Source organism: Electrophorus electricus, chromosome 8 (genome assembly GCF_013358815.1).
Source record: "Electrophorus electricus isolate fEleEle1 chromosome 8, fEleEle1.pri, whole genome shotgun sequence".
NCBI classification, from domain to species: domain Eukaryota; kingdom Metazoa; phylum Chordata; class Actinopteri; order Gymnotiformes; family Gymnotidae; genus Electrophorus; species Electrophorus electricus.
Window position 1 is genome coordinate 124,976 of NC_049542.1, and position 72,089 is coordinate 197,064.

Genomic DNA, 72,089 nt, shown 5'->3' on the forward strand with positions numbered 1-72,089 from the left:
TGGTTGCTGAATCAGCTGGGGGCTCTCAGCGGGGTGGCATCGAGGTCAGGATCAGCTAAGGAAACACACTGAGACACTTCATTATTACATTTTCTTTGCCCTACCTGTTGTTTTTGCCTTTTTCTCAGCTTCTTCTAACCACATGTTTTGGCCTTTTCCAGCATGTTCTTCACTGTTCTCATCAAAATATTTCCACGCTTTCTTATCAGCTTCCCTAGGCTTAACCTTAACTCTTTCAATTATTTTAACAGGTATGCAAACGCAGAGTCCCTGAGGCATTAAAACCGTAATATTTAATCCAAAATGGGACATGTTGTTTTTGCATGTTCCCCGTAGTCCTTATTCATTTGAAAGAATAGGCTACCGGAGAACTTGTCTTTACTGAACTCGTACTCCTTACTGTTGCCCGCACCCATAATAATAATAATAATAATAATACTAATAATAATAATAATAAATAAAAAAAAAAGTCGGATTCCAGGCAACAAAAGAACAAAGGAAACTTACCTACTCTCTACAATTTTCCTATTCTTATTTATTATCCACACCATCTACCCCCGATATGGATTAGTTCCGCTCCAGCATATCGTGCTAGTATACTGAGTCCACTCCTTTCCCTGCGGGGTGTTTGTTGGCCCAGGTATTTCTTACACTAGTACGTCTACTCAGTGTGCCTATTTCTTAGGCTGGCGGAGTCCCAGACTCCGGAGTCCTCTAGACCCTATTTTTAAGCCCTAGTATCTCATATACTTTGCTACATTACAGACCCACCCCGAGGGTAGACTCAGGCGGATCACTATGTCACTTTCTTCTAGGATTGAATTACTGAACTCACACTTACTTTCTGTTCGTTAGATCAGGCGGAGTACACCAGCAGAGTCTAAGCGGGACGTCACTCCCTGGTTAGGTACTTTCCCGTATTCTTGTGGGTTTCCCTCTTTTTCCAGCTCAGTTCTCTCTCTGAGGAGTGTCCTCGAAGTTTAGTCACCGCTGCTCCGCATGGTGTCTCTCGCTGATCCTGCCGACTACGCCAAATTCTGTGGTGGAAATTCAATGAAACGGGCAGTCAGATGTGGATAATAAGTAAAAAAGGTTTTAATAGAAAAGAAAGATTCCACAGAGTGTGGAGCTCACTACTGAGAGAAGCGTATGAGTATGCTTTGACCAATCACGGACTTCCTGCCTCTTGTTGCTATGGCTCATACACCAATCAGCTTTAAGCGTTGCTTATCTCTTTCAGGCCAGCTGGTAACAATCTGCTTGGGTGTTGTTTCTTCTTTGCAGGCAATAAAACAGTTGCAGACAATAAAACAAGAGTGACATTTCCTGCTTATCTGATCTATTGTCACACTCCATTAATGTTCTTTGCTTACATAAACTTCTTCGTAGGGAACACGATACTGCTGAATGTATGTGAATCACTGAAGCACATAGTATTTCCTTTACATTTGTTTAAACTTTCTCCTCCAATTCGTTGCAACTTCGCAACGCTCAAGCGTTTCTCGCTCATCCGTCTGGAACGTAACATTTTATGGGTTAATATCTCTGGGCTCCATGGGAGTAGAAGTCTGTCATGGCTCTTTGGAAAGGGCTGCATCTCCCCTGCAATGGGCTTTGAGCGGCACGCGGATCGGACCCACCGTTCTCACGCTACGATATTTTAAAGCCGCCAGGGATGGGCCGAAAGCGTGGCAGGTGGCGTTCGTTAGGGACAGTCATGGAGGTGATGCGCACCAAGTTGCAGGCCATTTGGACCTGACCCGACCTAGATGTGAGCGTTCAAAGTCAGCGCGTTTGTTTAAACTTTCTCCTCCAATTCGTTGCAACTGTACAAGCGTTTCTTGCTCATCCGACTGGAGCGTAAGGCTTTATCGGTTAATATCTCTGGGCTCCTTGGGAGAAGCAAGTCTTTTCATGGCTCATTGGAAAGGGCTGCATCTCCCCTGTAATCGCCTTCGAGCGGCACGTGGAGCGGACACACGGTTTTCACGCTACGATTTTTTAAACGTGGCGGGCGGCGGAGAAAAGGCGGGCGCCGGACGTCATTGCGGCTTAATATCTCTGGGCTCCTTGGGAGTAGAAAGTCTGTTCATGGTTCTTTGGAAAGGGCTGTATCTCCCCTGTAATCGCCTTCGAGCGGCACGCGGATCGGACCCACCGTTCTCACGCTACGATTTTTTAATGCCGCCAGGGACGGGCCGAAAGCGTGGCAGGCGCCGTTCGTTAGGGAAAGTCATGGAGGTGATGCGCACCGAGTTGCAGGCCATTTGGACCTGGCCCTTGTCTAGATGTGAGTATTCAAAGTCAGCACGTTTGTTTCAAAAGTTCTCCGCCAATTCGTTGCAATTGCGCATGCGCGTCAAGTGTGTGTGTGCGTGCGTGCGTGCATGTGTGCGTGCGTGCCACTCGCGGTGACGCAACTTCTCGCTCATCTGTCTTGAGCATAACGCTTCATCTCTTAATATCTCTGGGCTCCTTGGGAGTAGAAAGTCTGTTCATGGCTCTTTGGAAAGGGCTGCATCCCCCTCTAATCGCCTTCGAGCGGCACGTGGAGCGGACCCACGGTTTTCACGCTACGATTTTTTGACATGCTGGAGGCAAATGAAAATGAAGTCATTAGAATAGGGCGTGTCAAAAGAGGAGCTTTGAGTAGAAAGATGTTTACATATAAAACTTTACCGATTACACCACTGTTTACACCACACATATTTAGATTTTTCTATTATTTAACAATGATTGACTTTTTTATTGTTGAATATTTTAATTGTCTGCATGTTTCCAGTTCAGAATGATTATATTAATGACATTAATATATTAAAAATATATAGAAAATATATGCAAAGTAATCAAATTAGAGTAATGCAGGGTGGCCCGAGTGCCAAAGGGTGAGGGGCAGGACGCACAGGCTCCAGCGACGTGGACGAACATTTATTATCATGTGACAACGGCACTCACACGTGTGACAAACACGAGAGACATGAATGTAAAACGATTAACATTAAACAAGATAAACACGAATACAGTTAACATTACCATTAACACATCACATCAACATTAACATGCTATGTCAACATTGACCTTACATTAAACACGTTACATCAGCAATGACCAACACTCTGCACACATCGAAACGTGTTTTAAATACATATAAAACAAACAAGGTGCAGGTGTGTGCAGGTGTGGCCACAAACAGGTCCTCCCACTACAGGTGGCTGGCCAAACCACATGACTCGGGGGAGGCGAGCATTCTGTGACAGTTAGAAATCAAGCACACAGTTCATACTGTTGGTCTGTCATCCATTATATATATATATATATATATATATATATATATATATATATATATATACATATATACTAGTTTATTCCCTGTACTGTGCAATTTAATTTGTTAATTGCGTTATTGCTTTTGTCAATTATTTACATTTTCAGTGAATTTGTAGATCACAAGTCATTCCCAGTCATACACAATTTTTGTCATTTTGTTTCATTTCTTGTATAGCTGCACTATAACTGAATCACCCACATATCACCTCTACAAAGGGCTCTTTATCACTCTGCCACATGAACACCAGAGCAAAGCTCTGTAATCCCTCGTCTCTTGTATCTGGGATCAGATCTGTAATTCCTCGTCTCCTGTATCTGGATCAAGTTCAAGTTCAAGTTCGGTTTATTTCGTCACATACATAGTCATACACAGTATAACCCGCAGTGAAATGGTGGAGAGTGCTCTGTCCAAACTGAGGAAGAGAAACAGGGGTGCATAGAGAAAAATATATATGCAGATAAATATATATATTCTATGTATGTACAAAAATATATTAACAATGTATGTACAATATATGTATATTATGATTATATACACAATGTTATATGGTTGGGTATATATGTACCACAATCTACAGAATGTACAGATCCATTTTGTATAATAACATATCTACAGTTTGTTGTGTAACAGGGTAATTGAGTATAAATCTATATATACACATGTACAGATATACAGTCATGTTACATGGTGGTGGTGGGTGGTCCCCACAGTTTTATCGGTTCCCTGATTCAGGGCCCGAATGGCCTGTGGGAAGAAGCTCCTCTTCAGCCTCTCTGTCTTGGGTCTTCAGAGAGCGGAAGCGCCTCCCTGACCTCAACAGAGAGAAGAGTCTATTGTTGGGATGGGTGGGGTCCTTCACAATTTTCCTGGCCTTGGTCTGGCACCGCTTGTAGTAGATGGTCTGCAGGTCGGAAGTTCCGTGTGATCAGCTCTGTGATCAGCTCTGTAATCCCTTGTCTCCTGTATTTGGGATCAGCTCTGTAATCCCTCGTCTCCTGTATCTGGATCAGCTCTGTAATCGCTCGTCTCCTGTATCTGGGATCAGCTCTCTAATCCCTCGTCTCCTGTATCTGGGATCACCTGTATTATCCTGTTACACCTCAGCTACTGACTACGCACTGTCATCTTGTACACTCTGCATATCACATTTCATGCATACCCACTTACATTATACAATTACTTTATTTGACACTAATTTTAATTTTATTCTTCTTCTCTTCTATTTACAAATATGTAAATGCACTTTTAAATTCTGCATAATTATATTTGACTGTATCATCACTTTACTTGTGCTGCTCATACTGCACATCTAATTCAGTGTAATTTATAAGTTATACTGTAATTTATCATTTATACTGCAATTTTACTCTAACAGTCTATCTATCTATCTATCTATCTATCTATCTATCTATCTATCTATCTATCTATCTATCTATATAAGCTGCCTTGGGGAGCTTGGCAAACAAAATTTATTTGAAGTATAACAGCAATAAAGACTTACATTAAAGACTTACAATAAAGACTTCCTCTTATTTACTTACTTTAAGATGCCCTCTTGTGTTGATTTGCAGTAATGTAGTTTCAGTCCACTGTAGCATTTATTCTTTTTTTTTTGCATGCATGAGCACTGTTTTGAGAATTAAACTTTTTTTTTATTACATATTGTTGGCCATTGTAAGGTTATGTTAACTGAAACAGTCTAAAGGGTTTGTATCTAAGGGTCTCTTTTAAACCGCACTAGTCATTTGATTGTTGTGTTGGGGTCAGTCAGAGGAGGATGGCCCCTTTGATTTCTGGTATTCAGACGCATCATGTATAGAAACTAAAAACTGACCAGCCTCACCCTCATTCAGGTCATATCCAACCAAAGACAGTTTCAAAGGTTGTGCCATTGTTAGGTTGGAGAGTATCATAACAAATTAAGTGTTCAGAAAGAAAACAATTAGTTCCCTATCAGAAAATGAATATTTTTAGAGTTTACACAAAATCTACTGAGGAAACATTAGGAAGGTTACAGTATGGAGGGAAGGATTCAACAACCCTGCACCATTGCAGTATTTATCTCACTCAAAGCAGCGCACCTGTCTCACCTGAGCCATCTGTTCATCCTGACACACCCGACCTGCCTGCCCTACCTGACCCAAATACCAGACGTGTGTTCTCACCATGAAAAACTGACCAAGGTCTTTTACCATAATGACCAAAGCTGTTATTTTTTGTCTGGTGCAGGAACACGGAGGCCATGAAACAGTGTGAACTGCAGCAGAAAGAACCCAGAAACTCGTTAGACTTTAACAACTTGTACCAGTTGTACAGAGTCTCTACCACAATGTCCTCCCTACACAGAGTCCACATTCACTTAGCCCCCTCTGTGCTGGCTTCTGGGTGACTGAAGATTCAGATGGGCTCTGTGATCCTAAATGTGACCTGCATGTGGTATATATGGAATATTAAAGTGCAGGAACATGTGACATTCTCCTGATTACATCATCATTACATCATCATGGCCTCATCATGCTTCTCCTGCTCACTGCTATGCTGGACCTGCAGATGATGAGTGTCAACTCATCTTAAACCACACTGTTGACTCTCTAGTCTCAAATACCACAAGCTGGTCAAAATGTGCTCACAACTCCAAGATAAGGTGAGGGTTGGGGCTTTCACCTTGGCAAACTAACTGAGCTGCACTATTGTACAGACCAAATCTGCACATGTTATTGATGTGTGATATCATTCAAGACACAGCAGCACTGTCTTTTAGTAATATGTTGCCTTAATCTATAATAGGATTTAAACTGTCATTCCAATGGTTTGATTACCAGAACTAATTCTGACTTATTAAACGTAAACCTATTTAATATGATAAAAGTATTTCATGTGGTTTACAGGTTCATAGTGACACATGAGTGTCTAAGCCCTACAAAATAAAACATAGAGCTGTCAGGAGTAATAGCTTCTCTAGTATTGTTGCTGTCTGCAGTCTTTTATACCTTTAGGGTACTAAACCTTTATGTATGTAACATGCCTTTACTATCAAGCTTTTGAGCTGGTGAGACATAGTGATGCAGTTCTCACTTTCTCCTTTAGGTGTCAGTGTTGTATTTAATTTTGATAATTACATGTACATTTCAGACGTTTTCATATATAATTCTAATTTTATGTAAATAAATATGAAATTCAAATTTAGTGAAATACTATATTTAATAATTATTGACTTCTTTTTTTATTGTTGAACATTTTAAATATTGTCTGTATGTTTCCAGTTCAGATCTAATATATTTATAAAATATAGGAATAAATAGCAAATATAGTCCAGCTAGAAATCAAGATGTAAGGAGGGCGGACGCAAGTGCAGAGAAGAGCAAGATTTATTAGGGGCAAATCCAGATTCAGAGTCATTATAATGGTCCAGGGTCATTGAGCCAATACAGAGTACAGAGATACATGACAAACAAACCAAAGCACACAAAGGCACACAGGGGAAGCAGCTATAACTCGGAGGCTAAGAAAAATGAGTCTAGGATAAACACAAAGGCACAGAGAACAAACTTGCATGCATACATACATACATACAGGTTTTTAAAGACTTCCATACAGACATTGATCCAATGAACAGCCAAGACAAAGGGAACCAGGCAAGGTTTAAATCCATGATCTTAACAGGACTAGAAAGGAGGAACAGGTGAAAGTAATGACGGGTGTGGGAAACCAAATGAGAGGTAGAGAAAACAAAATTACAGAACAGAACCAAAACACACGACAGGGAAACTATGGACCACGGAAGCTGGAAGGGACTAACCATGACACTGTAATGAATGTAAAGTAGAGGAAGATCCAGTTGCAGAGGTTTTATTTTAGCAACCAAACTAATACGTGCAATAGGACAGGTAAGCGTGGTCAGGTCGGTCCAGGGTCGATGCACAGGGTGGCATTCAGGAGGTGTCCAAGGGTGAGGCAGCAGACGAGGTCTAGAAAGCGAGCAGGAGGAGGAAACGCTCGGTACGCCACATAGGAGCAATACTTCATGACTGGTATGAGGGGAGGAGAAGCTTCTAAAGGGGTAGGTAATGAGGGGAATAGAAATCAGGTGTGCGCTAGAATTCCGGTGAGTCAGATCGAGGGTGTGTGCGAGTGGGCGTGGCTGTGCGGGGCTGAGGGTTGTTCCTGGGGTTCATAATAGACACAAGCATTCACACTGTTCATGCTGATGGTCTGTAATTTGTCATAATAATAATAATAATAATAATCTTTCGTTCGCCTATTGATTGTTTTCTGGTTGTATAGGAATTTCCCCTCTGCTTTTGTTTGGGGTCTATGGATGGAGTGTGAGATTATGTGATTCAACATGAATTTATTGTGCATATTTTATAAATTGTGACAAATAACTTCATATTTTTTTCTACTGTACTTTTGAATAGAGCACATTTCTCATGCCTCTTTGGTTTAAATATCCTTAAAGATGCAGTCTGAGCCGTTGCAGAGGTGGATAATGAGTAAGAGTTATATTATCAGTTGAGAAATACATTTCACTGTTTTCATCACACTCCAGGCATCTTATAAGACATTAAATCCTCTTTTTGGCAAGAAATACAATGAAATACATGTAGTGGATTCAGAAAGAATTCACACACATTCACTTTTAGCACATTTAATTATGATTTAGATTTAATTTTAAATGGAACAAATTGCCATCAATCTACACTCGATAATCCACAACAGAGAGAATACATATAACATCATTTAGATATTTATATTTATACATTATATTATACCAATGACAGATTTCAGTTTTGATTTTTAATAAATTTGCATAAAATTCTAAAAAACATATTTTAGCCTTTTCATTATAGATTATTGAGTAGTTTGACGAGAAATTTTATCCATTTAAAATCTTCACCATCAGCATCATCTTCATCTTTATTGTGTGCTGGTTTATTGTGTACTGGTTTACACTAAGGGGGTTTGGCCACAGAAAAGGTAAACAAGAAATAAAATCACATACATTTGAAAGACTAATTCTAATAAAATCCACTGATTAAAACAATAAGACAATACAACAGTAAATCAGTAAAACATTGAATTGTGATTTTAAAAAATCTAAATAGCAAAAAAATAAAAAATATTAAGATAATTAACTAAAAAATACAATCAGAGATAAAATAAATACAAAGACAGATTTTAAAACTTCTTAGAGAAAAATAAAGTCTACAACAATATGCATTGTGCATAAAGTAAACAGAGTTCTGAATCCACTGTACACATTTGATCAGTGACACTGAATTTGTTGTGCTTGCTCTGTTCTCAAGCACACTAGACATTGTCAGCCTCTTGTCATACACCATCCCAAAATGGCTTGTTATAACAGTCAAAATAGCCCCAACACCAAATTGAAGTGACTGAAGCCCTGTACAAATTCTGGTAACGAATTAGAAAATACATCAAACTATCAAAACAGGCAGAGCAGGGGAGTAGCAGGCCAAGCCACATGAGGACCAAATGTATAACTGAAACAAAATGTCATGGCAGATAAGTTGTGGATGGTGAACTGCTAATACCCAACATACATTTGAGTTGACATTGATTTATCTTCTGTACATACAATCAAACCCCTAACACAAGGAATGAGACAACTCCCACAGAATGCTAGCAAAACAATTCCTACCACTATGCTAGTTAACACAGACATAACGATACCCTTCCATTTTCCAAACAAGCTATCAAACCATGCAGTGACACGTGTATTGACCCCAGAGTTCCTGGCAACTTTGTGTCTCTAAGATTCCAGTTTGGACAGGGCTATAGTAATAGAACCATTCGGGACTGTGTTATTTCGATGAATGACTGTACAGCATGATTCACCAAACAGAACACAAACACCTCCCTATTATGCTAATAACACATCCAAAGCCATATGATGTTACCAGGTCGTTAGGGAAGTGGCCTGTAATTGCTCTGCTATGGCTGCATCATGAGTGTAATTAATAAGGCGCTGCTTGTTGTAATGTATGTAATGTATCTGGTCTACGTTTGTATTCATCGTAACCCACCAGAAAAGTGCTGATTCAAATCCCGCTGCAATTTGACTACTGGCCTTGAATTCATATGAACCCCCCTAGAAGCTCTGATAGCATCAAGGTGTTGTAACGCTGCCCGAATGCCGCAGGGCGAAGAGCAGGACGCACAGACTCCCGTGACGTGGACATACGTTTATTACCACAAATTGAAAAACAGTGGCACTCACACATAACATAAACGGCGATCTCGGATAACATATAATCCAAGAACTGAACATGAAGATACATACGGTAATCATAGACACTGTGAACAAACACGTAAACGAGGTGAACGACGACAATAACCAACAACCTGAACATTTCGACTGGGGTTTAAATACACAAACAAAACACTAACCCGGTGCAGGTGTGTGCAGGCCTGGTTACCAATACACAAACAGGGCCCTCCTACTGCACGTGGCTGGCCAATCCATGTGACATGCAGGAGGTGAGCATTCCATGACTGGTGTACTTTGTCATTGAAACTTCCTGCTACTACAGCACCTTTTTCAATGTGATCATGTATTTGTGGAGCATAATGATGAGTTTCCGTTAATGCTGATTCTAGTCCTGGAATCATAGAAAATGGCACTATTAGCATAACTCGGGCACATAAACCTGTCCAATTCGCAGTTAGGGTCACAAATAATGTCTTATGTCCACATACCCTATAAACATCAGGAACCACTACACTATCCCAATAAATGGTGATTTGGGCATGACTATGTGAAATTCTCAAGTATGATATTTTACTAGTTTCACTATCAAAATACACGGGGGTATCATTTATACCATACACATGGCTAGGGGAATGGTCTGAAATCCAAATTCTTTCACATTTCCCTGAAAAATTTCTCATCTTTGGACCTGTTCCTCCCATACTATATAAATCTAGAAATATTGTAGTGTTTATCCACTCTGCCTTTATGTCAGTTTCATTACCTCCTACAATACGATGTGGGATGGACGAAAGGACACTATTATACCTATTTAGGAAGTGCTTGCATTCTGGCCTACTTATTGAAATATAATGGGTGCAGCTTTTATCAGACACCAGAAGGCCCCCTAACGCATGTGGAGGAGTTGAAGGGAATAGGCCAAATGATTGGCTTGATTTTCCCATTAGCGCGTGCAATGCAACTATCTTATGTAACAGTATGAGCAGTGTAACGAACATATGATAACCATACATTATCTGGATGTTAAAATGCAGTATACATCTTTTGCTCCCGCAAAGTTGTGAGCAGATTTTGCATGGAGGAGGCAACAGTATGTTTATGGCCTACATACCTCTGGGTACCTGTCTGGTTGCTGTAGTTAAGAGCACTCGTGTGATTTGCGCCTTCTATTACAGTGAGATTATCACAGCATGACATGTTATCACAATCAACTGGGTTACTTCTGTGTGAAAACCAAATAGTAGAAACAATAACAGTACAAATAAAAACCAAATTAAACCATATGCAGTTCATTCTTCTCAGCCAATTCTGTCCATCAATGTCCCTTTGAAACTTCATGATTGACTTGTTAGTCCTTGATGTACTTGTAATCCAATCATCGCAGGATGTTTAATGATGACGGTATTGGTCGCGCTAGGTTCACACCCTTACTGTGTTATCTGCGTTGCAGTCTGAATGGCTGTTTTACCAGCCATAGTCAAGACTCTTAATTGGAATACTCATGGTCTGTAACTGCTCAACAGGTGGTGTCTGACGAGGGACACTTTTTGTCACTGTTCTGGAAAGTCCACTAGGTTCTGCCTCAGTCCATTCTCTTGTTGCTAGCAGTGGATACATTTTTGTTGTTTTCTTTTAGACCCTCTATGCTGGGTTTGGGGTCACTGTTTGATGAACTGTGAGGTTATGTTATTCAAAATAATAACAAAAACAACAAAACAATCCCTCTACACACTTTACAAATGACCACATGAGTAGATGAAACATTCATGCACATTGTTACACTGACAAGCAAGACTGATGAATAAAAATAGAATTGTTAGTATAGGTTGTGTTTAAGTCCAAAGAACAGTAACAAGTATAAAGTAATCTTCCAGGTAAGAGACTTCTGTAACTCCTGTATCTCAGCTAGTAGAGCAGGTAGGTCAAGGTGTTCACACCCACAAACTCATCGGCTCAGATCACAAGGAGCTCACGTACTCTCATAGTGATAGATATGTAGGTCACTCTGGATATGTACATGTGGAAGATTTCACTGTTTACTCCTAAAAAAAAATGTAATTTTTTCTGTTTTTAATTAATATATTTGTGATATTACTTTTATTCCTAAATACATTTAATATGACAGCCACAGTCTGTCCTTTCAAATTAGTTTTTCTTTGTATGTGTACAAACATTTAGTTTCTTGGTTGAGTTGCGGGTTTTAGTTTGTGTGCTGTTTGAAAATGAGTTGATATTTTCTGTGAAGTTTAGGTGAACATAAATCATTCTCTCACACAGAGCAGATCATGTCATTTTGTTAGTGTCTTACATCACTACACTTTTAACAGAATCATCCTACATCACATCTGTAAAGGAGTCTTAATCCCTCTACAACACAAAAACACGCACAGTTCCTCTATCAACTACTGTATCCTGGATCAACTGGATTTGTTTAATCAACCTGTTTTCATTTTATCCTGAAGAATTTGGGATTGATTAAGTAATTGTGTGGTGGTTGAGAGTAACACATTATCATAAAGACATTCCAGGATCTCTGAGAGTCTTTTTCTAGAAGAATAGGCTTTTGAAAATTGCCTTTTCTTTTCTGAAATGTGTCTTTCAGCCTAAGGTGTATGTCCCTAAATGTGTAGCGTTTGAGTGTGTAACGGTGACCGGTAAGAAGGCAGACAAAAGTGCAGAGAACAGCGAGATTTATTTAGGGAAAATTCAGAATCAGAGTCGTAGTCGTAGTCCAGGGTCATAGTACCAATACGAAGAGTCGGAGAGTACATGATAAAACACACGGAGGCAAACAGGGGAAGCAGGCTATAACAAAGACTAGGGAAAACCCGGGGTTAAGAAACACGAAGGATACACAGAGCACAAACCAACACAGCTATCCAAACACACTCAATGTACAGCAAAAACATAGGGATCAAGACAGGGATTAAATGCATGAACTAAACGAGGGACAGGTGTTGAAAATCAAACGAGGGGAGGAGAAAAAACTATGGAATGGAACTAAAAAACACAAGACAAGGAAAATCTCAACACAGTGTTACTTAAATCAGAGAGCAAAGAGACAAACTAGGGGTTTTTGGGAGCAGGGCAGGTGGATGGTGTGTGTGTGTGTGTGTGTGTGTGTGTGTGTTTGTCAGTGGGTGTTTCAAAAAAATATTTCATAGTTCTGTTTTGATTTATGGATAAAATAACAGTAGCTAGTTGAAAATACTTCTCAAGGGTCCTCTCAGCAGACTGTAACCACAAATGCTCACGCCAGTTCCTTTAACTACACAGATCATAGGCCTACGTAGAATGGCTGAATTGTAACTAAGTGCGTTATGTTTGTTTCTGTTCCTCTTTTCACAGGTGAACATTCTCTGTATGTATTTTCAACGTTCATCATTGGAAAAACACCGTTCCCAGAGTTCAGTTCAGTGGTGATGCTGGATGATATTCAGATGTTCTATTACGACTCCGATGTAAAGAAGTTAATCTACAGAGTACAAACCAGAACATGAAGAAACAGTACAGCGCAGTAAATTAACATTTGATCATCAGTCCAGAAGCATGAAATACAGGGCTTTGTATTCTGCAAAACAACTCAACATTACACATGAGCATATAAATACATTTCAAAAGGTAGTGTAATGTGATCAGCAGGAGCAGTGCATGCAGTAATTTCATGCCTGCTTTTAAGTTACTGCTGCCAATATAAACAGAAAGTATGAGGGCGGTCAGTGTTCCACTGACTTGTCAGGATCTGATTTCAGCAAAAAACCAGACAGAATTTTTTTTTTTTTTATTTAATCCTTGTGTTCGAAATGGCAGCAAGGAGCATAAAAGGTTGCAGCTAACTCAACTGATACCTCAACATCATCAATAAAACAACCATTACCAATACCTCAGCATCACCAATTAAACCACTATCACCTCATCACTAACCAAACAACCATTACCAATATCTCAACATCAATTAAAACAACCATTACCAATACCTCAGCATCACCAACTAAAACAACCATCACCAATATCTCAACATCACCAATTAAAGCACCATCACCTCATCATTAATAAAACAACCATCACCAATACCTCAACATCGCCAATAAAACAACCATCATCACATCGCTAATAAAGCAACCAATCACCATAACCTCAACATAACATCAGCAATTAAACAACCATCACCAATACCTCAACATCACCAATAAAACAACCATCACCAATACCTCAACATTGGTGGACAACAGTAAACAACTCCATGATCATACACCAACACTGCCTTGGACTGCAAATTTTCAAGTGCTGGTTCTTAAGATTCCAAAGATATTTTGGAATTTGATGAATCTGCAGTGACAGTGGGGGTGACTGTATATCATAACAGAGCAATGTAATGATTTAGATTTGAGCCAGAGATAGAAGAAACTGACCCAGAGAGCACGAACAACCTGACCCAGTAGTCAGAACTGGTAAAAACCTTTTTGTGTGCCATTACACTGAAAACTGATCCTAAAACTAAAAAGTATTACTAAAAGTAAACTTGTTTATTAACAATTATTTTTAGAAGGAGCATTTGAATAGCTAGCTAGCTACTGGATATATTTCTCATTTTACTGGATTGTCATGTATTTAGCTAATTAACCTAACTAGGCTAGTCAGCAGTGCTCCCTATTGCTAATAACCAATGTCTTTTAGCTAAGCTGGCTAATGCATTTGCCTTAGTGGTGTAATGTGTGTTTGGTAGGTTAATCATATGTGTCTAGCTAAGTGGGCTTTAGTACTTTAGTGGTCTAATGTGTGTTTGGTAGGTTAATCAGGTTAATCATATGTGTCAAGGTTATCTGTGTCTAGCTAAGTGGGCTTTAGTGGTTTAATGTGTGTTTGGTAGGTTAAACATCCTCTTTAGTTTCTTTACATGCCCATATTGTTAGAAAAGCAGCAGTCCTAAAATCATGTCGTCATGTGAGCTTGGTTTTCCACATCCCATAGTTGTGGTAATCTTCAGGTGTGAAACGAGCACTACAGATAACGGAGTGAACGAATGGTGCTTTTCCAGTGTGCCCTTTAGTTGGACACTTTTCTATTAGTTGGTGCTTAGCATTTAAACATCATCAGGTAAACAACCATCACCAAAATCTCATCACCATTAACTCAAATTCAGGAATAATATCATCAATAAATCATCACCAATAACTCAACATTGAACATTAAAACGATTAACTCAAATTCACAATACTTCTACACTTACCAGTAACACGAATAACATCAACGTATATACAAACAGAGTAGAGAGAATGAACTAGTGTGTGTGTGTGTGTGTGTGTCTGTGTATAATGAATATTTTACTAATTTTATGACTGGCCTTAAGTAGGTTACACACACAGTCAGTAATATTCCTAATTGTTTAATTACTGTGCGAAAATAAAATTAATTTAATATCGTTTTTTTTATGCCTTAAAAAATTTACTATTCCAAAGCCCATTGGTGATATAATTTGATTTTACACACACACACACACACACACACACACACACACACACACACACACACACACACACACACACACACACACACAGAGGGGCGATTGAGAGAAAGAACAGAGAGAAACTGAGACAGCAATGAAGAGAAAGAATCTTCCTGAATATACTGACTGAACTTTGCCAATATCAGTTATTCACAGTAAGATTCAGGAATGTTTTGTTTTAAAAAAAATAATCCACATATATTCCCACTGTTAGTCTGATCTGTTTCTGGATGGAGCATTTAGGCCTCATTCTTTCATTCATTCATTCTGCTGGACATTTTGATTCTGTTTCTCCACAGCTGCAGCAGTTCAGATTTTACCACCAGAGCCAAAGACCAGAGAAGATTTCCTGAAATGTAACACACACACACAAACACAGAGAGAGAAACACATTTATCTGATTTCAGTATGAATCTGCCGTTGCTACCATGGTAACTGACACAGAATAATCTTGAAATATTATACACAGAAATGTATGAAAACAGTAAGCAACAGAAAAATTTATCTTTACTGAAATTAATATAAATTAATATATTTTGTGAATTAAACGTAAAATGCTCTTTTTCAGATTTCTGTAAGATGACTCCCAACACAGCACATCGTTTCCTCATTCTGTCTGAGAAGAACAGAGTGGTGACAAACAGTGGGAGAGACCAGCCATACTCTGATCATCCAGAGAGATTTGACTACGAGACTCAGGCGTTGTGTAAGGAGAGTGTGTGGATCCTGTTACTGGGAGGCTGAGTGGAGCAGTGGGGGAGGGGTGTTCATATCAGTCTCATATAAAGATATCAGCAGGAAAGGACTGGGTTATGACTGTAGGTTTGGACACAACACTCAGTCCTGGAGTCTGCAGTGTTCTTCTACTCTCTCTTTCTGGCACAACAACATTAAGACTGAGATCTCAGACCCACCGTCCTCCAGAATAGGAGTGTATGTGGATCAAAGTGCAGGAACTCTGTCCTTCTACAGAGTCTCTGACACAATGACCCTCTTACACACAGTCCAAACCACATTCACTGAGCCCTTCTATGCTGGGTTTGGGGTCTATGGAGGACCAACTGTGAGGTTATGTGATATAAAATATTGTTTTGATATTTTACTATTCTAATTAAGTTTATTTAATTAGGAGTCAGATCAGTTTTAGTCTGTATCTACAGTACATACAATAGTCTTTCACAACACATTTACTCAGCCCCTCTATGCTGGTTCAGAAAAACAAGACGTTTCAAACAGAGGTCGTTCATCAGCTGTGCAAGCAAAGTGTTTCTGAAGTTCAAAGAGGTGAAATCATCTTTTTGTGATAATTAGATCATAAATCATATTGAGGATTATCTCTGAAATAAATTCCTCACAATACATGAGCCCATGTCACATCTACACAGGGCCCCACTAAACTTTGAAACATGTATCTGGGATAAATTGAATTTCTGTATTTTCTACTGTAAAACTGTATCAGATTGTTTACTTGTTATATTTTAATCAGTGAATTCTCTTCTCCTCTCCATCTGTAAAAAGCAGAAGTCCAATTAACCAGATGAATGTCAGTGTACTGTATGAAGGTCCTGTAGTAGATAAACCAGCAGTATCAGGGTCTTAATCTGCATTAGCTAAGAAATCCAAGAACAACAAAACAGGGTCACTACAACAAACAGGCAGTGGAATAAACCACTCACCATTCACTAAGAGTGGTGGCAATACTGCCCTAAGACAGGAACAAACAGGCAGGCTTAAATAGACAGGTGTAGCTGAATACAGGTATAATCAGCAGTCCAGTGATGAGGAACGTGAGAGTGTGTGATGACTGGATAATAGTTCTCCTTGGCTGTGCATGGGATTCTGGGACTTGTAGTGTCAATAGGTGTAAATAATTTTGTAAATAACTGTGTAAATAATTGTGTGACAAACTGTGTGACAAAGTGCTTCTGAAGTTCTAAGAGGAGGTGAAATCATCTTTTATTGTGATTATCATAAATCACATTGTGGATTAACACTGAAATAAATTCAACACGAACCAGTATCACCTCACATCACCCCTACAAAAGGCCTCACTAAACCTAGAAACCTGGAACTGGCATAAATTGTATTTCTGGAATTCCTTTATGCTCTAACTGGGTTAAAGTTCTATTCACTCAAACTATATTCTTGAAGTTTAGGTCTGATTGAAATTGAATGTGCTGGAGGTCTGGCATTTCCATTATTTAAAAGGTCAAATGGCCTGAAGTGTGCCCAGGCCCAGCTCTACTTTGCTGGACATGACCGTGCAACATCTTGGGCCTGGAAGTCTGTTTCTAGTTTTATTTAAAGGGTCAAACTACATGAAGTGTGTCCAGGCCCAGAGCTACTTTGCTGGGCATGACTGTGTGACCTCTTGGGTCTGGAAAGATTTACAAAGTGAAACGGTCTGAAGTTTGCTCAGATTTAAAGCAACCTTGCTGGGCATGACACTGACCTCTTGGGCCAGGAAGTCTGTTTCTAGTTTGATTTAAAGGGTCAAACTGCGTGAACTGCGCCCAGGCCCAGAGCTACTTTGCTGGACATGACCGTGTGACATCTTGGGCCTGGAAGTCTGTTTCTAGTTTTATTTAAAGGGTCAAACTGCGTGAAGTGTGCCCAGGCCCAGAGCTACTTTGCTGAGCATGACTATGTGACCTCTTTGGCCTGCAGGTCTGGTGTTTCCATTATTTAAAAGTTAAAATGGCCTGAAGTATCCCCAGGCCCAGAGCTAATTTGCTGGGTATGATTCTGTGACCTCTTGGGCCCAGAAATCTGGTCATAGTATTATTTAAAGGGTCAAATGTGATGGTGTGCCCAGGCCTAGAGCTCCTTTGCTGGGCATGACTATGTGACCTGGTGGGCCTGGAAGTCTGGTTGTAGTATGATTTAAAGGGTCAAATGGTCTCAATTGTGTGCCCAGGTTTAAGGCTACTTTGCTGGGCATTTGATTTAGAGAGCATTGGAAGTCTGGATCCTGTATTATTTAAAGGCTCAAATCACAAGAAAGTGTGCCCAGGGATGAGGCCACTTTGCCCTGCATGGTTGGTGTGACACGGTGGGCCTGGAAGTATGTTTCTTTGCATCTATCCATTCACTTGAAGGGGGTCAAAGTGTCCGAATTGTGCCCGGGCACGGAGCTATGTCGCCGGTCATCAGCATGTGCGCTCTTTGACCCTTGAAAACATGAGCCCCAGGGGCCGTGCGGCATCGAATATGCACGGCCTTCGAGCTACAAACTGGCCATGAGGGCTGGACCCATCAGGTACGGAAGCCTTTCTGACACATGCTCGTTTTTCACGCCTTCAGCGCAGGTAGCCTGCAAATTTAAAACCGACGCGCATTTTATTCTTTTCCCCTTTTATCCTTTCATATCTCTCTGCTACTCTGGAGAAGAGAGACGTACCCAGGCTCGTTGGAAAGCTCTGGATCTCAGCTTTCAGCGGGTGCTAGCGCCATCTGAATCGGACCCACCGTTCTCACGCTACGGTTTGCGCATGCGCATTGAGAGTTTCTGTTACCCGCAGTGACGCCGGTTCACGCTCATCCGTCTGGAGCATAACGCTTTATTGGTTAATATCTCTGGGCTCTTTGGGAGTAGAAAGTCTGTTCATGGCTCTTTGGAAAGGGCTGCATCTCCCCTGTAATCGCCTTCGAGCGGCACGCGGATCGATCCCACCGTTTTCACGCTATGATTTTTTAAAATCCGCCAGGGACGGAACGAACGCTTGGCAGGTGGCGTTCGTGACGGACAGTCAAGCAGTTAATGCGCACCGAGCTGCAGGCCATTTGGACCTGGCCCAGCCTAGATGTGAGTATTCAAAGTCAGCACGTTTGTTTCAAAGTTCTCCACCAATTCGTTGTAATTGCGTGTGTGTGCGTGAACACCAGGTTTGTGGAGGAGTTCGTCCCTGGACGGTACAAGGGGAGACAGTGTGTGGCCTGGCTGCGTGAGGTTGCAGTTTGCTGGGCATGAGAGATTGGCATGTGGTGCCCTGGAGGTGTGGTTGTTCCAGGACGGGCAAGGTGGCGTAGTGTGGCTGGGTGACGGTGCGCTTCACTGGGCATGTGGTTGTGAGTTGCAGGCCCATTGCCTTTGAATGACAGAAAGGATCATGATTTGTTTCACAGGTTTAAACGTACTTTGCTGGACATGACCGTGTGACATCTTGGGCCTGGAAGTCTGTTTCTAGTTTTATTTAAAGGGTCAAACTGCATGGTCTGCCCAGGCCCAGAGCTACTTTGCAGGGCATGATCCTGTGACCTCTTGGGCCTTGAAATGTTGTGCTTTGAATGATTTAAATAGTGAAACGGTAAAGGATAGTCACCCCCCCTTCCCACTTCACACATTGTTGAGAATTGCTGTCACTCCAAGACAATGGCGCTGCAATGGCCAATAGAAATCAATAGAAAATACAAAAGGGCGGTCTAATGCTCTATTCATGAACACTTTTAAGTCTGTAACATGCATTTTGAGGTAACTAAAAGGTTTGCATAGTTTGTGTTATCTTGCGAAGGAAATGAACATGTTTTTGTGCAAAGACTTGAGCATGCAATTAAAGAACTTTACCATCCCTTTGTATACCAATTAAACCTGTCATGCAGTTGCTTTGATGATAATTTCATTTTCTGTGAAGAAATCTGATGTTATCTTATCCTGGAAAAAGCATGTTTTAAAAATGCCATTTAAAAGGCCAGGGCCGATTGTTGGAAATTTACCAGAAAAACACCGTGTATTCAGCTTGGGATTTCTGGCGAACGGTTGCATGTAGATGGCTGAAAATCGGTAAGCAGGTACTTGTTTTAGTCCTAAGAAATATTACTTTGATAAATGTACTGTACTTTAAGAATATTTGATGCTATGGAGTGATTTATTTGAGTATGCAAGTTTGGGTCCGCCGGCAGGGCCCGCTACGGGGCCATTTTAAAAGGGCAGCTGCGTAGCTCTTTACCTTGATGCTGGGGGCAAGCTGATCTAGTGCAACATCTTGTCTTATTTGGGCTGTGTACCTAAAACTGGGTGCCGGGTATTTTTTTAAATAGTTCGATTCGTTGCGGACATAGACGACGGACGACGAGGTGGTCTTAAATTTGCAGCTTTTGATGAATGTCCTTCTTTGTGAGCATTGTGCTTATAATCATTTGTTGAAGAAAAGTGCTGTGATTTGTATTTATACCTTTCTATGTAGCATGTAAGATTTCAGTCAGTGACACCCTCTTTTAACAAGTTCTTTTTGATTTATTACCAAATTCTAAATGTTGTCCCTAAACCTAGCTAAGATGAAAAACCTTAAAGCAACTGTCAATCTGAGAGTGTGAATTGATTCCACAAATAAGGTGCTTGGCTAGTTTTGGATTTCCTTTCATCATGGCTTTGGATCAAGGTTTCAAACGTCAGGTTAGGGTTATTGTTTGATGTAAAAAATTATCAAGTTTTTTTGGGAGACACGGGGAGGCTGGTTTTGCTCCATGAGTGGGTGGAGTCACCTTCCTGTCCTCTGACGAATCATAACGGTGACCTACGGGCCTCTGAGACCTGCCGTCTTGCAGAGACCTCTTCCCGGAATGGGCAGTTATATGTGTGCCCCGTGCAGCAGTGGTGACGTGCTTGTTACGGCAGCACATATACTAAAATTGGATCGATACAGAGAAGATTAGCATGGCCCCTGCGAAAGGATGACACGCAAATCCGTGAAGCGCTCCACATTTTTGGCCACCGGAGACGTGGCATGCCAATCCGGCAGGTCCTGCCATCTGTGGACCAAGAATTACGACGCTTCCGCTTCACTTATAAAACTAGCACCTTTTCTACGGCTCAACGTCACGTTTCAGAGACAGTCTAAGTTAGGAGCATAACTTTGAGATTGAGCAAAATACATTAAACTGTAGGGTATGGCTAAAGCACTGCGCACACACTGTGATTTTCAACAACGAACTAATGGAGATGTCACTGACTGACTGGTTTTTAGTTGTTGTTCAAATACAGAAATTGACAAAAAGTCACAGAGACTCTCTCCACACCTAGATATCAGTCCATGAATGAGTGAACGATGCTTGCCGGTGCTGGATAAATTAATATCCAGTGGGTAGAGGGTGCTATACATATGTATTTTTGTCCTTTGCTGGGTTGGAAGTGCAAGATGAGAATTTCCTCCAGCGCCTTCCCTTCCCTTTAATCAAGTCTCCGCCCCTTGCCCTGCAATCTCACCCCCTAACTCCCCCTTCCTGCCTTGTCAGGGTCTGCCCCACCACTTGATCTTTACCCTTATCCTTTTCCTGTGTTGTGCAGTGGGGAAAGGGTCCTTCTATATCTACCTTCTCCAAGCATGCATACCTGGCTGGGTGGGATGAGGTTATAATCAGAAATGGGGATAAGGCAAGGCAAGGCAAGGCAAGGCAAGGCAAGGCTATGCTATGCTATGCTCAGCCGTACTCAGCCATGGTGCTTGGGCTGTTTTTACCTTTGTAAATTCTTCACATGCAGGAATCTCAACTTTGTGGTTTTCCTGGATGTTTTTTGTTAATGGTATGCTGCTCTTGCTGTTTTAAACTCATTTTGAATGCTTTGTACTTGTTTGGTCTAACGCTGTCTGTTTGGAGTTGTGCATGTATTTAAACTGAAGAATTTAAACTGAAGTAGGCAGTTGGGATAAGCAATCCATTTACATCCAGACTTATTTGTCCATCATTATGTTTCCATTTGAGCTCTTCCAATACAGAAACAAATGTTAAAAAAACAAAGTGACTGATTTTTTTGGGTGTATAATGTGTTCTTTGATTTCATTCATGCTCTACATTTTCTGATTCACCAGGGTCTTGTCTAGTAATCTGAACAGTTTTGAGCATATACATGAAATGACTAAGTAGCTACACAGTATTTTCCACCAGATGTCCTAGACGTCTCCAAAGTGTCCAAAAACCTGTCCAAATGCACACAAAGTCGTCATTCACTATACATCAAGTTTGCATGTTTCTTTTTGCTAAAACATCACAGTATGTTACTTTAGTAAGTTTCACAACAATATTAGCTTCATAGCATCATTGTTATTAAGGGAAAAAACTGTAGCTAATACTGTAAATGCTGGGGAAAATGCAGTAAATTCTGTAATACTGCAAAAAAAATTATACTTTCTCATATATACTGACAATTTGTAGCAAGATTATGAATTTTTCCAGCAGTGAATGAAAACATCCAGTGATTTGCTATGCAAACATCAAAGCTTGCCCATGCTGACAGCCAAGATAGTCTATACTAGCAGCACCCAATCAACTCCGCATAAACTTCAGCTAAAATAAGCCTCTTCCTTTCCGTGCTTTAAAAAAAGTATTGGTAATCAAATTATTCTTATGGCTGTACGAGATTCGTAAAACAGCATCAAACCCATGCGCTACACTTTATCGGCTAACGACACTGAAGCACTGGGTGATAGTATGCAGACCTTTAAACATTAAAGGTATGACTAAATAAAGCAATTGTGTGGGGTCTAGGTTTTCGTCTACACGTCCACTATTTGATGAAACAGCTGCCAATCGTGTTACTTGCCCTGGATTCACTTGGGAAGTAAAGGATAGTCACCCCCCCTTCCCACTTCACACATTGTTGAGAATTGCTGTCACTCCAAGACAATGGCGCTGCAATGGCCAATAGAAATCAATAGAAAATACAAAAGGGCGGTCTAATGCTCTATTCATGAACACTTTTAAGTCTGTAACATGCATTTTGAGGTAACTAAAAGGTTTGCATAGTTTGTGTTATCTTGCGAAGGAAATGAACATGTGTTTTTGTGCAAAGACTTGAGCACGCAATTAAAGAACTTTACCATCCCTTTGTATAACAATTAAACCTGTCATGCAGTTGCTTTGATGATAATTTCATTTTCTGTGAGGAAATCTGATGTTATCTTATCCTGGAAAAAGCATGTTTTAAAAATGCCATTTAAAAGGCCAGGGACGATTGTTGGAAATTTACCAGAAAAACACCGTGTATTCAGCTTGGGATTTCTGGCGAACGGTTGCATGTAGATGGCTGAAAATCGGTAAGCAGGTACTTGTTTTAGTCCTAAGAAATATTACTTTGATAAATGTACTGTACTTTAAGAATATTTGATGCTATGGAGTGATTTATTTGAGTATGCAAGTTTGGGCCCGCCGGCAGGGCCCGCTACGGGGCCATTTTAAAAGGGCAGCTGCGTAGCTCTTTACCTTGATGCTGGGGGCAAGCTGATCTAGTGCAACATCTTGTGTTATTTGGGCTGTGTACCTAAAACTGGGTGCCGGGTATTTTTTTAAATAGTTCGATTCGTTGCGGACATAGACGACGGACGACGAGGTGGTCTTAAATTTGCAGCTTTTGATGAATGTCCTTCTTTGTGAGCATTGTGCTTATAATCATTTGTTGAAGAAAAGTGCTGTGATTTGTATTTATACCTTTCTATGTAGCATGTAAGATTTCAGTCAGTGACACCCTCTTTTAACAAGTTCTTTTTGATTTATTACCAAAATTCTAAATGTTGTCCCTAAACCTAGCTAAGATGAAAAACCTTAAAGCAACTGTCAATCTGAGAGTGTGAATTGATTCCACAAATAAGGTGCTTGGCTAGTTTTGGATTTCCTTTCATCATGGCTTTGGATCAAGGTTTCAAACGTCAGGTTAGGGTTATTGTTTGATGTAAAAAATTATCAAGTTTTTTTTGGGAGACACGGGGAGGCTGGTTTTGCTCCATGAGTGGGTGGAGTCACCTTCCTGTCCTCTGACGAATCATAACGGTGACCTACGGGCCTCTGAGACCTGCCGTCTTGCAGAGACCTCTTCCCGGCATGGGCAGGTTATATGTGTGCCCCGTGCAGCAGTGGTGACGTGCTTGTTACGGCAGCACATATACTAAAATTGGATCGATACAGAGAAGATTAGCATGGCCCCTGCGAAAGGATGACACGCAAATCCGTGAAGCGCTCCACATTTTTGGCCACCGGAGACGTGGCATGCCAATCCGGCAGGTCCTGCCATCTGTGGACCAAGAATTACGACGCTTCCGCTTCACTTATAAAACTAGCACCTTTTCTACGGCTCAACGTCACGTTTCAGAGACAGTCTAAGTTAGGAGCATAACTTTGAGATTGAGCAAAATACATTAAACTGTAGGGTATGGCTAAAGCACTGCGCACACACTGTGATTTTCAACAACGAACTAATGGAGATGTCACTGACTGACTGGTTTTTAGTTGTTGTTCAAATACAGAAATTGACAAAAAGTCACAGAGACTCTCTCCACACCTAGATATCAGTCCATGAATGAGTGAACGATGCTTGCCGGTGCTGGATAAATTAATATCCAGTGGGTAGAGGGTGCTATACATATGTATTTTTGTCCTTTGCTGGGTTGGAAGTGCAAGATGAGAATTTCCTCCAGCGCCTTCCCTTCCCTTTAATCAAGTCTCCGCCCCTTGCCCTGCAATCTCACCCCCTAACTCCCCCTTCCTGCCTTGTCAGGGTCTGCCCCGCCGCTTGATCTTTACCCTTATCCTTTTCCTGTGTTGTGCAGTGGGGAAAGGGTCCTTCTATATCTACCTTCCCCAAGCATGCATACCTGGCTGGGTGGGATGAGGTTATAATCAGAAATGGGGATAAGGCAAGGCAAGGCAAGGCAAGGCAAGGCAAGGCTATGCTATGCTATGCTCAGCCGTACTCAGCCATGGTGCTTGGGCTGTTTTTACCTTTGTAAATTCTTCACATGCAGGAATCTCAACTTTGTGGTTTTCCTGGATGTTTTTTGTTAATGGTATGCTGCTCTTGCTGTTTTAAACTCATTTTGAATGCTTTGTACTTGTTTGGTCTAACGCTGTCTGTTTGGAGTTGTGCATGTATTTAAACTGAAGTAGGCAGTGGGGATAAGCAATCCATTTACATCCAGACTTATTTGTCCATCATTATGTTTCCATTTGAGCTCTTCCAATACAGAAACAAATGTTAAAAAAACAAAGTGACTGATTTTTTTGGGTGTATAATGTGTTCTTTGATTTCATTCATGCTCTACATTTTCTGATTCACCAGGGTCTTGTCTAATAATCTGAACAGTTTTGAGCATATACATGAAATGACTAAGTAGCTACAAGTATTTTGCACCAGATGTCCTAGACGTCTCCAAAGTGTCCAAAAACCTGTCCATATGCACACAAAGTCGTCATTCACTATACATCAAGTTTGCATGTTTCTTTTTGCTAAAACATCACAGTATGTTACTTTAGTAAGTTTCACAACAATATTAGCTTCATAGCATCATTGTTATTAAGGGAAAAAACTGTAGCTAATACTGTAAATGCTGGGGAAAATGCAGTAAATTCTGTAATACTGCAAAAAAAATTATACTTTCTCATATATACTGACAATTTGTAGCAAGATTATGAATTTTTCCAGCAGTGAATGAAAACATCCAGTGATTTGCTATGCAAACATCAAAGCTTGCCCATGCTGACAGCCAAGATAGTCTATACTAGCAGCACCCAATCAACTCCGCATAAACTTCAGCTAAAATAAGCCTCTTCCTTTCCGTGCTTTAAAAAAAGTATTGGTAATCAAATCATTCTTATGGCTGTACGAGATTCGTAAAACAGCATCAAACCCATGCGCTACACTTTATCGGCTAACGACACTGAAGCACTGGGTGATAGTATGCAGACCTTTAAACATTAAAGGTATGACTAAATAAAGCAAGTGTGTGGGGTCTAGGTTTTCGTCTACACGTCCACTATTTGATGAAACAGCTGCCAATCGTGTTACTTGCCCTGGATTCACTTGGGAAGTAAAGGATAGTCACCCCCCCTTCCCACTTCACACATTGTTGAGAATTGCTGTCACTCCAAGACAATGGCGCTGCAATGGCCAATAGAAATCAATAGAAAATACAAAAGGGCAGTCTAATGCTCTATTCATGAACACTTTTAAGTCTGTAACATGCATTTTGAGGTAACTAAAAGGTTTGCATAGTTTGTGTTATCTTGCGAAGGAAATGAACATGTGTTTTTGTGCAAAGACTTGAGCATGCAATTAAAGAACTTTACCATCCCTTTGTATACCAATTAAACCTGTCATGCAGTTGCTTCGATGATAATTTCATTTTCTGTGAGGAAATCTGATGTTATCTTATCCTGGAAAAAGCATGTTTTAAAAATGCCATTTAAAAGGCCAGGGACGATTGTTGGAAATTTACCAGAAAAACACCGTGTATTCAGCTTGGGATTTCTGGCGAACGGTTGCATGTAGATGGCTGAAAATCGGTAAGCAGGTACTTGTTTTAGTCCTAAGAAATATTACTTTGATAAATGTACTGTACTTTAAGAATATTTGATGCTATGGAGTGATTTATTTGAGTATGCAAGTTTGGGCCCGCCGGCAGGGCCCGCTACGGGGCCATTTTAAAAGGGCAGCTGCGTAGCTCTTTACCTTGATGCTGGGGGCAAGCTGATCTAGTGCAACATCTTGTGTTATTTGGGCTGTGTACCTAAAACTGGGTGCCGGGTATTTTTTTAAATAGTTCGATTCGTTGCGGACATAGACGACGGACGACGAGGTGGTCTTAAATTTGCAGCTTTTGATGAATGTCCTTCTTTGTGAGCATTGTGCTTATAATCATTTGTTGAAGAAAAGTGCTGTGATTTGTATTTATACCTTTCTATGTAGCATGTAAGATTTCAGTCAGTGACACCCTCTTTTAACAAGTTCTTTTTGATTTATTACCAAATTCTAAATGTTGTCCCTAAACCTAGCTAAGATGAAAAACCTTAAAGCAACTGTCAATCTGAGAGTGTGAATTGATTCCACAAATAAGGTGCTTGGCTAGTTTTGGATTTCCTTTCATCATGGCTTTGGATCAAGGTTTCAAACGTCAGGTTAGGGTTATTGTTTGATGTAAAAAATTATCAAGTTTTTTTTGGGAGACACGGGGAGGCTGGTTTTGCTCCATGAGTGGGTGGAGTCACCTTCCTGTCCTCTGACGAATCATAACGGTGACCTACGGGCCTCTGAGACCTGCCGTCTTGCAGAGACCTCTTCCCGGCATGGGCGGTTATATGTGTGCCCCGTGCAGCAGTGGTGACGTGCTTGTTACGGCAGCACATATACTAAAATTGGATCGATACAGAGAAGATTAGCATGGCCCCTGCGAAAGGATGACACGCAAATCCGTGAAGCGCTCCACATTTTTGGCCACCGGAGACGTGGCATGCCAATCCGGCAGGTCCTGCCATCTGTGGACCAAGAATTACGACGCTTCCGCTTCACTTATAAAACTAGCACCTTTTCTACGGCTCAACGTCACGTTTCAGAGACAGTCTAAGTTAGGAGCATAACTTTGAGATTGAGCAAAATACATTAAACTGTAGGGTATGGCTAAAGCACTGCGCACACACTGTGATTTTCAACAACGAACTAATGGAGATGTCACTGACTGACTGGTTTTTAGTTGTTGTTCAAATACAGAAATTGACAAAAAGTCACAGAGACTCTCTCCACACCTAGATATCAGTCCATGAATGAGTGAACGATGCTTGCCGGTGCTGGATAAATTAATATCCAGTGGGTAGAGGGTGCTATACATATGTATTTTTGTCCTTTGCTGGGTTGGAAGTGCAAGATGAGAATTTCCTCCAGCGCCTTCCCTTCCCTTTAATCAAGTCTCCGCCCCTTGCCCTGCAATCTCACCCCCTAACTCCCCCTTCCTGCCTTGTCAGGGTCTGCCCCGCCGCTTGATCTTTACCCTTATCCTTTTCCTGTGTTGTGCAGTGGGGAAAGGGTCCTTCTATATCTACCTTCCCCAAGCATGCATACCTGGCTGGGTGGGATGAGGTTATAATCAGAAATGGGGATAAGGCAAGGCAAGGCAAGGCAAGGCAAGGCTATGCTATGCTATGCTCAGCCGTACTCAGCCATGGTGCTTGGGCTGTTTTTACCTTTGTAAATTCTTCACATGCAGGAATCTCAACTTTGTGGTTTTCCTGGATGTTTTTTGTTAATGGTATGCTGCTCTTGCTGTTTTAAACTCATTTTGAATGCTTTGTACTTGTTTGGTCTAACGCTGTCTGTTTGGAGTTGTGCATGTATTTAAACTGAAGAATTTAAACTGAAGTAGGCAGTTGGGATAAGCAATCCATTTACATCCAGACTTATTTGTCCATCATTATGTTTCCATTTGAGCTCTTCCAATACAGAAACAAATGTTAAAAAAACAAAGTGACTGATTTTTTTGGGTGTATAATGTGTTCTTTGATTTCATTCATGCTCTACATTTTCTGATTCACCAGGGTCTTGTCTAGTAATCTGAACAGTTTTGAGCATATACATGAAATGACTAAGTAGCTACACAGTATTTTCCACCAGATGTCCTAGACGTCTCCAAAGTGTCCAAAAACCTGTCCAAATGCACACAAAGTCGTCATTCACTATACATCAAGTTTGCATGTTTCTTTTTGCTAAAACATCACAGTATGTTACTTTAGTAAGTTTCACAACAATATTAGCTTCATAGCATCATTGTTATTAAGGGAAAAAACTGTAGCTAATACTGTAAATGCTGGGGAAAATGCAGTAAATTCTGTAATACTGCAAAAAAAATTATACTTTCTCATATATACTGACAATTTGTAGCAAGATTATGAATTTTTCCAGCAGTGAATGAAAACATCCAGTGATTTGCTATGCAAACATCAAAGCTTGCCCATGCTGACAGCCAAGATAGTCTATACTAGCAGCACCCAATCAACTCCGCATAAACTTCAGCTAAAATAAGCCTCTTCCTTTCCGTGCTTTAAAAAAAGTATTGGTAATCAAATCATTCTTATGGCTGTACGAGATTCGTAAAACAGCATCAAACCCATGCGCTACACTTTATCGGCTAACGACACTGAAGCACTGGGTGATAGTACGCAGACCTTTAAACATTAAAGGTATGACTAAATAAAGCAAGTGTGTGGGGTCTAGGTTTTCGTCTACACGTCCACTATTTGATGAAACAGCTGCCAATCGTGTTACTTGCCCTGGATTCACTTGGGAAGTAAAGGATAGTCACCCCCCCTTCCCACTTCACACATTGTTGAGAATTGCTGTCACTCCAAGACAATGGCGCTGCAATGGCCAATAGAAATCAATAGAAAATACAAAAGGGCGGTCTAATGCTCTATTCATGAACACTTTTAAGTCTGTAACATGCATTTTGAGGTAACTAAAAGGTTTGCATAGTTTGTGTTATCTTGCGAAGGAAATGAACATGTGTTTTTGTGCAAAGACTTGAGCACGCAATTAAAGAACTTTACCATCCCTTTGTATACCAATTAAACCTGTCATGCAGTTGCTTCGATGATAATTTCATTTTCTGTGAGGAAATCTGATGTTATCTTATCCTGGAAAAAGCATGTTTTAAAAATGCCATTTAAAAGGCCAGGGACGATTGTTGGAAATTTACCAGAAAAACACCGTGTATTCAGCTTGGGATTTCTGGCGAACGGTTGCATGTAGATGGCTGAAAATCGGTAAGCAGGTACTTGTTTTAGTCCTAAGAAATATTACTTTGATAAATGTACTGTACTTTAAGAATATTTGATGCTATGGAGTGATTTATTTGAGTATGCAAGTTTGGGCCCGCCGGCAGGGCCCGCTACGGGGCCATTTTAAAAGGGCAGCTGCGTAGCTCTTTACCTTGATGCTGGGGGCAAGCTGATCTAGTGCAACATCTTGTGTTATTTGGGCTGTGTACCTAAAACTGGGTGCCGGGTATTTTTTTAAATAGTTCGATTCGTTGCGGACATAGACGACGGACGACGAGGTGGTCTTAAATTTGCAGCTTTTGATGAATGTCCTTCTTTGTGAGCATTGTGCTTATAATCATTTGTTGAAGAAAAGTGCTGTGATTTGTATTTATACCTTTCTATGTAGCATGTAAGATTTCAGTCAGTGACACCCTCTTTTAACAAGTTCTTTTTGATTTATTACCAAATTCTAAATGTTGTCCCTAAACCTAGCTAAGATGAAAAACCTTAAAGCAACTGTCAATCTGAGAGTGTGAATTGATTCCACAAATAAGGTGCTTGGCTAGTTTTGGATTTCCTTTCATCATGGCTTTGGATCAAGGTTTCAAACGTCAGGTTAGGGTTATTGTTTGATGTAAAAAATTATCAAGTTTTTTTTGGGAGACACGGGGAGGCTGGTTTTGCTCCATGAGTGGGTGGAGTCACCTTCCTGTCCTCTGACGAATCATAACGGTGACCTACGGGCCTCTGAGACCTGCCGTCTTGCAGAGACCTCTTCCCGGCATGGGCAGTTATATGTGTGCCCCGTGCAGCAGTGGTGACGTGCTTGTTACGGCAGCACATATACTAAAATTGGATCGATACAGAGAAGATTAGCATGGCCCCTGCGAAAGGATGACACGCAAATCCGTGAAGCGCTCCACATTTTTGGCCACCGGAGACGTGGCATGCCAATCCGGCAGGTCCTGCCATCTGTGGACCAAGAATTACGACGCTTCCGCTTCACTTATAAAACTAGCACCTTTTCTACGGCTCAACGTCACGTTTCAGAGACAGTCTAAGTTAGGAGCATAACTTTGAGATTGAGCAAAATACATTAAACTGTAGGGTATGGCTAAAGCACTGCGCACACACTGTGATTTTCAACAACGAACTAATGGAGATGTCACTGACTGACTGGTTTTTAGTTGTTGTTCAAATACAGAAATTGACAAAAAGTCACAGAGACTCTCTCCACACCTAGATATCAGTCCATGAATGAGTGAACGATGCTTGCCGGTGCTGGATAAATTAATATCCAGTGGGTAGAGGGTGCTATACATATGTATTTTTGTCCTTTGCTGGGTTGGAAGTGCAAGATGAGAATTTCCTCCAGCGCCTTCCCTTCCCTTTAATCAAGTCTCCGCCCCTTGCCCTGCAATCTCACCCCCTAACTCCCCCTTCCTGCCTTGTCAGGGTCTGCCCCGCCGCTTGATCTTTACCCTTATCCTTTTCCTGTGTTGTGCAGTGGGGAAAGGGTCCTTCTATATCTACCTTCCCCAAGCATGCATACCTGGCTGGGTGGGATGAGGTTATAATCAGAAATGGGGATAAGGCAAGGCAAGGCAAGGCAAGGCAAGGCAAGGCTATGCTATGCTCAGCCGTACTCAGCCATGGTGCTTGGGCTGTTTTTACCTTTGTAAATTCTTCACATGCAGGAATCTCAACTTTGTGGTTTTCCTGGATGTTTTTTGTTAATGGTATGCTGCTCTTGCTGTTTTAAACTCATTTTGAATGCTTTGTACTTGTTTGGTCTAACGCTGTCTGTTTGGAGTTGTGCATGTATTTAAACTGAAGTAGGCAGTGGGGATAAGCAATCCATTTACATCCAGACTTATTTGTCCATCATTATGTTTCCATTTGAGCTCTTCCAATACAGAAACAAATGTTAAAAAAACAAAGTGACTGATTTTTTTGGGTTTATAATGTGTTCTTTGATTTCATTCATGCTCTACATTTTCTGATTCACCAGGGTCTTGTCTAATAATCTGAACAGTTTTGAGCATATACATGAAATGACTAAGTAGCTACACAGTATTTTCCACCAGATGTCCTAGACGTCTCCAAAGTGTCCAAAAACCTGTCCAAATGCACACAAAGTCGTCATTCACTATACATCAAGTTTGCATGTTTCTTTTTGCTAAAACATCACAGTATGTTACTTTAGTAAGTTTCACAACAATATTAGCTTCATAGCATCATTGTTATTAAGGGAAAAAACTGTAGCTAATACTGTAAATGCTGGGGAAAATGCAGTAAATTCTGTAATACTGCAAAAAAAATTATACTTTCTCATATATACTGACAATTTGTAGCAAGATTATGAATTTTTCCAGCAGTGAATGAAAACATCCAGTGATTTGCTATGCAAACATCAAAGCTTGCCCATGCTGACAGCCAAGATAGTCTATACTAGCAGCACCCAATCAACTCCGCATAAACTTCAGCTAAAATAAGCCTCTTCCTTTCCGTGCTTTAAAAAAAGTATTGGTAATCAAATCATTCTTATGGCTGTACGAGATTCGTAAAACAGCATCAAACCCATGCGCTACACTTTATCGGCTAACGACACTGAAGCACTGGGTGATAGTACTGCAGACCTTTAAACATTAAAGGTATGACTAAATAAAGCAAGTGTGTGGGGTCTAGGTTTTCGTCTACACGTCCACTATTTGATGAAACAGCTGCCAATCGTGTTACTTGCCCTGGATTCACTTGGGAAGTAAAGGATAGTCACCCCCCCTTCCCACTTCACACATTGTTGAGAATTGCTGTCACTCCAAGACAATGGCGCTGCAATGGCCAATAGAAATCAATAGAAAATACAAAAGGGCGGTCTAATGCTCTATTCATGAACACTTTTAAGTCTGTAACATGCATTTTGAGGTAACTAAAAGGTTTGCATAGTTTGTGTTATCTTGCGAAGGAAATGAACATGTGTTTTTGTGCAAAGACTTGAGCACGCAATTAAAGAACTTTACCATCCCTTTGTATACCAATTAAACCTGTCATGCAGTTGCTTCGATGATAATTTCATTTTCTGTGAGGAAATCTGATGTTATCTTATCCTGGAAAAAGCATGTTTTAAAAATGCCATTTAAAAGGCCAGGGACGATTGTTGGAAATTTACCAGAAAAACACCGTGTATTCAGCTTGGGATTTCTGGCGAACGGTTGCATGTAGATGGCTGAAAATCGGTAAGCAGGTACTTGTTTTAGTCCTAAGAAATATTACTTTGATAAATGTACTGTACTTTAAGAATATTTGATGCTATGGAGTGATTTATTTGAGTATGCAAGTTTGGGCCCGCCGGCAGGGCCCGCTACGGGGCCATTTTAAAAGGGCAGCTGCGTAGCTCTTTACCTTGATGCTGGGGGCAAGCTGATCTAGTGCAACATCTTGTGTTATTTGGGCTGTGTACCTAAAACTGGGTGCCGGGTATTTTTTTAAATAGTTCGATTCGTTGCGGACATAGACGACGGACGACGAGGTGGTCTTAAATTTGCAGCTTTTGATGAATGTCCTTCTTTGTGAGCATTGTGCTTATAATCATTTGTTGAAGAAAAGTGCTGTGATTTGTATTTATACCTTTCTATGTAGCATGTAAGATTTCAGTCAGTGACACCCTCTTTTAACAAGTTCTTTTTGATTTATTACCAAATTCTAAATGTTGTCCCTAAACCTAGCTAAGATGAAAAACCTTAAAGCAACTGTCAATCTGAGAGTGTGAATTGATTCCACAAATAAGGTGCTTGGCTAGTTTTGGATTTCCTTTCATCATGGCTTTGGATCAAGGTTTCAAACGTCAGGTTAGGGTTATTGTTTGATGTAAAAAATTATCAAGTTTTTTTTGGGAGACACGGGGAGGCTGGTTTTGCTCCATGAGTGGGTGGAGTCACCTTCCTGTCCTCTGACGAATCATAACGGTGACCTACGGGCCTCTGAGACCTGCCGTCTTGCAGAGACCTCTTCCCGGCATGGGCGGTTATATGTGTGCCCCGTGCAGCAGTGGTGACGTGCTTGTTACGGCAGCACATATACTAAAATTGGATCGATACAGAGAAGATTAGCATGGCCCCTGCGAAAGGATGACACGCAAATCTGTGAAGCGCTCCACATTTTTGGCCACCGGAGACGTGGCATGCCAATCCGGCAGGTCCTGCCATCTGTGGACCAAGAATTACGACGCTTCCGCTTCACTTATAAAACTAGCACCTTTTCTACGGCTCAACGTCACGTTTCAGAGACAGTCTAAGTTAGGAGCATAACTTTGAGATTGAGCAAAATACATTAAACTGTAGGGTATGGCTAAAGCACTGCGCACACACTGTGATTTTCAACAACGAACTAATGGAGATGTCACTGACTGACTGGTTTTTAGTTGTTGTTCAAATACAGAAATTGACAAAAAGTCACAGAGACTCTCTCCACACCTAGATATCAGTCCATGAATGAGTGAACGATGCTTGCCGGTGCTGGATAAATTAATATCCAGTGGGTAGAGGGTGCTATACATATGTATTTTTGTCCTTTGCTGGGTTGGAAGTGCAAGATGAGAATTTCCTCCAGCGCCTTCCCTTCCCTTTAATCAAGTCTCCGCCCCTTGCCCTGCAATCTCACCCCCTAACTCCCCCTTCCTGCCTTGTCAGGGTCTGCCCCGCCGCTTGATCTTTACCCTTATCCTTTTCCTGTGTTGTGCAGTGGGGAAAGGGTCCTTCTATATCTACCTTCCCCAAGCATGCATACCTGGCTGGGTGGGATGAGGTTATAATCAGAAATGGGGATAAGGCAAGGCAAGGCAAGGCAAGGCAAGGCTATGCTATGCTATGCTATGCTCAGCCGTACTCAGCCATGGTGCTTGGGCTGTTTTTACCTTTGTAAATTCTTCACATGCAGGAATCTCAACTTTGTGGTTTTCCTGGATGTTTTTTGTTAATGGTATGCTGCTCTTGCTGTTTTAAACTCATTTTGAATGCTTTGTACTTGTTTGGTCTAACGCTGTCTGTTTGGAGTTGTGCATGTATTTAAACTGAAGTAGGCAGTGGGGATAAGCAATCCATTTACATCCAGACTTATTTGTCCATCATTATGTTTCCATTTGAGCTCTTCCAATACAGAAACAAATGTTAAAAAAACAAAGTGACTGATTTTTTTGGGTGTATAATGTGTTCTTTGATTTCATTCATGCTCTACATTTTCTGATTCACCAGGGTCTTGTCTAGTAATCTGAACAGTTTTGAGCATATACATGAAATGACTAAGTAGCTACACAGTATTTTCCACCAGATGTCCTAGACGTCTCCAAAGTGTCCAAAAACCTGTCCAAATGCACACAAAGTCGTCATTCACTATACATCAAGTTTGCATGTTTCTTTTTGCTAAAACATCACAGTATGTTACTTTAGTAAGTTTCACAACAATATTAGCTTCATAGCATCATTGTTATTAAGGGAAAAAACTGTAGCTAATACTGTAAATGCTGGGGAAAATGCAGTAAATTCTGTAATACTGCAAAAAAAATTATACTTTCTCATATATACTGACAATTTGTAGCAAGATTATGAATTTTTCCAGCAGTGAATGAAAACATCCAGTGATTTGCTATGCAAACATCAAAGCTTGCCCATGCTGACAGCCAAGATAGTCTAAACTAGCAGCACCCAATCAACTCCGCATAAACTTCAGCTAAAATAAGCCTCTTCCTTTCCGTGCTTTAAAAAAAGTATTGGTAATCAAATCTTTCTTATGGCTGTACGAGATTCGTAAAACAGCATCAAACCCATGCGCTACACTTTATCGGCTAACGACACTGAAGCACTGGGTGATAGTACGCAGACCTTTAAACATTAAAGGTATGACTAAATAAAGCAAGTGTGTGGGGTCTAGGTTTTCGTCTACACGTCCACTATTTGATGAAACAGCTGCCAATCGTGTTACTTGCCCTGGATTCACTTGGGAAGTAAAGGATAGTCACCCCCCCTTCCCACTTCACACATTGTTGAGAATTGCTGTCACTCCAAGACAATGGCGCTGCAATGGCCAATAGAAATCAATAGAAAATACAAAAGGGCGGTCTAATGCTCTATTCATGAACACTTTTAAGTCTGTAACATGCATTTTGAGGTAACTAAAAGGTTTGCATAGTTTGTGTTATCTTGCGAAGGAAATGAACATGTGTTTTTGTGCAAAGACTTGAGCACGCAATTAAAGAACTTTACCATCCCTTTGTATACCAATTAAACCTGTCATGCAGTTGCTTCGATGATAATTTCATTTTCTGTGAGGAAATCTGATGTTATCTTATCCTGGAAAAAGCATGTTTTAAAAATGCCATTTAAAAGGCCAGGGACGATTGTTGGAAATTTACCAGAAAAACACCGTGTATTCAGCTTGGGATTTCTGGCGAACGGTTGCATGTAGATGGCTGAAAATCGGTAAGCAGGTACTTGTTTTAGTCCTAAGAAATATTACTTTGATAAATGTACTGTACTTTAAGAATATTTGATGCTATGGAGTGATTTATTTGAGTATGCAAGTTTGGGCCCGCCGGCAGGGCCCGCTACGGGGCCATTTTAAAAGGGCAGCTGCGTAGCTCTTTACCTTGATGCTGGGGGCAAGCTGATCTAGTGCAACATCTTGTGTTATTTGGGCTGTGTACCTAAAACTGGGTGCCGGGTATTTTTTTAAATAGTTCGATTCGTTGCGGACATAGACGACGGACGACGAGGTGGTCTTAAATTTGCAGCTTTTGATGAATGTCCTTCTTTGTGAGCATTGTGCTTATAATCATTTGTTGAAGAAAAGTGCTGTGATTTGTATTTATACCTTTCTATGTAGCATGTAAGATTTCAGTCAGTGACACCCTCTTTTAACAAGTTCTTTTTGATTTATTACCAAATTCTAAATGTTGTCCCTAAACCTAGCTAAGATGAAAAACCTTAAAGCAACTGTCAATCTGAGAGTGTGAATTGATTCCACAAATAAGGTGCTTGGCTAGTTTTGGATTTCCTTTCATCATGGCTTTGGATCAAGGTTTCAAACGTCAGGTTAGGGTTATTGTTTGATGTAAAAAATTATCAAGTTTTTTTTGGGAGACACGGGGAGGCTGGTTTTGCTCCATGAGTGGGTGGAGTCACCTTCCTGTCCTCTGACGAATCATAACGGTGACCTACGGGCCTCTGAGACCTGCCGTCTTGCAGAGACCTCTTCCCGGCATGGGCAGTTATATGTGTGCCCCGTGCAGCAGTGGTGACGTGCTTGTTACGGCAGCACATATACTAAAATTGGATCGATACAGAGAAGATTAGCATGGCCCCTGCGAAAGGATGACACGCAAATCCGTGAAGCGCTCCACATTTTTGGCCACCGGAGACGTGGCATGCCAATCCGGCAGGTCCTGCCATCTGTGGACCAAGAATTACGACGCTTCCGCTTCACTTATAAAACTAGCACCTTTTCTACGGCTCAACGTCACGTTTCAGAGACAGTCTAAGTTAGGAGCATAACTTTGAGATTGAGCAAAATACATTAAACTGTAGGGTATGGCTAAAGCACTGCGCACACACTGTGATTTTCAACAACGAACTAATGGAGATGTCACTGACTGACTGGTTTTTAGTTGTTGTTCAAATACAGAAATTGACAAAAAGTCACAGAGACTCTCTCCACACCTAGATATCAGTCCATGAATGAGTGAACGATGCTTGCCGGTGCTGGATAAATTAATATCCAGTGGGTAGAGGGTGCTATACATATGTATTTTTGTCCTTTGCTGGGTTGGAAGTGCAAGATGAGAATTTCCTCCAGCGCCTTCCCTTCCCTTTAATCAAGTCTCCGCCCCTTGCCCTGCAATCTCACCCCCTAACTCCCCCTTCCTGCCTTGTCAGGGTCTGCCCCGCCGCTTGATCTTTACCCTTATCCTTTTCCTGTGTTGTGCAGTGGGGAAAGGGTCCTTCTATATCTACCTTCCCCAAGCATGCATACCTGGCTGGGTGGGATGAGGTTATAATCAGAATGGGGATAAGGCAAGGCAAGGCAAGGCAAGGCAAGGCTATGCTATGCTATGCTCAGCCGTACTCAGCCATGGTGCTTGGGCTGTTTTTACCTTTGTAAATTCTTCACATGCAGGAATCTCAACTTTGTGGTTTTCCTGGATGTTTTTTGTTAATGGTATGCTGCTCTTGCTGTTTTAAACTCATTTTGAATGCTTTGTACTTGTTTGGTCTAACGCTGTCTGTTTGGAGTTGTGCATGTATTTAAACTGAAGAATTTAAACTGAAGTAGGTAGTGGGGATAAGCAATCCATTTACATCCAGACTTATTTGTCCATCATTATGTTTCCATTTGAGCTCTTCCAATACAGAAACAAATGTTAAAAAAACAAAGTGACTGATTTTTTTGGGTGTATAATGTGTTCTTTGATTTCATTCATGCTCTACATTTTCTGATTCACCAGGGTCTTGTCTAATAATCTGAACAGTTTTGAGCATATACATGAAATGACTAAGTAGCTACAAGTATTTTGCACCAGATGTCCTAGACGTCTCCAAAGTGTCCAAAAACCTGTCCATATGCACACAAAGTCGTCATTCACTATACATCAAGTTTGCATGTTTCTTTTTGCTAAAACATCACAGTATGTTACTTTAGTAAGTTTCACAACAATATTAGCTTCATAGCATCATTGTTATTAAGGGAAAAAACTGTAGCTAATACTGTAAATGCTGGGGAAAATGCAGTAAATTCTGTAATACTGCAAAAAAAATTATACTTTCTCATATATACTGACAATTTGTAGCAAGATTATGAATTTTTCCAGCAGTGAATGAAAACATCCAGTGATTTGCTATGCAAACATCAAAGCTTGCCCATGCTGACAGCCAAGATAGTCTATACTAGCAGCACCCAATCAACTCCGCATAAACTTCAGCTAAAATAAGCCTCTTCCTTTCCGTGCTTTAAAAAAAGTATTGGTAATCAAATCATTCTTATGGCTGTACGAGATTCGTAAAACAGCATCAAACCCATGCGCTACACTTTATCGGCTAACGACACTGAAGCACTGGGTGATAGTATGCAGACCTTTAAACATTAAAGGTATGACTAAATAAAGCAAGTGTGTGGGGTCTAGGTTTTCGTCTACACGTCCACTATTTGATGAAACAGCTGCCAATCGTGTTACTTGCCCTGGATTCACTTGGGAAGTAAAGGATAGTCACCCCCCCTTCCCACTTCACACATTGTTGAGAATTGCTGTCACTCCAAGACAATGGCGCTGCAATGGCCAATAGAAATCAATAGAAAATACAAAAGGGCGGTCTAATGCTCTATTCATGAACACTTTTAAGTCTGTAACATGCATTTTGAGGTAACTAAAAGGTTTGCATAGTTTGTGTTATCTTGCGAAGGAAATGAACATGTGTTTTTGTGCAAAGACTTGAGCACGCAATTAAAGAACTTTACCATCCCTTTGTATACCAATTAAACCTGTCATGCAGTTGCTTCGATGATAATTTCATTTTCTGTGAGGAAATCTGATGTTATCTTATCCTGGAAAAAGCATGTTTTAAAAATGCCATTTAAAAGGCCAGGCACGATTGTTGGAAATTTACCAGAAAAACACCGTGTATTCAGCTTGGGATTTCTAGCGAACGGTTGCATGTAGATGGCTGAAAATCGGTAAGCAGGTACTTGTTTTAGTCCTAAGAAATATTACTTTGATAAATGTACTGTACTTTAAGAATATTTGATGCTATGGAGTGATTTATTTGAGTATGCAAGTTTGGGCCCGCCGGCAGGGCCCGCTACGGGGCCATTTTAAAAGGGCAGCTGCGTAGCTCTTTACCTTGATGCTGGGGGCAAGCTGATCTAGTGCAACATCTTGTGTTATTTGGGCTGTGTACCTAAAACTGGCTGCCGGGTATTTTTTTAAATAGTTCGATTCGTTGCGGACATAGACGACGGACGACGAGGTGGTCTTAAATTTGCAGCTTTTGATGAATGTCCTTCTTTGTGAGCATTGTGCTTATAATCATTTGTTGAAGAAAAGTGCTGTGATTTGTATTTATACCTTTCTATGTAGCATGTAAGATTTCAGTCAGTGACACCCTCTTTTAACAAGTTCTTTTTGATTTATTACCAAATTCTAAATGTTGTCCCTAAACCTAGCTAAGATGAAAAACCTTAAAGCAACTGTCAATCTGAGAGTGTGAATTGATTCCACAAATAAGGTGCTTGGCTAGTTTTGGATTTCCTTTCATCATGGCTTTGGATCAAGGTTTCAAACGTCAGGTTAGGGTTATTGTTTGATGTAAAAAATTATCAAGTTTTTTTTGGGAGACACGGGGAGGCTGGTTTTGCTCCATGAGTGGGTGGAGTCACCTTCCTGTCCTCTGACGAATCATAACGGTGACCTACGGGCCTCTGAGACCTGCCGTCTTGCAGAGACCTCTTCCCGGCATGGGCGGTTATATGTGTGCCCCGTGCAGCAGTGGTGACGTGCTTGTTACGGCAGCACATATACTAAAATTGGATCGATACAGAGAAGATTAGCATGGCCCCTGCGAAAGGATGACACGCAAATCCGTGAAGCGCTCCACATTTTTGGCCACCGGAGACGTGGCATGCCAATCCGGCAGGTCCTGCCATCTGTGGACCAAGAATTACGACGCTTCCGCTTCACTTATAAAACTAGCACCTTTTCTACGGCTCAACGTCACGTTTCAGAGACAGTCTAAGTTAGGAGCATAACTTTGAGATTGAGCAAAATACATTAAACTGTAGGGTATGGCTAAAGCACTGCGCACACACTGTGATTTTCAACAACGAACTAATGGAGATGTCACTGACTGACTGGTTTTTAGTTGTTGTTCAAATACAGAAATTGACAAAAAAGTCACAGAGACTCTCTCCACACCTAGATATCAGTCCATGAATGAGTGAACGATGCTTGCCGGTGCTGGATAAATTAATATCCAGTGGGTAGAGGGTGCTATACATATGTATTTTTGTCCTTTGCTGGGTTGGAAGTGCAAGATGAGAATTTCCTCCAGCGCCTTCCCTTCCCTTTAATCAAGTCTCCGCCCCTTGCCTTGCAATCTCACCCCCTAACTCCCCCTTCCTGCCTTGTCAGGGTCTGCCCCGCCCCTTGATCTTTACCCTTATCCTTCCTGTGTTCTGCAGTGGGGAAAGGGTCCTTCTATATCTAGCCTTCCCCAAGCATGCATGTCTGGCTGGGTGGGATGAGGTGATAATCAGGAATGGGGATAAGGCAAGGCCAGGCCAGGCAAGGCAAGGCAAAGCTATGCTATGCTCAGCTATGGTGCTTGGGCTGTTTTTACCTTTGTAAATTCTTCACATGCAGGAATCTCAACTTTGTGGTTTTCTTGGATGTTTTTTGTTAATGATATGTTGCTCTTGCTGTTTTAAACTCATTTTTAATGCTTTGTACTTGTTTGGATGTTTTGAATGCTTTGTACGCTGTCTGTTTGGAGTTGTGCATGTATTTAAACTGAAGAATTTAAACTGAAGTAGGCAGTTGGGATAAGCAATCCATTTACATCCAGACTTATTTGTCCATCATTATGTTTCCATTTGAGCTCTTCCAATACAGAAACAAATGTTAAAAAAACAAAGTGACTGATTTTTTTGGGTGTATAATGTGTTCTTTGATTTCATTCATGCTCTACATTTTCTGATTCACCAGGGTCTTGTCTAATAATCTGAACAGTTTTGAGCATATACGTGAAATGACTAAGTAGCTACACATTATTTTCCACCAGATGTCCTAGACGTCTCCAAAGTGTCCAAAAACCTGTCCAAATGCACACAAAGTCTCCATTCACTATACATCAAGTTTGCATGTTTCTTTTTGCTAAAACATCACAGTATGTTACTTTAGTAAGTTCCACAACAATATTAGCTTCATAGCATCATTGTTATTAAGGGAAAAAACTGTAGCTAATACTGTAAATGCTGGGGAAAATGCAGTAAATTCTGTAATACTGCAAAAAAAATTATACTTTCTCATATATACTGACAATTTGTAGCAAGATTATGAATTTTTCCAGCAGTGAATGAAAACATCCAGTGATTTGCTATGCAAACATCAAAGCTTGCCCATGCTGACAGCCAAGATAGTCTATACTAGCAGCACCCAATCAAGTCCGCATAAACTTCAGCTAAAATAAGCCTCTTCCTTTCCGTGCTTTAAAAAAAGTATTGGTAATCAAATCATTCTTATGGCTGTACGAGATTCGTAAAACAGCATCAAACCCATGCGCTACACTTTATCGGCTAACGACACTGAAGCACTGGGTGATAGTACGCAGACCTTTAAACATTAAAGGTATGACTAAATAAAGCAAGTGTGTGGGGTCTAGGTTTTCGTCTACACGTCCACTATTTGATGAAACAGCTGCCAATCGTGTTACTTGCCCTGGATTCACTTGGGAAGTAAAGGATAGTCACCCCCCCTTCCCACTTCACACATTGTTGAGAATTGCTGTCACTCCAAGACAATGGCGCTGCAATGGCCAATAGAAATCAATAGAAAATACAAAAGGGCGGTCTAATGCTCTATTCATGAACACTTTTAAGTCTGTAACATGCATTTTGAGGTAACTAAAAGGTTTGCATAGTTTGTGTTATCTTGCGAAGGAAATGAACATGTGTTTTTGTGCAAAGACTTGAGCACGCAATTAAAGAACTTTACCATCCCTTTGTATACCAATTAAACCTGTCATGCAGTTGCTTCGATGATAATTTCATTTTCTGTGAGGAAATCTGATGTTATCTTATCCTGGAAAAAGCATGTTTTAAAAATGCCATTTAAAAGGCCAGGGACGATTGTTGGAAATTTACCAGAAAAACACCGTGTATTCAGCTTGGGATTTCTAGGCGAACGGTTGCATGTAGATGGCTGAAAATCGGTAAGCAGGTACTTGTTTTAGTCCTAAGAAATATTACTTTGATAAATGTACTGTACTTTAAGAATATTTGATGCTATGGAGTGATTTATTTGAGTATGCAAGTTTGGGCCCGCCGGCAGGGCCCGCTACGGGGCCATTTTAAAAGGGCAGCTGCGTAGCTCTTTACCTTGATGCTGGGGGCAAGCTGATCTAGTGCAACATCTTGTGTTATTTGGGCTGTGTACCTAAAACTGGCTGCCGGGTATTTTTTTAAATAGTTCGATTCGTTGCGGACATAGACGACGGAAGACGAGGTGGTCTTAAATTTGCAGCTTTTGATGAATGTCCTTCTTTGTGAGCATTGTGCTTATAATCATTTGTTGAAGAAAAGTGCTGTGATTTGTATTTATACCTTTCTATGTAGCATGTGAGATTTCAGTCAGTGACACCCTCTTTTATCAAGTTCTTTTTGATTTATTACCAAATTCTAAATGTTGTCCCTAAACCTAGCTCAGAGGAAAAAGCCTTAAAGCAACTGTCAATCTGAGAGTGTGAATTGATTCCACAAATAAGGTGCTTGGCTAGTTTTGGATTTCCTTTCATCATGGCTTTGGATCAAGGTTTTCAAACGTCAGGTTAGGGTTATTGTTTGATGTAAAAAATTATCAAGTTTTTTTTGGGAGACACGGGGAGGCTGGTTTTGCTCCATGAGTGGGTGGAGTCACCTTCCTGTCCTCTGACGAATCATAACGGTGACCTACGGGCCTCTGAGACCTGCCGTCTTGCAGAGACCTCTTCCCGGCATGGGCGGTTATATGTGTGCCCCGTGGAGCAGTGGTGACGTGCTTGTTACGGCAGCACATATACTAAAATTGGATCGATACAGAGAAGATTAGCATGGCCCCTGCGAAAGGATGACACGCAAATCCGTGAAGCGCTCCACATTTTTGGCCACCGGAGACGTGGCATGCCAATCCGGCAGGTCCTGCCATCTGTGGACCAAGAATTACGACGCTTCCGCTTCACTTATAAAACTAGCACCTTTTCTACGGCTCAACGTCACGTTTCAGAGACAGTCTAAGTTAGGAGCATAACTTTGAGATTGAGCAAAATACATTAAACTGTAGGGTATGGCTAAAGCACTGCGCACACACTGTGATTTTCAACAACGAACTAATGGAGATGTCACTGACTGACTGGTTTTTAGTTGTTGTTCAAATACAGAAATTGACGAAAAGTCACAGAGACTCTCTCCACACCTAGATATCAGTCCATGAATGAGTGAACGATGCTTGCCGGTGCTGGATAAATTAATATCCAGTGGGTAGAGGGTGCTATACATATGTATTTTTGTCCTTTGCTGGGTTGGAAGTGCAAGATGAGAATTTCCTCCAGCGCCTTCCCTTCCCTTTAATCAAGTCTCCGCCCCTTGCCTTGCAATCTCACCCCCTAACTCCCCCTTCCTGCCTTGTCAGGGTCTGCCCCGCCCCTTGATCTTTACCCTTATCCTGTGTTCTGCAGTGGGGAAAGGGTCCTTCTATATCTGCCTTCCCCAAGCATGCATGTCTGGCTGGGTGGGATGAGGTGATAATCAGGAATGGGGATAAGGCAAGGCCAGGCCAGGCAAGGCAAAGCTATGCTATGCTCAGCTATGGTGCTTGGGCTGTTTTTACCTTTGTAAATTCTTCACATGCAGGAATCTCAACTTTGTGGTTTTCTTGGATGTTTTTTGTTAATGATATGTTGCTCTTGCTGTTTTAAACTCATTTTTAATGCTTTGTACTTGTTTGGATGTTTTGAATGCTTTGTACGCTGTCTGTTTGGAGTTGTGCATGTATTTAAACTGAAGAATTTAAACTGAAGTAGGCAGTTGGGATAAGCAATCCATTTACATCCAGACTTATTTGTCCATCATTATGTTTCCATTTGAGCTCTTCCAATACAGAAACAAATGTTAAAAAAAACAAAGTGACTGATTTTTTTGGGTGTATAATGTGTTCTTTGATTTCATTCATGCTCTACATTTTCTGATTCACCAGGGTCTTGTCTAATAATCTGAACAGTTTTGAGCATATACGTGAAATGACTAAGTAGCTACACATTATTTTCCACCAGATGTCCTAGACGTCTCCAAAGTGTCCAAAAAACCTGTCCAAATGCACACAAAGTCTCCATTCACTATACATCAAGTTTGCATGTTTCTTTTTGCTAAAACATCACAGTATGTTACTTTAGTAAGTTCCACAACAATATTAGCTTCATAGCATCATTGTTATTAAGGGAAAAACTGTAGCTAATACTGTAAATGCTGGGGAAAATGCAGTAAATTCTGTAATACTGCAAAAAAAATTATACTTTCTCATATATACTGACAATTTGTAGCAAGATTATGAATTTTTCCAGCAGTGAATGAAAACATCCAGTGATTTGCTATGCAAACATCAAAGCTTGCCCATGCTGACAGCCAAGATAGTCTATACTAGCAGCACCCAATCAAGTCCGCATAAACTTCAGCTAAAATAAGCCTCTTCCTTTCCGTGCTTTAAAAAAAGTATTGGTAATCAAATCATTCTTATGGCTGTACGAGATTCGCAAAACAGCATCAAACCCATGCGCTACACTTTATCGGCTAACGACACTGATGCACTGGGTGATAGTACGCAGACCTTTAAACATTAAAGGTATGACTAAATAAAGCAAGTGTGTGGGGTCTAGGTTTTCGTCTACATGTCCACTATTTGATGAAACAGCTGCCAATCGTGTTACTTGCCCTGGATTCACTTGGGAAGTAAAGGATAGTCACCCCCCCTTCCCACTTCACACATTGTTGAGAATTGCTGTCACTCCAAGACAATGGCGCTGCAATGGCCAATAGAAATCAATAGAAAATACAAAAGGGCGGTCTAATGCTCTATTCAGGAACACTTTTAAGTCTGTAACATGCATTTTGAGGTAACTAAAAGGTTTGCATAGTTTGTGTTATCTTGCGAAGGAAATGAACATGTGTTTTTGTGCAAAGACTTGAGCACGCAATTAAAGAACTTTACCATCCCTTTGTATACCAATTAAACCTGTCATGCAGTTGCTTTGATGATAATTTCATTTTCTGTGAGGAAATCTGATGTTATCTTATCCTGGAAAAAGCATGTTTTAAAAATGCCATTTAAAAGGCCAGGCACGATTGTTGGAAATTTACCAGAAAAACACCGTGTATTCAGCTTGGGATTTCTAGCGAACGGTTGCATGTAGATGGCTGAAAATCGGTAAGCAGGTACTTGTTTTAGTCCTAAGAAATATTACTTTGATAAATGTACTGTACTTTAAGAATATTTGATGCTATGGAGTGATTTATTTGAGTATGCAAGTTTGGGCCCGCCGGCAGGGCCCGCTACGGGGCCATTTTAAAAGGGCAGCTGCGTAGCTCTTTACCTTGATGCTGGGGGCAAGCTGATCTAGTGCAACATCTTGTGTTATTTGGGCTGTGTACCTAAAACTGGGTGCCGGGTATTTTTTTAAATAGTTCGATTCGTTGCGGACATAGACGACGGACGACGAGGTGGTCTTAAATTTGCAGCTTTTGATGAATGTCCTTCTTTGTGAGCATTGTGCTTATAATCATTTGTTGAAGAAAAGTGCTGTGATTTGTATTTATACCTTTCTATGTAGCATGTAAGATTTCAGTCAGTGACACCCTCTTTTAACAAGTTCTTTTTGATTTATTACCAAATTCTAAATGTTGTCCCTAAACCTAGCTAAGATGAAAAACCTTAAAGCAACTGTCAATCTGAGAGTGTGAATTGATTCCACAAATAAGGTGCTTGGCTAGTTTTGGATTTCCTTTCATCATGGCTTTGGATCAAGGTTTCAAACGTCAGGTTAGGGTTATTGTTTGATGTAAAAAATTATCAAGTTTTTTTTGGGAGACACGGGGAGGCTGGTTTTGCTCCATGAGTGGGTGGAGTCACCTTCCTGTCCTCTGACGAATCATAACGGTGACCTACGGGCCTCTGAGACCTGCCGTCTTGCAGAGACCTCTTCCCGGCATGGGCAGGTTATATGTGTGCCCCGTGCAGCAGTGGTGACGTGCTTGTTACGGCAGCACATATACTAAAATTGGATCGATACAGAGAAGATTAGCATGGCCCCTGCGAAAGGATGACACGCAAATCCGTGAAGCGCTCCACATTTTTGGCCACCGGAGACGTGGCATGCCAATCCGGCAGGTCCTGCCATCTGTGGACCAAGAATTACGACGCTTCCGCTTCACTTATAAAACTAGCACCTTTTCTACGGCTCAACGTCACGTTTCAGAGACAGTCTAAGTTAGGAGCATAACTTTGAGATTGAGCAAAATACATTAAACTGTAGGGTATGGCTAAAGCACTGCGCACACACTGTGATTTTCAACAACGAACTAATGGAGATGTCACTGACTGACTGGTTTTTAGTTGTTGTTCAAATACAGAAATTGACGAAAAGTCACAGAGACTCTCTCCACACCTAGATATCAGTCCATGAATGAGTGAACGATGCTTGCCGGTGCTGGATAAATTAATATCCAGTGGGTAGAGGGTGCTATACATATGTATTTTTGTCCTTTGCTGGGTTGGAAGTGCAAGATGAGAATTTCCTCCAGCGCCTTCCCTTCCCTTTAATCAAGTCTCCGCCCCTTGCCTTGCAATCTCACCCCCTAACTCCCCCTTCCTGCCTTGTCAGGGTCTGCCCCGCCCCTTGATCTTTACCCTTATCCTGTGTTCTGCAGTGGGGAAAGGGTCCTTCTATATCTGCCTTCCCCAAGCATGCATGTCTGGTTGGGTGGGATGAGGTTATAATCAGGAATGGGGATAAGGCAAGGCCAGGCCAGGCCAGGCAAGGCAAAGCTATGCTATGCTCAGCTATGGTGTTTGGGCTGTTTTTACCTTTGTAAATTCTTCACATGCAGGCATCTCAACTTTGTGGTTTTCTTGGATGTTTTTTGTTAATGATATGTTTCTCTTGCTGTTTTAAACTCATTTTTAATGCTTTGTACTTGTTTGGATGTTTTGAATGCTTTGTACGCTGTCTGTTTGGAGTTGTGCATGTATTTAAACTGAAGTAGGCAGTTGGGATAAGCAATCCATTTACATCCAGACTTATTTGTCTATCATTATGTTTCCATTTGAGCTCTTCCAATACAGAAACAAATGTTAAAAAAACAAAGTGACTGATTTTTTTGGGTGTATAATGTGTTCTTTGATTTCATTCATGCTCTACATTTTCTGATTCACCAGGGTCTTGTCTAATAATCTGAACAGTTTTGAGCATATACGTGAAATGACTAAGTAGCTACACATTATTTTCCACCAGATGTCCTAGACGTCTCCAAAGTGTCCAAAAACCTGTCCAAATGCACACAAAGTCTCCATTCACTATACATCAAGTTTGCATGTTTCTTTTTGCTAAAACATCACAGTATGTTACTTTAGTAAGTTCCACAACAATATTAGCTTCATAGCATCATTGTTATTAAGGGAAAAAACTGTAGCTAATACTGTAAATGCTGGGGAAAATGCAGTAAATTCTGTAATACTGCAAAAAAAATTATACTTTCTCATATATACTCATATATATATATTTATCCGGTGCTGGATAAATTAATATCCAGTGGGTAGAGGGTGCTATACATATGTATTTTTGTCCTTTGCTGGGTTGGAAGTGCAAGATGAGAATTTCCTCCAGCGCCTTCCCTTCCCTTTAATCAAGTCTCCGCCCCTTGCCCTGCAATCTCACCCCCTAACTCCCCCTTCCTGCCTTGTCAGGGTCTGCCCCGCCGCTTGATCTTTACCCTTATCCTTTTCCTGTGTTGTGCAGTGGGGAAAGGGTCCTTCTATATCTACCTTCCCCAAGCATGCATACCTGGCTGGGTGGGATGAGGTTATAATCAGAAATGGGGATAAGGCAAGGCAAGGCAAGGCAAACCCATGCGCTACACTTTATCGGCTAACGACACTGAAGCACTGGGTGATAGTACGCAGACCTTTAAACATTAAAGGTATGACTAAATAAAGCAAGTGTGTGGGGTCTAGGTTTTCGTCTACACGTCCACTATTTGATGAAACAGCTGCCAATCGTGTTACTTGCCCTGGATTCACTTGGGAAGTAAAGGATAGTCACCCCCCCTTCCCACTTCACACATTGTTGAGAATTGCTGTCACTCCAAGACAATGGCGCTGCAATGGCCAATAGAAATCAATAGAAAATACAAAAGGGCGGTCTAATGCTCTATTCATGAACACTTTTAAGTCTGTAACATGCATTTTGAGGTAACTAAAAGGTTTGCATAGTTTGTGTTATCTTGCGAAGGAAATGAACATGTGTTTTTGTGCAAAGACTTGAGCACGCAATTAAAGAACTTTACCATCCCTTTGTATACCAATTAAACCTGTCATGCAGTTGCTTTGATGATAATTTCATTTTCTGTGAGGAAATCTGATGTTATCTTATCCTGGAAAAAGCATGTTTTAAAAATGCCATTTAAAAGGCCAGGCACGATTGTTGGAAATTTACCAGAAAAACACCGTGTATTCAGCTTGGGATTTCTGGCGAACGGTTGCATGTAGATGGCTGAAAATCGGTAAGCAGGTACTTGTTTTAGTCCTAAGAAATATTACTTTGATAAATGTACTGTACTTTAAGAATATTTGATGCTATGGAGTGATTTATTTGAGTATGCAAGTTTGGGCCCGCCGGCAGGGCCCGCTACGGGGCCATTTTAAAAGGGCAGCTGCGTAGCTCTTTACCTTGATGCTGGGGGCAAGCTGATCTAGTGCAACATCTTGTGTTATTTGGGCTGTGTACCTAAAACTGGCTGCCGGGTATTTTTTTAAATAGTTCGATTCGTTGCGGACATAGACGACGGAAGACGAGGTGGTCTTAAATTTGCAGCTTTTGATGAATGTCCTTCTTTGTGAGCATTGTGCTTATAATCATTTGTTGAAGAAAAGTGCTGTGATTTGTATTTATACCTTTCTATGTAGCATGTGAGATTTCAGTCAGTGACACCCTCTTTTATCAAGTTCTTTTTGATTTATTACCAAATTCTAAATGTTGTCCCTAAACCTAGCTCAGAGGAAAAAGCCTTAAAGCAACTGTCAATCTGAGAGTGTGAATTGATTCCACAAATAAGGTGCTTGGCTAGTTTTGGATTTCCTTTCATCATGGCTTTGGATCAAGGTTTTAAACGTCAGGTTAGGGTTATTGTTTGATGTAAAAAATTATCAAGTTTTTTTTGGGAGACACGGGGAGGCTGGTTTTGCTCCATGAGTGGGTGGAGTCACCTTCCTGTCCTCTGACGAATCATAACGGTGACCTACGGGCCTCTGAGACCTGCCGTCTTGCAGAGACCTCTTCCCGGCATGGGCGGTTATATGTGTGCCCCGTGGAGCAGTGGTGACGTGCTTGTTACGGCAGCACATATACTAAAATTGGATCGATACAGAGAAGATTAGCATGGCCCCTGCGAAAGGATGACACGCAAATCCGTGAAGCGCTCCACATTTTTGGCCACCGGAGACGTGGCATGCCAATCCGGCAGGTCCTGCCATCTGTGGACCAAGAATTACGACGCTTCCGCTTCACTTATAAAACTAGCACCTTTTCTACGGCTCAACGTCACGTTTCAGAGACAGTCTAAGTTAGGAGCATAACTTTGAGATTGAGCAAAATACATTAAACTGTAGGGTATGGCTAAAGCACTGCGCACACACTGTGATTTTCAACAACGAACTAATGGAGATGTCACTGACTGACTGGTTTTTAGTTGTTGTTCAAATACAGAAATTGACGAAAAGTCACAGAGACTCTCTCCACACCTAGATATCAGTCCATGAATGAGTGAACGATGCTTGCCGGTGCTGGATAAATTAATATCCAGTGGGTAGAGGGTGCTATACATATGTATTTTTGTCCTTTGCTGGGTTGGAAGTGCAAGATGAGAATTTCCTCCAGCGCCTTCCCTTCCCTTTAATCAAGTCTCCGCCCCTTGCCTTGCAATCTCACCCCCTAACTCCCCCTTCCTGCCTTGTCAGGGTCTGCCCCGCCCCTTGATCTTTACCCTTATCCTGTGTTCTGCAGTGGGGAAAGGGTCCTTCTATATCTGCCTTCCCCAAGCATGCATGTCTGGCTGGGTGGGATGAGGTGCTAATCAGGAATGGGGATAAGGCAAGGCCAGGCCAGGCAAGGCAAAGCTATGCTATGCTCAGCTATGGTGCTTGGGCTGTTTTTACCTTTGTAAATTCTTCACATGCAGGAATCTCAACTTTGTGGTTTTCTTGGATGTTTTTTGTTAATGATATGTTGCTCTTGCTGTTTTAAACTCATTTTTAATGCTTTGTACTTGTTTGGATGTTTTGAATGCTTTGTACGCTGTCTGTTTGGAGTTGTGCATGTATTTAAACTGAAGAATTTAAACTGAAGTAGGCAGTTGGGATAAGCAATCCATTTACATCCAGACTTATTTGTCCATCATTATGTTTCCATTTGAGCTCTTCCAATACAGAAACAAATGTTAAAAAAAACAAAGTGACTGATTTTTTTGGGTGTATAATGTGTTCTTTGATTTCATTCATGCTCTACATTTTCTGATTCACCAGGGTCTTGTCTAATAATCTGAACAGTTTTGAGCATATACGTGAAATGACTAAGTAGCTACACATTATTTTCCACCAGATGTCCTAGACGTCTCCAAAGTGTCCAAAAAACCTGTCCAAATGCACACAAAATCTCCATTCACTATACATCAAGTTTGCATGTTTCTTTTTGCTAAAACATCACAGTATGTTACTTTAGTAAGTTCCACAACAATATTAGCTTCATAGCATCATTGTTATTAAGGGAAAAAACTGTAGCTAATACTGTAAATGCTGGGGAAAATGCAGTAAATTCTGTAATACTGCAAAAAAAATTATACTTTCTCATATATACTGACAATTTGTAGCAAGATTATGAATTTTTCCAGCAGTGAATGAAAACATCCAGTGATTTGCTATGCAAACATCAAAGCTTGCCCATGCTGACAGCCAAGATAGTCTATACTAGCAGCACCCAATCAACTCCGCATAAACTTCAGCTAAAATAAGCCTCTTCCTTTCCGTGCTTTAAAAAAAGTATTGGTAATCAAATCATTCTTATGGCTGTACGAGATTCGCAAAACAGCATCAAACCCATGCGCTACACTTTATCGGCTAACGACACTGATGCACTGGGTGATAGTACGCAGACCTTTAAACATTAAAGGTATGACTAAATAAAGCAAGTGTGTGGGGTCTAGGTTTTCGTCTACACTGTCCACTATTTGATGAAACAGCTGCCAATCGTGTTACTTGCCCTGGATTCACTTGGGAAGTAAAGGATAGTCACCCCCCCTTCCCACTTCACACATTGTTGAGAATTGCTGTCACTCCAAGACAATGGCGCTGCAATGGCCAATAGAAATCAATAGAAAATACAAAAGGGCGGTCTAATGCTCTATTCAGGAACACTTTTAAGTCTGTAACATGCATTTTGAGGTAACTAAAAGGTTTGCATAGTTTGTGTTATCTTGCGAAGGAAATGAACATGTGTTTTTGTGCAAAGACTTGAGCACGCAATTAAAGAACTTTACCATCCCTTTGTATACCAATTAAACCTGTCATGCAGTTGCTTTGATGATAATTTCATTTTCTGTGAGGAAATCTGATGTTATCTTATCCTGGAAAAAGCATGTTTTAAAAATGCCATTTAAAAGGCCAGGCATGATTGTTGGAAATTTACCAGAAAAACACCGTGTATTCAGCTTGGGATTTCTGGCGAACGGTTGCATGTAGATGGCTGAAAATCGGTAAGCAGGTACTTGTTTTAGTCCTAAGAAATATTACTTTGATAAATGTACTGTACTTTAAGAATATTTGATGCTATGGAGTGATTTATTTGAGTATGCAAGTTTGGGCCCGCCGGCAGGGCCCGCTACGGGGCCATTTTAAAAGGGCAGCTGCGTAGCTCTTTACCTTGATGCTGGGGGCAAGCTGATCTAGTGCAACATCTTGTGTTATTTGGGCTGTGTACCTAAAACTGGGTGCCGGGTATTTTTTTAAATAGTTCGATTCGTTGCGGACATAGACGACGGACGACGAGGTGGTCTTAAATTTGCAGCTTTTGATGAATGTCCTTCTTTGTGAGCATTGTGCTTATAATCATTTGTTGAAGAACAGTGCTGTGATTTGTATTTATACCTTTCTATGTAGCATGTAAGATTTCAGTCAGTGACACCCTCTTTTAACAAGTTCTTTTTGATTTATTACCAAATTCTAAATGTTGTCCCTAAACCTAGCTAAGATGAAAAACCTTAAAGCAACTGTCAATCTGAGAGTGTGAATTGATTCCACAAATAAGGTGCTTGGCTAGTTTTGGATTTCCTTTCATCATGGCTTTGGATCAAGGTTTCAAACGTCAGGTTAGGGTTATTGTTTGATGTAAAAAATTATCAAGTTTTTTTTGGGAGACACGGGGAGGCTGGTTTTGCTCCATGAGTGGGTGGAGTCACCTTCCTGTCCTCTGACGAATCATAACGGTGACCTACGGGCCTCTGAGACCTGCCGTCTTGCAGAGACCTCTTCCCGGCATGGGCAGTTATATGTGTGCCCCGTGCAGCAGTGGTGACGTGCTTGTTACGGCAGCACATATACTAAAATTGGATCGATACAGAGAAGATTAGCATGGCCCCTGCGAAAGGATGACACGCAAATCCGTGAAGCGCTCCACATTTTTGGCCACCGGAGACGTGGCATGCCAATCCGGCAGGTCCTGCCATCTGTGGACCAAGAATTACGACGCTTCCGCTTCACTTATAAAACTAGCACCTTTTCTACGGCTCAACGTCACGTTTCAGAGACAGTCTAAGTTAGGAGCATAACTTTGAGATTGAGCAAAATACATTAAACTGTAGGGTATGGCTAAAGCACTGCGCACACACTGTGATTTTCAACAACGAACTAATGGAGATGTCACTGACTGACTGGTTTTTAGTTGTTGTTCAAATACAGAAATTGACGAAAAGTCACAGAGACTCTCTCCACACCTAGATATCAGTCCATGAATGAGTGAACGATGCTTGCCGGTGCTGGATAAATTAATATCCAGTGGGTAGAGGGTGCTATACATATGTATTTTTGTCCTTTGCTGGGTTGGAAGTGCAAGATGAGAATTTCCTCCAGCGCCTTCCCTTCCCTTTAATCAAGTCTCCGCCCCTTGCCTTGCAATCTCACCCCCTAACTCCCCCTTCCTGCCTTGTCAGGGTCTGCCCCGCCCCTTGATCTTTACCCTTATCCTGTGTTCTGCAGTGGGGAAAGGGTCCTTCTATATCTGCCTTCCCCAAGCATGCATGTCTGGTTGGGTGGGATGAGGTTATAATCAGGAATGGGGATAAGGCCAGGCCAGGCAGGCAAGGCAAAGCTATGCTATGCTCAGCTATGGTGTTTGGGCTGTTTTTACCTTTGTAAATTCTTCACATGCAGGCATCTCAACTTTGTGGTTTTCTTGGATGTTTTTTGTTAATGATATGTTTCTCTTGCTGTTTTAAACTCATTTTTAATGCTTTGTACTTGTTTGGATGTTTTGAATGCTTTGTACGCTGTCTGTTTGGAGTTGTGCATGTATTTAAACTGAAGTAGGCAGTTGGGATAAGCAATCCATTTACATCCAGACTTATTTGTCTATCATTATGTTTCCATTTGAGCTCTTCCAATACAGAAACAAATGTTAAAAAAACAAAGTGACTGATTTTTTTGGGTGTATAATGTGTTCTTTGATTTCATTCATGCTCTACATTTTCTGATTCACCAGGGTCTTGTCTAATAATCTGAACAGTTTTGAGCATATACGTGAAATGACTAAGTAGCTACACATTATTTTCCACCAGATGTCCTAGACGTCTCCAAAGTGTCCAAAAACCTGTCCAAATGCACACAAAGTCTCCATTCACTATACATCAAGTTTGCATGTTTCTTTTTGCTAAAACATCACAGTATGTTACTTTAGTAAGTTCCACAACAATATTAGCTTCATAGCATCATTGTTATTAAGGGAAAAAACTGTAGCTAATACTGTAAATGCTGGGGAAAATGCAGTAAATTCTGTAATACTGCAAAAAAAATTATACTTTCTCATATATACTCATATATATATATTTATCCGGTGCTGGATAAATTAATATCCAGTGGGTAGAGGGTGCTATACATATGTATTTTTGTCCTTTGCTGGGTTGGAAGTGCAAGATGAGAATTTCCTCCAGCGCCTTCCCTTCCCTTTAATCAAGTCTCCGCCCCTTGCCCTGCAATCTCACCCCCTAACTCCCCCTTCCTGCCTTGTCAGGGTCTGCCCCGCCGCTTGATCTTTACCCTTATCCTTTTCCTGTGTTGTGCAGTGGGGAAAGGGTCCTTCTATATCTACCTTCCCCAAGCATGCATACCTGGCTGGGTGGGATGAGGTTATAATCAGAAATGGGGATAAGGCAAGGCAAGGCAAGGCAAGGCAAACCCATGCGCTACACTTTATCGGCTAACGACACTGAAGCACTGGGTGATAGTACGCAGACCTTTAAACATTAAAGGTATGACTAAATAAAGCAAGTGTGTGGGGTCTAGGTTTTCGTCTACACGTCCACTATTTGATGAAACAGCTGCCAATCGTGTTACTTGCCCTGGATTCACTTGGGAAGTAAAGGATAGTCACCCCCCTTCCCACTTCACACATTGTTGAGAATTGCTGTCACTCCAAGACAATGGCGCTGCAATGGCCAATAGAAATCAATAGAAAATACAAAAGGGCGGTCTAATGCTCTATTCATGAACACTTTTAAGTCTGTAACATGCATTTTGAGGTAACTAAAAGGTTTGCATAGTTTGTGTTATCTTGCGAAGGAAATGAACCTGTGTTTTTGTGCAAAGACTTGAGCATGCAATTAAAGAACTTTACCATCCCTTTGTATACCAATTAAACCTGTCATGCAGTTGCTTTGATGATAATTTCATTTTCTGTGAGGAAATCTGATGTTATCTTATCCTGGAAAAAGCATGTTTTAAAAATGCCATTTAAAAGGCCAGGCACGATTGTTGGAAATTTACCAGAAAAACACAGTGTATTCAGCTTGGGATTTCTGGCGAACGGTTGCATGTAGATGGCTGAAAATCGGTAAGCAGGTACTTGTTTTAGTCCTAAGAAATATTACTTTGATAAATGTACTGTACTTTAAGAATATTTGATGCTATGGAGTGATTTATTTGAGTATGCAAGTTTGGGCCCGCCGGCAGGGCCCGCTACGGGGCCATTTTAAAAGGGCAGCTGCGTAGCTCTTTACCTTGATGCTGGGGGCAAGCTGATCTAGTGCAACATCTTGTGTTATTTGGGCTGTGTACCTAAAACTGGCTGCCGGGTATTTTTTTAAATAGTTCGATTCGTTGCGGACATAGACGACGGACGACGAGGTGGTCTTAAATTTGCAGCTTTTGATGAATGTCCTTCTTTGTGAGCATTGTGCTTATAATCATTTGTTGAAGAAAAGTGCTGTGATTTGTATTTATACCTTTCTATGTAGCATGTAAGATTTCAGTCAGTGACACCCTCTTTTAACAAGTTCTTTTTGATTTATTACCAAATTCTAAATGTTGTCCCTAAACCTAGCTAAGATGAAAAAGCCTTAAAGCAACTGTCAATCTGAGAGTGTGAATTGATTCCACAAATAAGGTGCTTGGCTAGTTTTGGATTTCCTTTCATCATGGCTTTGGATCAAGGTTTTAAACGTCAGGTTAGGGTTATTGTTTGATGTAAAAAATTATCAAGTTTTTTTTGGGAGACACGGGGAGGCTGGTTTTGCTCCATGAGTGGGTGGAGTCACCTTCCTGTCCTCTGACGAATCATAACGGTGACCTACGGGCCTCTGAGACCTGCCGTCTTGCAGAGACCTCTTCCCGGCATGGGCGGTTATATGTGTGCCCCGTGCAGCAGTGGTGACGTGCTTGTTACGGCAGCACATATACTAAAATTGGATCGATACAGAGAAGATTAGCATGGCCCCTGCGAAAGGATGACACGCAAATCCGTGAAGCGCTCCACATTTTTGGCCACCGGAGACGTGGCATGCCAATCCGGCAGGTCCTGCCATCTGTGGACCAAGAATTACGACGCTTCCGCTTCACTTATAAAACTAGCACCTTTTCTACGGCTCAACGTCACGTTTCAGAGACAGTCTAAGTTAGGAGCATAACTTTGAGATTGAGCAAAATACATTAAACTGTAGGGTATGGCTAAAGCACTGCGCACACACTGTGATTTTCAACAACGAACTAATGGAGATGTCACTGACTGACTGGTTTTTAGTTGTTGTTCAAATACAGAAATTGACGAAAAGTCACAGAGACTCTCTCCACACCTAGATATCAGTCCATGAATGAGTGAACGATGCTTGCCGGTGCTGGATAAATTAATATCCAGTGGGTAGAGGGTGCTATACATATGTATTTTTGTCCTTTGCTGGGTTGGAAGTGCAAGATGAGAATTTCCTCCAGCGCCTTCCCTTCCCTTTAATTAAGTCTCCGCTTCCCCAAGCATGCATACCTGCCTGGGAGGGATGAGATTATAATCAGGAATGGGGATTATGCAAGGCAAGGCAAGGCAATGCAAGGCAAGGTAAGGCAATGCTCAGCTGTGGTGCTTGGGCTGTATTTACCTTTGTAAATTCTTCAAATGCATGAATCTCAACTTTGTGGTTTTTAATAATGAGAGATTGTGTTTGTGGTTTTCCTGGATGTTTTTTGTTAATGGTATGCTGCTCTTGCTGTTTTAAACTCATTTTCAATGCTTTGTACTTGTTTGGTCTAACGCTGTCTGTTTGGAGTTGTGCACGTATTTAAACTAAAGCATTTAAACTGAAGTAGGCAGTTGGGAAAATAAATCCATTTACATCCAGACTTATTTGTCCATCATTTTGTTTCCATTTGAGTTCTTCCAATACAGAAACAAATGTTAAAAAAACAAAGTGAATGATTTTTTTTGGGTGTATAATGTGTTCTTTGATTTCACTCATGCTCTACATTTTCTCATTCACCAGGGTCTTGTCTAATAATCTGAACAGTTTTGAGCATATACATGAAATGACTACGTAGCTACACAGTATTAGTTAACAAAAGGCTTGCGTAGTTTGGGTATTTTCCGAAGGAACCGAACCGGAACAAAAATTTCCCTTTTACGCACAGAAGAGAGCACGCAGTTAAAGAACTTTACTAACATTCCGTATACCTTTTAAACATGTCACGCAGTTGTTTTAATGGTAATTGAATTTTCTATGACAAAATCTGAACTTATCTTATAAAGGCAACTTAAAAGGGCAGGCATGTTTTTGTGGAAATTTTACCTGAAAAATACGATGACTTCAGCGTACAATTTCTGGCAAATGGATACATGTAGACGGCTGAAAATCAGTAAGCACGTACTTGTATTAGTCTTAAGAAATGTTATTTTGATAAATGTACTGTACTTTAAGAATAATCGATTTTATCAAGTAATTTATTTGCGTATGCCCGTTTGGGGGGCACCGCTAGGGGGCGGTGGCGCGTTAAGGGTTAAGGGGTTAGAAACAGACTTCCTGGCCCATGAGGTCAAAGTGTCATGCCCAGCAAGGCTACTTTAAACCTGAGCACACTTCAGACCGTTTCACTCTGTAAATCTTTCCAGACCCAAGAGGTCACAGAATCATAGCCAGCAAAGTAGCTCTGGGCCTAGGCACACTTCAAGTAGTTTGACCCTTTAAATAAAACTAGAAACAGACTTCCTGGCCCAAGAGGTCACACAGTCATGCCCAGCAAGGTTGCTTTAAACCTGGGCACACTTCAGACCGTTTCACTATTTAAATCATTCAAAGCACAACATTTCAAGGCCCAAGAGGTCACAGGATCATGCCCTGCAAAGTAGCTCTGGGCCTGGGCAGACCATGCAGTTTGACCCTTTAAATAAAACTAGAAACAGACTTCCAGGCCCAAGATGTCACACAGTCATGTCCAGCAAAGTACGTTTAAACCTGGGAACAAATCTGACCCTTTCTGTCATTCAAAGCAATGGGCCTGCAACTCAAAACCACATCCCCAGTGAAACGCACCCTCACCCAGCCACACTACGCCACCTTGCCCCTCCTGGAACAACCACACCTCCAGGGCACCACATGCCAATCTCTCATGCCCAGCAAACTGCAACCTCACCCAGCCATGCCACACACTGTCTCCCATTGTACTGTCCAGGGACGCACCCCTCCACAAACCTGGTGTTCACGCACACACATGCAATTACAACGAATTGGCGGAGAACTTTGAAACAAACGTGCTAACTTTGAATACTCACATCTAGGCTGGGCCAGGTCCAAATGTCCTGCAACTCGGTGTGCATTAACTGCTTGACTGTCCATCACGAACGCCACCTGCCAAGCGTTTGTTCCATCCCTGGCGGATTTAAAAAATCGTAGCGTGAATACGGTGGGTCCGATCCGCGTGCCGCTCGAAGAGGATTACAGGGGAGATGCAGCCCTTTCCAAAGAGCCATGAACAGACTTTCTACTCCCAAGGAGCCCAGAGATATTAACCAATAAAGCGTTATGCTCCAGACGGATGAGCGTGAACCGGCGTCACTGCGGGTAACAGAAACTCTCAATACGCATGCGCAAACCGTAGCGTGAGAACGTTGGGTCCGATTCAGATGGCGCTAGCACCCGCTGAAAGCTGAGATCCAGAGCTTTCCAACGAGCCTGGGTACGTCTCTCTTCTCCAGAGTAGCAGAGAGATATGAAAGGATAAAAGGGGAAAAGAATAAAATGCACGTCGGTTTTAAATTCGCAGGCTACCTGCGCTGAAGGCATGAAAAACGAGCATGTGTCAGAAAGGCTTCTGTATCTGATGGGTCCAGCCCTCATGGCCAGTTTGTAGCTCGAAGGCCGTGCATATTTGATGCCGCACGGCCCCTGGGACTCATGTTTTCAAGGGTCAAAGAGCGCACATGCTGATGACCGGCGACATAGCTCCGTGCCCAGGCACAATTCGGACACTTTGACCCCCTTCAAGTGAATGGATAGATGCAAAGAAACATACTTCCAGGCCCACCGTGTCACACCAACCATGCAGGGCAAAGTGGCCTCATCCCTGGGCACACTTTCTTGTGATTTGAGCCTTTAAATAATACAGGATCCAGACTTCCAATGCTCTCTAAATCACATGCCCAGCAAAGTAGCCTTAAACCTGGGCACACAATTGAGACCATTTGACCCTTTAAATCATACTACAACCAGACTTCCAGGCCCACCAGGTCACATAGTCATGCCCAGCAAAGGAGCTCTGGGCCTGGGCACACCATCACATTTGACCCTTTAAATAATACTACGACCAGATTTTTGGGCCCAAGAGGTCATAGCAGCAAACCCAGCAAATTAGCTCTGGGCCTGGGCATACTTCAGGCCATTTGACCTTTTAAATAATGGAAACATTAGACCTCCAGGCCAAAGAGGTCACACAGTCATGCCCAGCAAAGTAGCTCTGGGCCTGGGCACACTTCACGCAGTTTGACCCTTTAAATAAAACTAGAAACAGACTTCCAGGCCCAAGAGGTGACACATTCATGTCCAGCAAAGTAGCTCTGGGCCTGGGCATACTTCGCGCAGTTTGACCCTTTAAATCAAACTAGAAACAGACTTCCTGGCCCAAGAGGTCAGTGTCATGCCCAGCAAGGTTGCTTTAAATCTGAGCAAACTTCAGACCGTTTCACTTTGTAAATCTTTCCAGACCCAAGAGGTCACACAGTCATGCCCAGCAAAGTAGCTCTGGGCCTGGACACACTTCATGTAGTTTGACCCTTTAAATAAAACTAGAAACAGACTTCCAGGCCCAAGATGTTGCACGGTCATGTCCAGCAAAGTAGAGCTGGGCCTGGGCACACTTCAGGCCATTTGACCTTTTAAATAATGGAAATGCCAGACCTCCAGCACATTCAATTTCAATCAGACCTAAACTTCAAGAATATAGTTTGAGTGAATAGAACTTTAACCCAGTTAGAGCATAAAGGAATTCCAGAAATACAATTTATGCCAGTTCCAGGTTTCTAGGTTTAGTGAGGCCTTTTGTAGGGGTGATGTGAGGTGATACTGGTTCGTGTTGAATTATTTCAGTGTTAATCCACAATGTGATTTATGATAATCACAATAAAAGATGATTTCACCTCCTCTTAGAACTTCAGAAGCACTTTGTCACACAGTTTGTCACACAATTATTTACACAGTTATTTACAAAATTATTTACACCTATTGACACTACAAGTCCCAGAATCCCATGCACAGCCAAGGAGAACTATTATCCAGTCATCACACACTCTCACGTTCCTCATCACTGGACTGCTGATTATACCTGTATTCAGCTACACCTGTCTATTTAAGCCTGCCTGTTTGTTCCTGTCTTAGGGCAGTATTGCCACCACTCTTAGTGAATGGTGAGTGGTTTATTCCACTGCCTGTTTGTTGTAGTGACCCTGTTTTGTTGTTCTTGGATTTCTTAGCTAATGCAGATTAAGACCCTGATACTGCTGGTTTATCTACTACAGGACCTTCATACAGTACACTGACATTCATCTGGTTAATTGGACTTCTGCTTTTTACAGATGGAGAGGAGAAGAGAATTCACTGATTAAAATATAACACGTAAACAATCTGATACAGTTTTACAGTAGAAAATACAGAAATTCAATTTATCCCAGATACATGTTTCAAAGTTTAGTGGGGCCCTGTGTAGATGTGACATGGGCTCATGTATTGTGAGGAATTTATTTCAGAGATAATCCTCAATATGATTTATGATCTAATTATCACAAAAAGCTGATTTCACCTCTTTGAACTTCAGAAACACTTTGCTTGCACAGCTGATGAACGACCTCTGTCTGAAACGTCTTGTTTTTCTGAACCAGCATAGAGGGGCTGAGTAAATGTGTTGTGAAAGACTATTGTATGTACTGTAGATACAGACTAAAACTGATCTGACTCCTAATTAAATAAACTTAATTAGAATAGTAAAATATCAAAACAATATTTTATATCACATAACCTCACAGTTGGTCCTCCATAGACCCCAAACCCAGCATAGAAGGGCTCAGTGAATGTGGTTTGGACTGTGTGTAAGAGGGTCATTGTGTCAGAGACTCTGTAGAAGGACAGAGTTCCTGCACTTTGATCCACATACACTCCTATTCTGGAGGACGGTGGGTCTGAGATCTCAGTCTTAATGTTGTTGTGCCAGAAAGAGAGAGTAGAAGAACACTGCAGACTCCAGGACTGAGTGTTGTGTCCAAACCTACAGTCATAACCCAGTCCTTTCCTGCTGATATCTTTATATGAGACTGATATGAACACCCCTCCCCCACCGCTCCACTCAGCCTCCCAGTAACAGGATCCACACACTCTCCTTACACAACGCCTGAGTCTCGTAGTCAAATCTCTGGATGATCAGAGTATGGCTGGTCTCTCCCACTGTTTGTCACCACTCTGTTCTTCTCAGACAGAATGAGGAAACGATGTGCTGTGTTGGGAGTCATCTTACAGAAATCTGAAAAAGAGCATTTTACGTTTAATTCACAAAATATATTAATTTATATTAATTTCAGTAAAGATAAATTTTTCTGTTGCTTACTGTTTTCATACATTTCTGTGTATAATATTTCAAGATTATTCTGTGTCAGTTACCATGGTAGCAACGGCAGATTCATACTGAAATCAGATAAATGTGTTTCTCTCTCTGTGTTTGTGTGTGTGTGTTACATTTCAGGAAATCTTCTCTGGTCTTTGGCTCTGGTGGTAAAATCTGAACTGCTGCAGCTGTGGAGAAACAGAATCAAAATGTCCAGCAGAATGAATGAATGAAAGAATGAGGCCTAAATGCTCCATCCAGAAACAGATCAGACTAACAGTGGGAATATATGTGGATTATTTTTTTTTAAAACAAAACATTCCTGAATCTTACTGTGAATAACTGATATTGGCAAAGTTCAGTCAGTATATTCAGGAAGATTCTTTCTCTTCATTGCTGTCTCAGTTTCTCTCTGTTCTTTCTCTCAATCACCCCTGTGTGTGTGTGTGTGTGTGTGTGTGTGTGTGTGTGTGTGTGTGTGTGTGTGTGTGTGTGTGTGTGTGTGTGTGTGTGTGTGTGTAAAATCAAATTATATCACTAATGGGCTTTGGAATAGTAAATTTTTTAAGGCATAAAAAAAACGATATTAAATTAATTTTATTTTCACACAGTAATTAAACAATTAGGAATATTACTGACTGTGTGTGTAACCTACTTAAGGCCAGTCATAAAATTAGTAAAATATTCATTATACACAGACACACACACACACACACACACACACACACACACACACACACACACACACACACACACACACTAGTTCATTCTCTCTACTCTGTTTGTATATACGTTGATGTTATTCGTGTTACTGGTAAGTGTAGAAGTATTGTGAATTTGAGTTAATCGTTTTAATGTTCAATGTTGAGTTATTGGTGATGATTTATTGATGATATTATTCCTGAATTTGAGTTAATGGTGATGAGATTTTGGTGATGGTTGTTTACCTGATGATGTTTAAATGCTAAGCACCAACTAATAGAAAAGTGTCCAACTAAAGGGCACACTGGAAAAGCACCATTCGTTCACTCCGTTATCTGTAGTGCTCGTTTCACACCTGAAGATTACCACAACTATGGGATGTGGAAAACCAAGCTCACATGACGACATGATTTTAGGACTGCTGCTTTTCTAACAATATGGGCATGTAAAGAAACTAAAGAGGATGTTTAACCTACCAAACACACATTAAACCACTAAAGCCCACTTAGCTAGACACAGATAACCTTGACACATATGATTAACCTGATTAACCTACCAAACACACATTAGACCACTAAAGTACTAAAGCCCACTTAGCTAGACACATATGATTAACCTACCAAACACACATTACACCACTAAGGCAAATGCATTAGCCAGCTTAGCTAAAAGACATTGGTTATTAGCAATAGGGAGCACTGCTGACTAGCCTAGTTAGGTTAATTAGCTAAATACATGACAATCCAGTAAAATGAGAAATATATCCAGTAGCTAGCTAGCTATTCAAATGCTCCTTCTAAAAATAATTGTTAATAAACAAGTTTACTTTTAGTAATACTTTTTAGTTTTAGGATCAGTTTTCAGTGTAATGGCACACAAAAAGGTTTTTACCAGTTCTGACTACTGGGTCAGGTTGTTCGTGCTCTCTGGGTCAGTTTCTTCTATCTCTGGCTCAAATCTAAATCATTACATTGCTCTGTTATGATATACAGTCACCCCCACTGTCACTGCAGATTCATCAAATTCCAAAATATCTTTGGAATCTTAAGAACCAGCACTTGAAAATTTGCAGTCCAAGGCAGTGTTGGTGTATGATCATGGAGTTGTTTACTGTTGTCCACCAATGTTGAGGTATTGGTGATGGTTGTTTTATTGGTGATGTTGAGGTATTGGTGATGGTTGTTTAATTGCTGATGTTATGTTGAGGTTATGGTGATTGGTTGCTTTATTAGCGATGTGATGATGGTTGTTTTATTGGCGATGTTGAGGTATTGGTGATGGTTGTTTTATTAATGATGAGGTGATGGTGCTTTAATTGGTGATGTTGAGATATTGGTGATGGTTGTTTTAGTTGGTGATGCTGAGGTATTGGTAATGGTTGTTTTAATTGATGTTGAGATATTGGTAATGGTTGTTTGGTTAGTGATGAGGTGATAGTGGTTTAATTGGTGATGCTGAGGTATTGGTAATGGTTGTTTTATTGGTGATGTTGAGGTATCAGTTGAGTTAGCTGCAACCTTTTATGCTCCTTGCTGCCATTTCGAACACAAGGATTAAATTTAAAAAAAAAAATTCTGTCTGGTTTTTTGCTGAAATCAGATCCTGACAAGTCAGTGGAACACGGACCGCCCTCATACTTTCTGTTTATATTGGCAGCAGTAACTTAAAAGCAGGCATGAAATTACTGCATGCATTGCTCCTGCTGATCACATTACACTACCTTTTGAAATGTATTTATATGCTCATGTGTAATGTTGAGTTGTTTTGCAGAATACAAAGCCCTGTATTTCATGCTTCTGGACTGATGATCAAATGTTAATTTACTGCGCTGTACTGTTTCTTCATGTTCTGGTTTGTACTCTGTAGATTAACTTCTTTACATCGGAGTCGTAATAGAACATCTGAATATCATCCAGCATCACCACTGAACTGAACTCTGGGAACGGTGTTTTTCCAATGATGAACGTTGAAAATACATACAGAGAATGTTCACCTGTGAAAAGAGGAACAGAAACAAACATAACGCACTTAGTTACAATTCAGCCATTCTACGTAGGCCTATGATCTGTGTAGTTAAAGGAACTGGCGTGAGCATTTGTGGTTACAGTCTGCTGAGAGGACCCTTGAGAAGTATTTTCAACTAGCTACTGTTATTTTATCCATAAATCAAAACAGACCTATGAAATATTTTTTTGAAACACCCACTGACAAACACACACACACACACACACACACACACCATCCACCTGCCCTGCTCCCAAAAACCCCTAGTTTGTCTCTTTGCTCTCTGATTTAAGTAACACTGTGTTGAGATTTTCCTTGTCTTGTGTTTTTTAGTTCCATTCCATAGTTTTTTCTCCTCCCCTCGTTTGATTTTCAACACTTGTCCCTCGTTTAGTTCATGCATTTAATCCCTGTCTTGATCCCTATGTTTTTGCTGTACATTGAGTGTGTTTGGATAGCTGTGTTGGTTTGTGCTCTGTGTATCCTTCGTGTTTCTTAACCCCGGGTTTTCCCTAGTCTTTGTTATAGCCTGCTTCCCCTGTTTGCCTCCGTGTGTTTTATCATGTACTCTCCGACTCTTCGTATTGGTACTATGACCCTGGACTACGACTACGACTCTGATTCAGAATTTTCCCTAAATAAATCTCGCTGTTCTCTGCACTTTTGTCTGCCTTCTTACCGGTCACCGTTACACACTCAAATGCTACACATTTAGGGACATACACCTTAGGCTGAAAGACACATTTCAGAAAAGAAAAGGCAATTTTCAAAAGCCTATTCTTCTAGAAAAAGACTCTCAGAGATCCTGGAATGTCTTTATGATAATGTGTTACTCTCAACCACCACACAATTACTTAATCAATCCCAAATTCTTCAGGATAAAATGAAAACAGGTTGATTAAACAAATCCAGTTGATCCAGGATACAGTAGTTGATAGAGGAACTGTGCGTGTTTTTGTGTTGTAGAGGGATTAAGACTCCTTTACAGATGTGATGTAGGATGATTCTGTTAAAAGTGTAGTGATGTAAGACACTAACAAAATGACATGATCTGCTCTGTGTGAGAGAATGATTTATGTTCACCTAAACTTCACAGAAAATATCAACTCATTTTCAAACAGCACACAAACTAAAACCCGCAACTCAACCAAGAAACTAAATGTTTGTACACATACAAAGAAAAACTAATTTGAAAGGACAGACTGTGGCTGTCATATTAAATGTATTTAGGAATAAAAGTAATATCACAAATATATTAATTAAAAACAGAAAAAATTACATTTTTTTTTAGGAGTAAACAGTGAAATCTTCCACATGTACATATCCAGAGTGACCTACATATCTATCACTATGAGAGTACGTGAGCTCCTTGTGATCTGAGCCGATGAGTTTGTGGGTGTGAACACCTTGACCTACCTGCTCTACTAGCTGAGATACAGGAGTTACAGAAGTCTCTTACCTGGAAGATTACTTTATACTTGTTACTGTTCTTTGGACTTAAACACAACCTATACTAACAATTCTATTTTTATTCATCAGTCTTGCTTGTCAGTGTAACAATGTGCATGAATGTTTCATCTACTCATGTGGTCATTTGTAAAGTGTGTAGAGGGATTGTTTTGTTGTTTTTGTTATTATTTTGAATAACATAACCTCACAGTTCATCCAACAGTGACCCCAAACCCAGCATAGAGGGTCTAAAAGAAAACAACAAAAATGTATCCACTGCTAGCAACAAGAGAATGGACTAAGGCAGAACCTAGTGGACTTTCCAGAACAGTGACAAAAAGTGTCCCTCGTCAGACACCACCTGTTGAGCAGTTACAGACCATGAGTATTCCAATTAAGAGTCTTGACTATGGCTGGTAAAACAGCCATTCAGACTGCAACGCAGATAACACAGTAAGGGTGTGAACCTAGCGCGACCAATACCGTCATCATTAAACATCCTGCGATGATTGGATTACAAGTACATCAAGGACTAACAAGTCAATCATGAAGTTTCAAAGGGACATTGATGGACAGAATTGGCTGAGAAGAATGAACTGCATATGGTTTAATTTGGTTTTTATTTGTACTGTTATTGTTTCTACTATTTGGTTTTCACACAGAAGTAACCCAGTTGATTGTGATAACATGTCATGCTGTGATAATCTCACTGTAATAGAAGGCGCAAATCACACGAGTGCTCTTAACTACAGCAACCAGACAGGTACCCAGAGGTATGTAGGCCATAAACATACTGTTGCCTCCTCCATGCAAAATCTGCTCACAACTTTGCGGGAGCAAAAGATGTATACTGCATTTTAACATCCAGATAATGTATGGTTATCATATGTTCGTTACACTGCTCATACTGTTACATAAGATAGTTGCATTGCACGCGCTAATGGGAAAATCAAGCCAATCATTTGGCCTATTCCCTTCAACTCCTCCACATGCGTTAGGGGGCCTTCTGGTGTCTGATAAAAGCTGCACCCATTATATTTCAATAAGTAGGCCAGAATGCAAGCACTTCCTAAATAGGTATAATAGTGTCCTTTCGTCCATCCCACATCGTATTGTAGGAGGTAATGAAACTGACATAAAGGCAGAGTGGATAAACACTACAATATTTCTAGATTTATATAGTATGGGAGGAACAGGTCCAAAGATGAGAAATTTTTCAGGGAAATGTGAAAGAATTTGGATTTCAGACCATTCCCCTAGCCATGTGTATGGTATAAATGATACCCCCGTGTATTTTGATAGTGAAACTAGTAAAATATCATACTTGAGAATTTCACATAGTCATGCCCAAATCACCATTTATTGGGATAGTGTAGTGGTTCCTGATGTTTATAGGGTATGTGGACATAAGACATTATTTGTGACCCTAACTGCGAATTGGACAGGTTTATGTGCCCGAGTTATGCTAATAGTGCCATTTTCTATGATTCCAGGACTAGAATCAGCATTAACGGAAACTCATCATTATGCTCCACAAATACATGATCACATTGAAAAAGGTGCTGTAGTAGCAGGAAGTTTCAATGACAAAGTACACCAGTCATGGAATGCTCACCTCCTGCATGTCACATGGATTGGCCAGCCACGTGCAGTAGGAGGGCCCTGTTTGTGTATTGGTAACCAGGCCTGCACACACCTGCACCGGGTTAGTGTTTTGTTTGTGTATTTAAACCCCAGTCGAAATGTTCAGGTTGTTGGTTATTGTCGTCGTTCACCTCGTTTACGTGTTTGTTCACAGTGTCTATGATTACCGTATGTATCTTCATGTTCAGTTCTTGGATTATATGTTATCCGAGATCGCCGTTTATGTTATGTGTGAGTGCCACTGTTTTTCAATTTGTGGTAATAAACGTATGTCCACGTCACGGGAGTCTGTGCGTCCTGCTCTTCGCCCTGCGGCATTCGGGCAGCGTTACAACACCTTGATGCTATCAGAGCTTCTAGGGGGGTTCATATGAATTCAAGGCCAGTAGTCAAATTGCAGCGGGATTTGAATCAGCACTTTTCTGGTGGGTTACGATGAATACAAACGTAGACCAGATACATTACATACATTACAACAAGCAGTGCCTTATTAATTACACTCATGATGCAGCCATAGCAGAGCAATTACAGGCCACTTCCCTAACGACCTGGTAACATCATATGGCTTTGGATGTGTTATTAGCATAATAGGGAGGTGTTTGTGTTCTGTTTGGTGAATCATGCTGTACAGTCATCATCGAAATAACACAGTCCCGAATGGTTCTATTACTATAGCCCTGTCCAAACTGGAATCTTAGAGACACAAAGTTGCCAGGAACTCTGGGGTCAATACACGTGTCACTGCATGGTTTGATAGCTTGTTTGGAAAATGGAAGGGTATCGTTATGTCTGTGTTAACTAGCATAGTGGTAGGAATTGTTTTGCTAGCATTCTGTGGGAGTTGTCTCATTCCTTGTGTTAGGGGTTTGATTGTATGTACAGAAGATAAATCAATGTCAACTCAAATGTATGTTGGGTATTAGCAGTTCACCATCCACAACTTATCTGCCATGACATTTTGTTTCAGTTATACATTTGGTCCTCATGTGGCTTGGCCTGCTACTCCCCTGCTCTGCCTGTTTTGATAGTTTGATGTATTTTCTAATTCGTTACCAGAATTTGTACAGGGCTTCAGTCACTTCAATTTGGTGTTGGGGCTATTTTGACTGTTATAACAAGCCATTTTGGGATGGTGTATGACAAGAGGCTGACAATGTCTAGTGTGCTTGAGAACAGAGCAAGCACAACAAATTCAGTGTCACTGATCAAATGTGTACAGTGGATTCAGAACTCTGTTTACTTTATGCACAATGCATATTGTTGTAGACTTTATTTTTCTCTAAGAAGTTTTAAAATCTGTCTTTGTATTTATTTTATCTCTGATTGTATTTTTTAGTTAATTATCTTAATATTTTTTTATTTTTTTGCTATTTAGATTTTTTTAAAATCACAATTCAATGTTTTACTGATTTACTGTTGTATTGTCTTATTGTTTTAATCAGTGGATTTTATTAGAATTAGTCTTTCAAATGTATGTGATTTTATTTCTTGTTTACCTTTTCTGTGGCCAAACCCCCTTAGTGTAAACCAGTACACAATAAACCAGCACTCAATAAAGATGAAGATGATGCTGATGGTGAAGATTTTAAATGGATAAAATTTCTCGTCAAACTACTCAATAATCTATAATGAAAAGGCTAAAATATGTTTTTTAGAATTTTATGCAAATTTATTAAAAATCAAAACTGAAATCTGTCATTGGTATAATATAATGTATAAATATAAATATCTAAATGATGTTATATGTATTCTCTCTGTTGTGGATTATCGAGTGTAGATTGATGGCAATTTGTTCCATTTAAAATTAAATCTAAATCATAATTAAATGTGCTAAAGTGAATGTGTGTGAATTCTTTCTGAATCCACTACATGTATTTCATTGTATTTCTTGCCAAAAAGAGGATTTAATGTCTTATAAGATGCCTGGAGTGTGATGAAAACAGTGAAATGTATTTCTCAACTGATAATATAACTTACTCATTATCCACCTCTGCAACGGCTCAGACTGCATCTTTAAGGATATTTAAACCAAAGAGGCATGAGAAATGTGCTCTATTCAAAAGTACAGTAGAAAAAATATGAAGTTATTTGTCACAATTTATAAAATATGCACAATAAATTCATGTTGAATCACATAATCTCACACTCCATCCATAGACCCCAAACAAAAGCAGAGGGGAAATTCCTATACAACCAGAAAACAATCAATAGGCGAACGAAAGATTATTATTATTATTATTATTATGACAAATTACAGACCATCAGCATGAACAGTGTGAATGCTTGTGTCTATTATGAACCCCAGGAACAACCCTCAGCCCCGCACAGCCACGCCCACTCGCACACACCCTCGATCTGACTCACCGGAATTCTAGCGCACACCTGATTTCTATTCCCCCTCATTACCTACCCCTTTAGAAGCTTCTCCTCCCCTCATACCAGTCATGAAGTATTGCTCCTATGTGGCGTACCGAGCGTTTCCTCCTCCTGCTCGCTTTCTAGACCTCGTCTGCTGCCTCACCCTTGGACACCTCCTGAATGCCACCCTGTGCATCGACCCTGGACCGACCTGACCACGCTTACCTGTCCTATTGCACGTATTAGTTTGGTTGCTAAAATAAAACCTCTGCAACTGGATCTTCCTCTACTTTACATTCATTACAGTGTCATGGTTAGTCCCTTCCAGCTTCCGTGGTCCATAGTTTCCCTGTCGTGTGTTTTGGTTCTGTTCTGTAATTTTGTTTTCTCTACCTCTCATTTGGTTTCCCACACCCGTCATTACTTTCACCTGTTCCTCCTTTCTAGTCCTGTTAAGATCATGGATTTAAACCTTGCCTGGTTCCCTTTGTCTTGGCTGTTCATTGGATCAATGTCTGTATGGAAGTCTTTAAAAACCTGTATGTATGTATGTATGCATGCAAGTTTGTTCTCTGTGCCTTTGTGTTTATCCTAGACTCATTTTTCTTAGCCTCCGAGTTATAGCTGCTTCCCCTGTGTGCCTTTGTGTGCTTTGGTTTGTTTGTCATGTATCTCTGTACTCTGTATTGGCTCAATGACCCTGGACCATTATAATGACTCTGAATCTGGATTTGCCCCTAATAAATCTTGCTCTTCTCTGCACTTGCGTCCGCCTCCTTACATCTTGATTTCTAGCTGGACTATATTTGCTATTTATTCCTATATTTTATAAATATATTAGATCTGAACTGGAAACATACAGACAATATTTAAAATGTTCAACAATAAAAAAGAAGTCAATAATTATTAAATATAGTATTTCACTAAATTTGAATTTCATATTTATTTACATAAATTAGAATTATATATGAAAACGTCTGAAATGTACATGTAATTATCAAAATTAAATACAACACTGACACCTAAAGGAGAAAGTGAGAACTGCATCACTATGTCTCACCAGCTCAAAAGCTTGATAGTAAAGGCATGTTACATACATAAAGGTTTAGTACCCTAAAGGTATAAAAGACTGCAGACAGCAACAATACTAGAGAAGCTATTACTCCTGACAGCTCTATGTTTTATTTTGTAGGGCTTAGACACTCATGTGTCACTATGAACCTGTAAACCACATGAAATACTTTTATCATATTAAATAGGTTTACGTTTAATAAGTCAGAATTAGTTCTGGTAATCAAACCATTGGAATGACAGTTTAAATCCTATTATAGATTAAGGCAACATATTACTAAAAGACAGTGCTGCTGTGTCTTGAATGATATCACACATCAATAACATGTGCAGATTTGGTCTGTACAATAGTGCAGCTCAGTTAGTTTGCCAAGGTGAAAGCCCCAACCCTCACCTTATCTTGGAGTTGTGAGCACATTTTGACCAGCTTGTGGTATTTGAGACTAGAGAGTCAACAGTGTGGTTTAAGATGAGTTGACACTCATCATCTGCAGGTCCAGCATAGCAGTGAGCAGGAGAAGCATGATGAGGCCATGATGATGTAATGATGATGTAATCAGGAGAATGTCACATGTTCCTGCACTTTAATATTCCATATATACCACATGCAGGTCACATTTAG

At 40.7% G+C, this 72,089-nt stretch overlaps 12 non-coding genes across 12 annotated transcripts; all 12 read left to right on the top strand.

Moving 5' to 3' along the window:
* The first annotated feature begins 20,664 nt into the window (after window positions 1-20,664).
* LOC118241945 lies at window positions 20,665-20,771 on the top strand. The gene has a single exon (XR_004776438.1). It is a non-coding gene; the product is annotated as a U6 spliceosomal RNA (small nuclear RNA).
* A 3,146-nt stretch (window positions 20,772-23,917) lies between these two features.
* On the top strand, window positions 23,918-24,024 carry LOC118241946. Its single transcript, XR_004776439.1, has one exon. It is a non-coding gene; the product is annotated as a U6 spliceosomal RNA (small nuclear RNA).
* A 3,129-nt stretch (window positions 24,025-27,153) lies between these two features.
* On the top strand, window positions 27,154-27,260 carry LOC118241947. The gene has a single exon (XR_004776440.1). It is a non-coding gene; the product is annotated as a U6 spliceosomal RNA (small nuclear RNA).
* A 3,139-nt stretch (window positions 27,261-30,399) lies between these two features.
* LOC118241948 lies at window positions 30,400-30,506 on the top strand. The gene has a single exon (XR_004776441.1). It is a non-coding gene; the product is annotated as a U6 spliceosomal RNA (small nuclear RNA).
* A 3,126-nt stretch (window positions 30,507-33,632) lies between these two features.
* LOC118241957 lies at window positions 33,633-33,739 on the top strand. The gene has a single exon (XR_004776450.1). It is a non-coding gene; the product is annotated as a U6 spliceosomal RNA (small nuclear RNA).
* A 3,130-nt stretch (window positions 33,740-36,869) lies between these two features.
* Window positions 36,870-36,976, top strand: LOC118241949. The gene has a single exon (XR_004776442.1). It is a non-coding gene; the product is annotated as a U6 spliceosomal RNA (small nuclear RNA).
* Window positions 36,977-40,113: 3,137 nt separating this feature from the next.
* On the top strand, window positions 40,114-40,220 carry LOC118241950. Its single transcript, XR_004776443.1, has one exon. It is a non-coding gene; the product is annotated as a U6 spliceosomal RNA (small nuclear RNA).
* A 3,146-nt stretch (window positions 40,221-43,366) lies between these two features.
* On the top strand, window positions 43,367-43,473 carry LOC118241951. The gene has a single exon (XR_004776444.1). It is a non-coding gene; the product is annotated as a U6 spliceosomal RNA (small nuclear RNA).
* A 3,134-nt stretch (window positions 43,474-46,607) lies between these two features.
* On the top strand, window positions 46,608-46,714 carry LOC118241952. Its single transcript, XR_004776445.1, has one exon. It is a non-coding gene; the product is annotated as a U6 spliceosomal RNA (small nuclear RNA).
* Window positions 46,715-49,957: 3,243 nt separating this feature from the next.
* LOC118241953 lies at window positions 49,958-50,064 on the top strand. Its single transcript, XR_004776446.1, has one exon. It is a non-coding gene; the product is annotated as a U6 spliceosomal RNA (small nuclear RNA).
* A 3,135-nt stretch (window positions 50,065-53,199) lies between these two features.
* On the top strand, window positions 53,200-53,306 carry LOC118241954. Its single transcript, XR_004776447.1, has one exon. It is a non-coding gene; the product is annotated as a U6 spliceosomal RNA (small nuclear RNA).
* A 3,241-nt stretch (window positions 53,307-56,547) lies between these two features.
* Window positions 56,548-56,654, top strand: LOC118241956. Its single transcript, XR_004776449.1, has one exon. It is a non-coding gene; the product is annotated as a U6 spliceosomal RNA (small nuclear RNA).
* Window positions 56,655-72,089: the final 15,435 nt, after the last annotated feature.